A 70,925-nucleotide genomic window follows, 5' to 3' on the forward strand; every position below is an offset into this window, starting at 1 on the left:
GGTGGGAACTAAGTCCAACTTCAGGGGTCCTCCCTGAGAATGACACGGACTGTAGTGACCTGCCATCACTGCCCCAGCAATCCATAATCCGCCCAGTTGAGCGACCCCCCAGGGTAACCAGCAGTCCAGGTTTCCAGCCAGCCCAGACTTCAGGTACTCATTGTCTGCAAAGGACTTTCATCCATTTACTAAAAATAAACCTAATCCAGTTACTTTGGTTTATGATGACTAGACTGTATTTGATTTGATTCATCTGATCCTGAAAAGAAACTAAAGTATTGGCTCTAAAATCTGCTGATAGATCAGGATAATAAATAAAGTCCAAAACGTCATTCTTTTTGGACTGAAGTGCTGGACTTTCCCAGAGTTGCATATCCAGAGGTAATAGAGATGTAACTGTGTGCAGCTGGATTTCAGCAGTGACAGACACGCCCCCCATCCCCAGAGCAGAGCTGGTCTGGGCTGAACTATAAAACAAGAGTCGTCATATTTTCCTGCTAAGGATCAGATCTGAGCATGATGTCTGTGGGCACTTCTGCTTCTCTCCTCTGGGCTGCACTCTGTCTGTGGGTCCTGGTCTCGGCCTCTGGAGGTGAGTTCTGTGGTGTTGAAGCTAAAGTGTGGTCAGAAAAAGTCTTTAACCAGACACAGAGTTTTCTGTCTGTGCTGTGGTGTAACACAGTGAATCTGATCAGTGATCAATAGTCTGGAAGGATTTTCAGCAGCGACGCTGAGAGAGTCTTTTTATCATCCAGGTCTTTGTGGACGTCAGTGTCACATGTGTCTTTGAACTTCTGGACTTTTTATTGTCACTGAGCTGAAGCTCATTTCAGCCTTTTCAACTTCTGATCATTTAGAATGAATCTAGAATTGATCCATGTATTAATGAATCAAAGAATCCTAATCCTTCAATAATTCAGGTTCATTTTGTAGACACTGTGTTGACAGTTCATCAATATCAGTCACCAAATGTTCAACAACTCCTCTAGTTTCAATTCCAAGGTTGATTTCATTTGATCAAAGAACAGATTTCTAAAACCTGCTCAGCTGAACTACAATAGAGCTTGTTACACCTGGACCCTCTAACCTCTGGTCTCTGTCTGTTCCTCTGTTCTTCAGGTCAGAGAACCATCACAGCTGAACCTGGACAGAACGTTACTCTGACATGTCGAGCTCCCAGCAGCTCAGAGAATAGAACTGTGGAGTGGACCAGACCTGGTCTGGATCCAGACTATGTCTTTGTTTATCGGAACAAGAAGTTTGATCCAACAAACCAGCATCCATCTTTTAAGGAGCGGGTGGAGCTGAAGGACTCACAGATGAAGGATGGAGACGTGTCTGTGACTCTGAAGAATGTGACGTTTACTGACACTGGAATATACGAATGTCGTGTCGCCCAGGGTCAAACAAAAGCACCTGAACTCATCAACATCACCCACCTGAGAGTCTCAGCAGGTGAGTGTGTGTTTGTCTGAGCAGCAGAGCTGAAGCTGCTTCCTGGTTGATGTGAGACCAGATGTTTGTGTTTTCTCCAGATGTTGTTGATGAGACTTTGTAGAAAACAGCTGGATGAGTGATGTGGTCAAAGTGCAGGAGATAATGTCTGACAGGAGTTTGTTCTGTTCTTCAGTCATCACCTACCTGACACCTCACACCTTTGGAATTGGGGATCAAACCCAGGTGCCTCGGCCCACACACTGATGTAACCACAGGAAATGGTTCTGCTCAGTTCAGACCCTGTGTCTGCTCAGACCTCACCAGCATTAGATGGGATATTGATAACCATCAGAACTCACCTCCACACACCGGTACCAGGACCCAAAGGCAGAGTAGAGTCCAGCAGACAGATTTGTGCTCTAATCTGATCCTTAACAGGAAACATCTGGTTTCAGGTTCAACCCGTGAATTATGAACAATGTGTGTGAGGAGGCACAGGACTGAGATTAAACTTGATATTTTCAAAGTCACTGACGTAATTTTTTTTTGTCTCAGTCTGGAAAAATAAGCTTAAAAAAGTCCCAGAAGTGGTTTTGTATTGATGAAATGAAAATGAGCAGAGATCATGTGACTGAACAGTCTCTAACAGTGTTTACATCCTGGGGTCCAAGACCAACGATAAGGGAGAAAATACTTTGAGGCTTCAGAGAACAGTGATGTTTCATCTTTATTGTGGGTGACATTCGTACCCAGATAACAACTCTAAGATAAGAAGCAGCAGAGGACTGAGGCTGACAGCAACCATGACTGTGTTGGGAAAAACTAAAACCCAGTATCTGTGTCTGTGTCTGTCAGGGCAGGACCTGGAAACATTTAGGCATTTCCTGTTAAGGTGAAGTCCTTCACCCGTCTATTAGTAGGGACATCACAGTTTTTCACTGACTGGGGCCACAAAGACCCAAAAACAGCTGGAGCCAGTAAAGGCCTGGTACAGCATTTCAAAGCAGGAACCTCACAGACCAGAACAGTGGAACCTTTTTCACTGATAAAAATTAATTATCACTGTTCTGGCTCTGCCTTCCACCCGAGAGAGAGCTGGGATAGGCTCCAGCAGATCCCCGTGACCGTGAGCCAGGAAAAGCGGGTATAGAAAATGGATGGATGGATGGATGGATGTTCTGGCTCTATAGAGACTCAGGATTTGTCCAGGGTCCCAGACTTCAGGTACTCATTGTCTGCAAAGGACTTTCATCCTAAAAATAAACCTAATCCAGTTACTTTGGCCCCGGGTTTATGATGACTAGACTGTATTTTATTTGATTCATCTGATCCTAAAAAATACTTTATAATACTTACTCAGCTGAACTACAATAAAGCTTGTTACACCTGGACCCTCTAACCTCTGGTCTCTGTCTGTTCCTCTGTTCTTCAGACATCACAGCTGAACCTGGACAGAACGTCACTCTGACATGTCGAGCTCCCAGCAGCTCAGAGATCAGAGCTGTGGAGTGGACCAGACCTGGTCTGGATCCAGATCATGTCTTTGTGTATCGGAACAATCAGCCTGATCCAACAAACCAGCATCCATCTTTTAAGGAGCGGGTGGAGCTGAAGGACTCACAGATGAAGGATGGAGACGTGTCTGTGACTCTGAAGAATGTGACGTTTACTGACACTGGGACATACGAGTGTCGTGTCTTACAGAGTCAATCAAAAGCACCTGAACTCACCAACATCACCCACCTGACAGTAAACTCAGCAGGTGAGTGTGTGTTTGTCTGAGCAGCAGAGCTGAAGCTGCTTCCTGGTTGTTGATGTGAGACCAGATGTTTGTGTTTTCTCCAGATGTTGTTGATGAGACTTTGTAGAAAACAGCTGGATGAGTGATGTGGTCAAAGTGCAGGAGATAATGTCTGACAGGAGTTTGTTCTGTTCTTCAGTCATCACCTACCTGACACCTCACACCTGTTCTCTCCTGCAGGTCACACAGGTGGACACAGTGGAGCTGAAGGAGACCAGGGTGGACATGTTGGACTGGCTGTGGGTCTGTTAGTTCTTGCTGTACTTACTGCTGCTGTTGTTTCTTTGACCTATAGGAAACTAAGGGGACAGAAAAAACAGAGTTCAGCTCCAGCTGATAAAGCAGGTCTGTGTGATGTGTAAAATGTCTCAGGAAGTGGTTTAAAGTATCTCAGTACATTTACTCAAGGGCTGTACTTCAGTCCAACTCTGAGGTATTAGTACTTTACTGAGTATTTGCATGTTGTGCTACTTCTTCATGCTACTTCATGAACTAAACCTTGTACTTTTTCCTGCTCTGAGAACTTTTACTGTGGCCACTTCAAGTACATTTGGATGATGATACTTTTGGACTTTTACTGGTCTAAATAATTAAAACAAACAAACAGATGTGGCGTCACAGCTGGCAGATGTTCCTCTGCACCTTCAACAACAAGCTGATTTTAAAACACAGGGTCGAGTGAATCTGTTCGCTTTATTTAGAAAACTGTTTCAGAAATGAGCCAGTAGTTTTCAGCCATCAGGTTCTGACCAGAGAGCCAATCAGAACTGATGCTCTGTGGTGACGTCATCATGGTCATCGTCCAATGGCCGCTGCTGACGTGTGACAGAGATCCAGCTGGGTGGAGACTCTCCATGGCCCCTGATGTTACACCTGTAGACGCCTTCATCGGCCTCAGAAACATGGAGGCAGGAACAGGCTGGGACATTGTGAGGACCAGAGAGTCCTTTGTGTTCAGGGGGAGCTTCACTGGGACACGTCCTGACTCAAGGGCCACACACCTGGACACATAACCAGGTGTTGTAGCAGCTACTGAAGTAAACACCTTGAGGGAAACCCTGAGGATGAGAAGAAGAACGAAGGAGGGATTTTGTTTGTTCATGAGGTGAAAAAGCAGGAAGTAAAGCACTTTGAACAGGCAGAAGTTGGACCAGATGAAGGCAGGGAGACACTGAGGGGGGATGTCAGACATCAGCTAGTTGTGCCTCAGGACAGTCAGAGCAGAGATTTGCTGCAGGAGGCAGACTTGAAGGAGTTCTGGTTGTCTTCCTCCTTAAGGCAAAGGTCAAATAGGATGAATAGGATGAAGAAACCTGACACGTCTGGAACAGGAGATGATTCTTCCACAGCTTCACCAATAACTGACACACAGGCGCCCCCTGCTGGCCAAACACATTGTTCATGATCTAAACACAAACAGGAAGAGTGTCAGGAGAGAGGACCCAGACATGAGACAAGGCACATGCAGACCAGGAAGTGCAGGGGTGGTGGATCTGGTCTGAGGGGGTCTATGCAGAATGTAGCAGCAGCTTTGTGTCGTCTTTTTGTATTTTATGTAGTAACCTGGAGTCCTGGGGGAGAGTAAAAACTATACAGCTGAAAATATATTAAAAACCACCTGACCTGGCTTAAAAATCAATAAATCACCTTTTTATTACAATTGACACAAAAATCAAACGTTTTCTCTCATCCTTCCTCTTGTGTGTATTGATCTCTCAGCTGCAGCTGGATCTAAAGGATGAAAGTGTGTGTTTGGTTTTTTGTTTAGCTCAGTGTTTCCTTTAAAGGCTTTCCCTCCTTTGTTTATGGAGCGTCATCACACAGGAAGTCGCTTGGGATCCTCAGAGCATCTCTGACCCGTCAGAGGTCAAAGTGAAGCTGAGCTGCTTTAGGAAAAATGTGTGTGTGTTTTGATCTGCTCAGAAAGCTGCAGGAGCCGTTGAGTGTGTGTTGGCATTCTGCCTGGATTGTGTGTGTGTGTGTGTGTGTGTGTGTGTGTGCGCCTATTTCCATGGAACTGAACACACCCACACAGACTTTCACAGGTTTAATCAGTCTCAGACGGACTGAGGAGCTGGAGATGATGGACGGATGAACGTGTGAGCGGCTCCTGGACCAATGAAGCTGTGACAGGATGAATGGTGAGTGCTGACCTTTGACCTTTGCCTTAAGTCTTTAAGAAACAGGGCAATGGGAGGACACTAACAGCTCAGGTCCAGATCTACGTCTCTCCAGACCTGAAGGATCAGTGTTTCTGAACTGAATAAGTATAAAATCTTAGTCGACTACGGTTTAAGAAAGGCTGAAGAGACTCAGACACAGCAGGAGATATAAACAACCACACACGACGTGAGACGTATTTTCCAGTATTTTCCCGGGCTTGTTTTTTCTTTTTGTTCGGGGCTGTGTCTATGATGCGGTTATTTTTCCTGCCTCATGAACTGCTGGGCAGTTTCAGTCACTGTCTTTTGGTGAAGTTGTGATTTTAAAACGTGTGTTTTTGCAAAGGGACAGTGTCTGATCAGAGCCGGTTTTAAAAACTTGTACTTGACGACAGGTGAAGAATAACTTTGTTCAGAGAGCAGGTTTTTCCTCTACTGCCTACAGCTGGTCTCCTTACATGCAAAAGAATTTAACAGACACCGTTTCCCTTCAGCCCCTGGGCATTTGTAGGCTAAATGTAAACGTAAAGCAGCACATTAAATATCAGTAACAGTGGACTGCAAACATGTTATCATGTTATCCAACGTTAAGCAGATTTGCATTCTCAGTCTGATCAGATCAGCTCTGTTTAAAACTGCTTCCTTGTGGTTTACATACCAGACACACACTTTCACACACACGCATACATCAGTCTCCTTGTCTGCGGTATGTTCAGGGTCAATAAGAGATCTCAATGCCAAGAGGTTATATCAGTGTCAATCTGTGTGAATGAGAAGGAAGTAAGTCCTAGTCATGCAACAACCCGCAGCTGTATATGTTCACTGAAATACTACGTGCTGACATGTTTTCAGGGGAAAAAGTATTTTAACTGTAGTTGTTGGCTGTATTTACTATCATGTTATGAAATACACCCGGTACTTAGAGATGAAAGCAGAACGTTACCTTAAGCTGCGTCTCGGGTTTCAGACGTTTCCTCTTCTCTGGTTTCGTTAAAAAACTCTTTCAAGGAAAAATCAGATCAAGTTATTTAGTTTTTCACAAAGAAACTCCAGTGAAGCAGAACTTTGCTTTCCTTCTGATGCTTCCCGTCACATTTATCTGGTGTCCCTTTGTAGGGCCCTGAACCCTGGTTTGGGAAACACTGACTAAAAGACATAACTCTGTATAAACGAGTTAAAAGCGGCTCCAGCTGCAGCAGTAAAACGCAGCTGAAGCTTTTAGTGTCAGGTAATTACAGGTGAGAACATTTATTTAGAGAAAACTTATAAAATTATAAAGAAAAAACAGTCCAGTTTAACATTTGGTCAGAGTCTCAGTGATCAGCTGCTGCTGTTGTTGTTGTGATGTCAACAAACACTGAACAGGAACCTGTCTGCATTGACTGACATGAGCCAATCGATTATCTGTATCTAAACGTGTTTGTATTTTTGCAGCGCGCCTGCTACCAAGTCCAGCTGTCCTCGGCAACAACACCTCAGTGATCATGGAGTTCCTGAGCGAGTGTTTCCATGACGATGATGAGTTCAAGTACCGTGCATACACCTTTACCTACCTGCTGCTGTTCCCTGTGGCGTTTCTGTGCAACATCTGGGCGCTGGTGGTGTTTTCCCTGCAGAGCAGCCGCAGGTGTGAGCTTGTGAATGAGGCCTTTGTAGTAACACCCCTTAGGTGCGATTTAATCCTCACACGTTTCCTGCAGGAACTAAAAGCCTCCGTTTCAACAATGCCTGTTTTCCACCTGAGTCACCTGAGCTGCTGCAGCAGGAACCTGTTTTTCTGATTTCTGCCTTGTTTCCTGGCCCTAAACTTCATTTGCTTATCATGTGGAACAGGGATGTAAAGAAACAGGTCATTTATGTTCTAGGCAAATATCATGTCAAACACCTGTCAAACAGTGTGTGTGTGTGTGTGTGTGTGTGTGTGTGTGTGTGCAGCCTCATGTGACAACTACACAAATGAGACATGACAAATGATTGGCAGCTTGCTAAATGGATCAGAGGCCAGTGCAGATGTTTTGGATTCAGTCCAGGTGTTTTCTCAGGATGGGAGTGTCAAAACAGGATCTTTCAGGTTTCTCTTGCAGGGAAACAAGCTCTTATCGTCATTTAGCCCAGAGCCCAGACTGGACGGATTCACAACAAATGTAGAAAATTCCAGCGAAACCACCCAGCCTGAACCTTAGGAGTGAGTTCAGTCTGGATGTAAACAGTGCTCCGTGGATTTTTTCCATCAAACACTTGAAATTCATTTATCACTTCAGGATTGTAAACTTGTAAACATCAGCAGCCTGAGAAGGTTCAAGCTCAAAGACCTGGAGTATGTGGAGGCCAGGTGCTGTGCAGGTGTCAGCAACAGGAAGCAGCTGCAGCCAGTGGCCTAATGTAATCCACTTGACAGTCAGAGACATTTTACAGGTGAACCACACCTGTGGAGGTTAGAAACAATCACTGTGTTTGTGAGACAGGCTGCTTAGTTCCTGTGCACAGTGAACCAGATCCTCATGTGACATGTGACCGTGACCAAACACAGGTTATAAACTAGAAAACCTGAATTTGTTGTCCTGTATCTAAACTCTGGATTGGTAGAGAGACTGTCCAGGATGTAGCCCTGCCTTTCACCCAAAGAGAGCTGGGATAGGCTCCAGCAGATCCCTGGGACCCTGGTTAGGACTAAGGGGGTCTAGATGATGGATGGATGGATGGATGGATGGATGGATGGATGGATGGATGGATGGATGGACTGGGCGTGTGGGTTTGATTACAGCAGCATCTAATGGGCGTTTGATGAACTGCAGCTCGACACGTCTGTTCTCAGTTAAAATATTAAAAAAAAAAACATGGCTGCTCTTCTCTTAGCTCAACGCTCACGCCACTTGATTTTCCCGCTCTAGGAACTCCGCCTCCTGCGTGGTCATGATCAACCTCGCCCTATCAGACAGCAGCTTCTCCCTCACCCTGCCGCTGCGATTGGCCTATTACTTTAAGGACGGAGTGTGGAACTTTCCTGATTGGCTGTGCCGACTCTGTGTCTATGGCTTCTACGTCAACCTGTACACCAGGTAACACACACACACACACACACACACTCATATTTCTGCTGCTTCTGAGGACAACGCACTGATTTACCTACATTTCCTGTGGAGTTACCTAACCATGACCACTGACTGCTCTGACCTGAACCCTAAACCTTAAAAGTCTTTGTTTATAACAAGTTGAAGTTGAGTCCCACAAAGTGTGGAAACAAACTGATGTTGCTAATAAAACATAATCTTCCTCCCTCAGCATCCTCTTCCTCACTTTACTGAGCATGCTCCGTTGGCTTGCTGTGGCCCAGCCGCTGCGTCACAGTTCAATGGCCACACCGACTCGGACCTTACTGATCTGTGTGGGAGTCTGGCTGTTTGTGGGCGTGTCCTCCGCCCCCTTCCTGTCCAGTGGGGTGAAGTACAGGTGAGACTTTTTTACAGCTCTGAAACACAGAAGGTTTAAAAAACGACCCTGTTAATAAAGACGAATTTCAGCTGCTGCTGCTGTTACTGTAAACAAAAACAAACATAAACATAAACATGCTGCTCTTTGCCAACAGTAACAAAAACAACAGAGCAGTAATGGATTATTTGGAAGGGAGGATGTTAGATGATTAGGATTGGAACAAAAACAAACTGCAGTCAGAGACAAGCTGCTGAACATAGTGGAGCATTTAGTAGCTAAAGAGCCAGAGATGGTGGTGGAGACCAAACCCGGGGCTGAAACTGAGGGAACACTGGGCTGAGACTCCAAGTGGACCAGCAGGTTAAATACAAGCACTTTATACAAGGATGTTACGTGTCGTCTGTGGACAAGGACAGCTGATAAAAATGATGACACCAACACAGAACAGGATTTCTCAGCTACTGACCAAGCTGTCATTGTTTATTTGTGTCCCTTCAACTTAGAGCTAATCCAAGTGTGTCAGACTCTGGTTCTGCAGAAACACTGTGTATCCGCATCCCACCCACTGTTGATTACCTGGATCAGGTGAGTTCAACCAATCAGAAGCTGGAAGAAACCATCTCAGATGATGGTGGAGTCAAAGTGAATAGGTTTCGTGCAGCTTCTGAGAACTGAAGACACCTGATCCAGGTAATCTGCAGTGGGGCAGGACAGTGTCTCTCCAGGACCAGAACCTGCCTGCAGATAATGGACTGCCAATCTCTGCAGGAAGTCATCAGTATCAACCTCAACAGCTTTATGGTTAACATTATATCATTCGTCTCCTCAGAGAACAGATCACTCCATCAGGATGATGTTTGTTCTGTCCAAAACTTTTATATGATGGCAGCCTGTAGGTGTCAGGTGAAATAATTACTCATAAAAAGATGTTTGCAGACTAATAAACCTTTGGCCTTTCTACGGTCTTTCTTAGGGACGGTTTTCCTCGTTGCTTCGAGCCGTCTAATCCTGCCTCCTGGGAGCGTATCCTGATCTTAAACTACATTGCTATGGCTCTTGGCTTCATCCTCCCCTTCCTTACCATCATCATTTGCTACAGCAGACTGATCCACCACCTCATGGCTCACCCTGGCCCCCAAGGCAGCAGCCAGGTTAGCACCAACCGCAGGTGCACCAGACGGCGCTCGGTACACCTGGTCACCATGGTAACAGCAAACTTCCTGCTCTGTTTCCTACCCTATCATGTGATTCGATCACTGCACCTGCATGCTGTTTGCGGTAGATGGAACTGTGACATCATAATGGTGCTGCAGCGGGCGGTGGTGGTGACGCTGTGTCTGGCAGCGTCCAACAGCGTCCTCAACCCTCTGCTCTACTACTACTCCACCAGGACGTTCAGGAAGAGCATGAGGGATGCGCATTCCTCTCTGCTGTCCAACAGGGAGGGGTCCTTCAGGTCCAGACTGAGTCTGAGGATGAGGACGAGGAGGAGGAGCACCACCTGAGACTAGAACCTGGAACAGTTACCAAACCTTTATTCATGGAGCAACTGTTGTTTGGTGTGAAGACACTTATTTATTTCAGTTAAAATATATTTTTATAGCATCCTTTAAAAAGGAGTCACTTTTTCTACTGAATATGAAGAAAAACTGGTGGCACCATCCATTCAGGAGGCCCATGTGTGTTTCTGGAGGGTCCAGATGATATAGGGAGGATCCAGTGGTCCCAAAAGGGTTCAAGAGTCAGTAAACACACAAAGGATGTTGCATATTTGAATGACTTTTATGGCAGCCAAGGGGTTTCTGAGGAGGGTTCAGGGTTTGTTTGAGAGTCCAGGGCCTCTCAGAGTCTCAGGGATGGTTGAGGAGCATTTAGGTGATGTTGAGAAAGATTCAGGACTCACTGAGGAGTTTTCATGTTGTCGGGTGAAAGCCTGAGGGTTGGTGAGAAGGACCTGGGTTACCGAGGAAGGTCCAGGGATTATTGACAGGCATTTAACACCGTTGGCTTGAATCTGTGTCTGTGAGGTTTCAAATAAGCTACAGCTCAAGATTCGATGTGGTTTCCAATGAAGAATCTGTATTTATCTTGTGTGTTTATATTTAATGGAAAGTCTTCAGATGAAAATCCCACAGGAAACATCTTCTCTGTCCTTTCATGCTGAGTCTTTCTGGTTTATTCTGTCATTTTGTTGCTGTTATAGTCCCAGCTGGGTTGGCTCTTGATGAAAAGTCAGTTTTTATCACTTGTTATCCTGTTTATATCAAGTTCCCATCAGTAAGATTTAACATAGCTTCACATTTATCTATAAAAACATATGCAGTATATTTAACAGTCCAGTTCTAAACATTTCTCAGATATTTACTGATCAATAATTGTATCTGACACCGATAAAGGTAAATACAAAGCTGCAGTCATCCAGATCTAAGAAACAAATACAAGCAAACGGTTTCTCTCGTTTGTTTTTTAAAGTACAAACTAAAAAAACAAACAATGACACGTGAAGATACGGTGACATCATCTGTTAGAACATCCTCGTTTGTTAGAAATCAGGAATCAATCGTCCTGATCAGTAGATACAACTGTAGGACCATCAGCTGTGGCACCAGCGTCAGGCTGTAGTATCCAGGACTGTCCAGCAGAGGGGGCGCACTTTACTCTAACTCAGCACTGTGAATTATGGGTATTGTCATCTTACCTCTGGCGTCCCCTGACCAGCTGAACCAACCCCGTTGGTTCATTACGTAACGGGAGGACACAGCTTGGACCAATCAGCTCTCAGTGTCTCTGTGCATCACAAGGTCAAAGGTCACACACAGTTTTACAGCTGTTCCAGAAGAAAGGGCAGCTTTTTCTCTGTTGTGTTTCCTGATCTTGACCCCACCCACTTAGTAGACACACACACACACACACACACACACACACACACACACACACACGCACACACACAGGGAACCTGTGCTGGTGATTGAAGTTATTGTCATGTAATTATAAATAAATATAATGTTAAAACGTGTGTGTGGTCAGATGGGACTAAATCTTGGAGTCCAGTTTTCAGCCTTAAAAAGTGCGATCACAGCTGCCAAACATCTGGATGTCTGAAGAAACAGGAAAAAGGACGGACTACTCCTTTAACATCCCGTGTTTCCGGTGGACACGGCTCCAAAGATCGTCTCTGTTTGACAGGATGATCTACACCAACAGCGCTTGTTTTGGAGCAGAAAAGTTGTCAGTACTGATTTTTAAAAGTAAATTTGTTCAGTGGTACTACATCTGGACTTAGTAAGAATGGATTACTAGTACAATCCAAATACTTACAGTATATTACACTATATTAATACTGCGTTAAAAGTAAAAATACTGCATTCACAGTTCTTCCACAGTACAAAAGTATTAACAGCAAAACTTCTGTAAAATAAAATAAACAAACGAATTAAAGTTAAAAAGTTTCCGACAGTTCTTTTAAAAACACAAATACTTTTATTGATTAAGATCCATCACCACCCGCAGTGGGCGGAGCCTGGACCGGGGGGCGGAGCGACTCTGGCTCCGGGGCTGACGGCGCTCCTCCGTCACGGGGACGCGCCCGCACTCACACGCACACCCCGCGGCGCGGCCAGGCCACCGGCCAGCCTCTCTCCCCCCTCTCTTCTCTTTCCTTTTCCTTTTCTTCCAACTCAGATTCCCGTTAAAACTCCCGGTTTACCGTTAAACTGCCCCCCCCCACGGCCCGCAGCAGGAGCGGCCTTCACCGGACCGGACTAACAACCGGATCACCGACTTTGAGCCGGACTTGCCGTGATTCAGCGCCCAGACGGGCCTCCGCTCCCCCGCCGCTTCCGTCACTTTGAGTTCCGTTAAAACTTTTTCCACCGAGAACGGTACCGGACAGTGACGTCATCCCCGCCGATCAGCCGTTACACCGGAGGACACCGCGTTCGTGCGTGTCTCAACTTTCTTCACGGAGTGACACACAGCAGCGCCCCCACCCAACTGTCTGTGTGCCCCGGTACCGACAGGGCCCGGACCACGACCAGGACCGGGACCGGGACCAAGAGCACGGCCTGTGTGCCGGCTGCTCGTTTGCTTGTTTCTTATTTTGTTTTCTGAACGGAAACATGGGGACGGTGTGAACCGGTCGGCGCGTGGCTTCCACGAGACTTGCGGTTTCGTCTGGTCCGGTAGAGGTGAGTCCCCCCCCCCCCCTCCTGTTGTATAATTGTACTTCAGTCAACACTAATATTAACTACACTGTCATTACATGTTGTTCACAGCACAAACAACAACAGGTGCTAATAAACATGGAAACAGTAAAGTACATAGATATAAAAGAGTCAACTTGGTATTTATACTGATAACCAGAGGAGTGTTGTGTACTTTATGTTGTTGTTGTTTGTTAATGTTGTGTAGTTGGATGCAGTTTGTTTACACAGGGAGTCATCAGGTCTAAAAGTCCCTGCAGACACTGAACCTGGTCCAGCTCAAACACACACTAGACAAACACTGGCGTCCCCTCAGGTACAGTACAGGTGTATCGGCACCTTCATTGAACTGTACTGGAGTTATTGTACTCAGGTGTAGTATTACTACACTGTCTTGTGCTTTATACCAGTATCAGTACTGAAGTATTGATTAATTGGCCGATCATTTTCTTGGTGTTTCCGAAGAGAAGCGGTTCAGTTTGCACCGACAGGAACCAGAGACAAACAGAAACTGGTCACACTGGAGGAGCAGGGAAAAGTAAACAGTGTTTGATCAGCTGGAAATGAACATTTTCTCCCTGCAGCAGTAAAAATACTTCAAACACACCGCACCAAACTGAGTACTCATATAAATATATGTGTATTTCATGAACCAGAGTCTCCATCATCATTCAAACCAACACCAGCACCATTTGAATGGTCCACCTGGGTGGACACATATCAGTCCAAAAACCAGGAGTGTGACCCTCCCATCACTAATGTTGTTTACTGTTGGAACAGGAAGTAAACAAAGTGCTCACAAATAATGCAGAGTCTCCTGCTGTCCCTGAAGCGGCTCTCTGCAGGCATCTCGTCTATCTGAGTGTGTGTGTGTTGTGTATTTTTAGCTGCTTGTTGTTTGGTTCCGGCTCTGATGTTATTAAGCAACGCCCCAAATCTGTTAACGCTGGAGTCAGAGTCGCCTCCTCCATAATGACAGGCCTCTGGACTCTGACACCTCCTCCAGGCGAGGAATGCTGACACCTGTTAGCGCTCAGGCTAGTGCGTCTCAATGGAAACATGGGTTAGCATCCAGCTCTGTAGCCTCCTCTGACAACATCAGGACGTTTTACAACACAGTAAAACCTCATCGTCCAGTTTCCACCCAGCAAACATCTGGTGACGACAGAAACATCATAGAATAAAATCTAACGCTATAATGCTGCTGAAAACCATCCCAGAATTTCCTGCTGCATGTGAAGGGAGCACGTGGCCATGGTCACATGAGCAGACGGTGAGACTCAGACTCAGACTCAGACTCACTCAGAGTGAAATGTTCTTCACAAACTGGGCGTCGGGTCGAACTGATTTCTGTTTTTAGCTCCACCATAGGAAGGGCTCAGTGTGTGTGTGTGTGTGTGTGTGTGGTATGAAGACCATTCATTATCACATTCCTGCCCAGAGGCCTGCACATGGGAACTAACTCTGGTCTCTGTGGGGGAAAACGGCAGCGTTGTAGGTCAAACATGAAGCATCTTCATCAGAAAAATTCTGTTGTTTGACTCGTTACTGTGGAGAGTTTGAGTCTGCTCTGTGATGGAAGTACAGTTACTCAAGTACAGTACTTTAGTCCAGGTATTAGTACTTTACCTGAGTATTTGCATGTTGTGCTACTTCATCCTTGAACTTCAGTACATGTCAGAGTCAAACCTTGGACTTTTTCCTGCTCTACATTTAGTTAACGTCAGCTACCCAGCGGTATATAAAGTACTTCAAATTAGAAGTATATAAGGTAGTTAACGTCGGCTACCCAGCGGTATATAAAGTACTTCAAATTAGAAGTATATAAGGTAGTTAACGTCGGCTACCCAGCGGTACATAAAGTACTTCAAATTAGAAGTATATAAGGTAGTTAACGTCGGCTACCCAGCGGTACATAAAGTACTTCAAATTAGAAGTATATAAGGTAGTTAACGTCGGCTACCCAGCGGTACATAAAGTACTTCAAATTAGAAGTATATAAGGTAGTTAACGTCGGCTACCCAGCGGTACATAAAGTACTTCAAATTAGAAGTATATAAGGTAGTTAACGTCGGCTACCCAGCGGTACATAAAGTACTTCAAATTAGAAGTATATAAGGTAGTTAACGTCGGCTACCCAGCGGTACATAAAGTACTTCAAATTAGAAGTATATAAGGTAGTTAACGTCAGCTACCCAGCAGTATATAAAGTACTTCAAATTAGAAGTATATAAGGTAGTTAACGTCAGCTACCCGGCGGTATATAAAGTACTTCAAATTAGAAGTATATAAGGTAGTTAACGTCAGCTACCCAGCGGTATATAAAGTACTTCAAATTAGAAGTATATAAGGTAGTTAACGTCAGCTACCCGGCGGTATATAAAGTACTTCAAATTAGAAGTATATAAGGTAGTTAACATCAGCTCCAACATTAAAGTGATCAACACAAGAATCATCAATAATTAGAATCCAATAATGTCAGATCCATTCATGTGAAATGGGCCATTCTGCACAGTGAGTACTTATACTTTGGATACTTCAAGTACATTTGGATGCTGGTACTTTTGGACTTTTACTGCAGTAACATTTGGAATGCAGGACTTTTACTGGGAACAGATGAGTTGTACTCTGGTATTCCCACTGTTACTGCAGTAAAGGATGGCAGTATTTCTTCTTCCACCTCTGGAAGTGAGTGTGTGTTTTCCGATGTGCCAGCTGGAGCAGCAGGAAGCAGCAGAGCCGTGTGTGTTTGCTGTGTCAACACAGCTCAGAGTCAGGAACCCAGAGAACAGAAACAAGATGGTGGACACAGATACTGATTGTACTCTAATCTTATTGTGTGTCTAGGTGAGCGAGCAGCCCACATACCACAGAGGCTGACATCACTCCGCAGGCATCCAACACACACACACACACACACACACACACGCACACGCACACAGTATGGTGGAACAGGCCAAACGAACCAGCTGTTTAAACACACCGTTAGCGCACACACACACACACACACACACACACACAGACGGAGAACACATCGGTTCTTCCAGTTTCAAAGAAAAGCTCCTGTCGGTGTCGTCGGCTCAGCTTTGCTCCCGCAGCTCAAACCAGCTGCAGGGTTTGTCGGCCGACTGGCAGGAATTACACAACACAGAGGCAGGAATGTGGAAACAGAGGTAACCCAACTCTGCTGACACACACTGTAAGAATCCACCTCGGTTTTCGCCTCATCTGCCTGAGAGATGAGAACAGGGCCGATGTGGAGCTAACACCAGCAGCACAGTGCAAAGACACGTTAACCCCTCACTGCCCTGGGTCAAACCGTAACGTCACACATTTAGTTCAAGTACTGCAGTAACAGTAGAAATACCACAAAGTACAAATCCTCTGTTCCAGGTAAAAGTCCTGCATTCCAAATGTTACTGCAGTAAAAGTCCAAAAGTACCATTATTGATGGATTATTGTGTTGATCACTTGAGCTGGTAAAGGTGGAGCCAGGGAAGTCTGGACTCGAGCTGCTGGACCAGGTGTGACTGTGGTCGGTGTGGCTGCTGCTGCATTTGTTTATTTTTACATGAGCATCCTGGGTGTGTCGTCTTGGTTAAGACTCTGTCTCATTTTTAAAGCTCAGTCTTTTCCTAAACCTGCTGCTCAGTGTAGTGTTTATCAGACAACGGGGAGGAAACATGTCCGGGACTAATGAATCCACACGTAGTCTCCAGTGAGTGTCCAGCTGTGTCAGACGTGTGAGGCCTGAATTACAGAGCAGCTGATTACCACGGATCAATAACATGATCACATCCCCTTTGTTCTTGGTCATGACTGGGCAGAGAGCGTCTGATTGATGACTGATAGGTGGATCAATAAGGTCACCGGTGATATGTTGTTCTTCTTCATTGGTTAATCAATCATTGATTTTCTGCTGCTGCTTATCAGAGTCCTGACATGCAGAGAAGAGACAATGAACTTCAGGGCACAGATAAGTGAAGGGCCCCAACCATGACCCTGTAGTGGCCCCCAGACCGAGGGTCACACAAAAACATGCTGGTGCTTTATTTGTGGCAATGTGTGATGATTTTACGTCATTTTCAGTCGCTTTATGGTTGTTTTGAGTCCCTGTTGTTGTTTTGTGTCTTAGTCTTTAAGTCTCTTTGACTCCTCGGGCCCCTGGGCCCTACAGTCAGAAGTAAACAAGTCCAGGTTGGTTCATTGATTAATGACATAATTACAGATTACTGAGGAACAAATACGTGGCGTATAAATCGGTGCAGTGTGTCACTAATCCTCGGTGTTACAACGCAGATGAAGGTTTTTCTGCAGAAACTGTGACACAGACTCAGAAACTGTACCTGACAAAGTGTTTTCCCACGAGAACCAGACCGTTCAGTGTGTTCAAAGGCCTGAGGCCTGGGCGTTCGACATAGACTGACAAGGACAAAGAGAGAGGGAGACATTCAACAGGAAGGAAATAAAAGAGACAATGGGACCAAAAAAAAAGAAAATAAACGATGAAAATGAGACAGCTGTGGTTTCCATGGCGACGAGGAAAGACAAAACAGAAGACGGGAATGTGACAGGGGAGAGAAAATGTGGGAAGATGAGGAGCGAAGAGGAGGAGTGGTCAGGGAGCTGTGAGGAAAAGAGCTGAGAAGAGAGGAGGTGAAAGAGGATAAACAGAGAAGTAAAAGAGAAAAGAGGGAGGGAGGAAAGGAGAGAAGGAAAAGGGAGGAGGATAGAGGATGAGAAGGGAGGAGAGGAAAATCCAGGAGTGGAAAACAGAGGACGGAAAAGGCAGGATGAGAGAAACCAAGCTGGTTAAAGTGAAGGGAGGGAGTGTTGGGAGAAAACAGGAGGAGAAAATTGGTTTGGATGGAGAGAGATGAAAAAGGGCTCAGGTTACACTGTTGGTTTCTCAGAGCCTCATCTCAAGCTGTTGTCACGGCAACAAGTCCCTAAACCCATACCTGTACAAATGCAGGTCCAGGATGTTTTATGAACACGCAGAAATCCAATAGGATGTCTCGGTGTAACACACCTAACACACCTTTCAAAGCTCTGCTTACCGTGCTCTCTGATTGGCCGTCCTCAGGTGGGGTGGGCGGAGCTGAGTGATGGCTGGTGCGTCAGTGAAGGTGGCGGTGCGAGTCCGCCCGTTCAACTCCAGAGAGACGGGACGCAACGCCAAGTGTGTGATCCAGATGCAGGGAAACACCACCTGTAAGACACACACACACACACACACACACACAGACTTACTGCTATTACAGAATATATTGGACTTTATTCTTCAGACTGTGTCACTGCACAGTAAACAAATAATGTTTATTCAGAAAAACAAATCCCTGCTGTTTTACTTGAAGAACAGGCGTCTTCCCTGCTGCAGTAGGCTGGAGGTGTGCGTGGGTTAAATCAGGCCTCAGCAGTCCCATCATGTGACCTCTGAACCTGCTATTTAAACTCACACACACCATCACAGACAGCGTTTATTAATAGACTCTGCTGCAACACCCTGGGCTTTAGCAGCTGCCAGCCTGCACACAGATATTTATACGCTGAACTTGTTAATGATCGACGTGTTCAGACGCATTTTTCTGCTGAAAGTTGTGGTCAGTGGTCACATGCACATTTCTCCTGGACACACATCTGAGGGCTGTGTTAAAACCAGAAGGCGTCTACATACTTCTGGCCACATTGTGTATCATACAAAGTGGGTGTATAAGGTGTGTGATGACTCTGCTCTGTCGTCCTGTCTCTCCAGGCATCTCCAACCCCAAACAGACCAAAGATGGAGCCAAGAACTTCACCTTCGACTACTCCTACTGGTCCCACACAACGGTGATCACTCCAACACCTACCACACCTGGAAACACACTCTCGGTGTCGTAGAAACAGCAGTAACCCAGGTGTGTGTTTGTGCTTCTGCAGGCTGAGGATCCCGCCTTTGCTTCTCAGACGCAGGTGTATAAGGACATCGGAGAGGAGATGCTGCTGCACGCCTTCGAAGGTAAAACAGAACTGTCTCTCAGTCAGTCAGTCAGTCAGTCAGTCAGTCAGTCAGTCAGTCAGTCACATTATTGCTGTTGTGTTCCAGGATACAACGTTTGCATTTTTGCGTACGGACAGACGGGTGCAGGGAAGAGCTACACCATGATGGGCAAACAGGAGCCTGGACAGGAAGGCATCATACCTCAGGTGAGACACGCTGGACTCCTGCCTCTGTGTGAAGGAAGGAAAACACACTTAATTCAACATCCACTCCTTAAGGAGAAGTTAAACCGCTCTGAATCGGCTGTTGAGCTGCTAAAATGTGGAACACAAACGGTTAAATAACTTTTCTTGTCTCGTGACATCGTCTTACCTGGTTTAGCTCTCGCTCCGGGAATGTGGTTGGACGTGTGAAGCAGCAGATCAGTCGTTGATTTTTGGACCTGATGTGTAGTTGGATTTTTTAAGGGTCTGACCTGTGCCCCTTTGTCTGTCTGTGTTTAGTTGTGTGAGGACTTGTTCCAGAGAACAGGAGAAAACAGAGATCCGGACCTGACCTACTCTGTGGAGGTAAACTTGGCCTGGTCGCATCATTCTCATCGACCCATTTGGTGATTTGGTTGGATAAAAGCTGTCTCCTCCACCTCCAGGTGTCCTACATGGAGATCTACTGTGAGCGGGTTCGGGACCTGCTGAACCCAATGTCCCAGGGAACTCTGCGGGTGCGGGAGCATCCCATCCTGGGCCCGTACGTGGAGGACCTGTCCAAACTAGCTGTGACCGGATTCCCTGACATCCGGGACCTGATGGACGTGGGGAACAAAGCGAGGTCGGTGACCCAGCACCAACATAGTTCCACATATGTGTCTGAACACGATTGAAACCAGGCCTTACTGTCAGTGATCGATCATTTACGGGTGGGTATTGATTACAGGACTGTTGCAGCCACAAACATGAACGAGACGTCATCCAGGTCACATGCCGTGTTCACCATCGTCTTCACCCAGAAACGGCGAGACCAGATGACCAGCCTGGACACGGAGAAGGTCTGAGCATGTTCAGTCTTTGTCACAGGTTTAATCAGGATTCTGATCCCAACCAAAAGCTGAAACTGAACTTTGTCTTCAGGTCAGTAAGATCAGTCTGGTCGACCTGGCCGGAAGCGAGCGAGCGGACTCTTCGGGGGCAAAGGGCACCAGGCTCAAGGTCAGATCTTCACTAAAGTCCCAGTCGTGGTCCTTAAAGTTTCCTCATCCAGTTCCCATGTATTTACTGTCACAAGCTGTTTGTTCACTGAGCTTTTCTTCAACACAGGAAGGAGCAAACATCAACAAATCTCTAACCACGTTAGGAAAAGTGATATCAGCTCTGGCTGAGATGGTAGGCACATACTTTATACGGATTCATTAATAATTCATTACATTTTTAGTTTCAGTAGATGATTCTGTCCACGAGGTAAATGACTGTTTGTCTCTGCAGCAGAGCAATAAGAAGAGAAAAAGTGACTTTATTCCCTACAGAGACTCTGTTCTCACCTGGCTGCTGAAGGAGAACCTGGGTAAGTCCAACCAGCACTCAGACCAGTAATATTGCAGTAATACAGGACAGGCTGTCTTGCAATAAACAGTACTGGGAGTAATGCTAATTCGCAGGATTTTGAGAAGGAGTAACTGATCTAGTACTATAGCAGCTTTACAAACAGTAGAAGTACTAATGACTATAGTACCAACAGCAACAGTAGCGTTAATAGACCACAAATATGTTACTACATTCAGCACAAATGGTAGTCACATTAAAGTTGTGATGTGGTTTGTTTCAGGAGGAAACTCTCGGACGGCCATGATTGCTGCTCTAAGTCCTGCTGACATCAACTACGAAGAAACACTGAGCACTCTGAGGTCAGACATCGATGTGTGCCGACCGTAATCTCTGTCGTTTCATCACGCATCCTTTTAGATCTAATCTAATCTGGATCTGTCCAGTTTAATCTGACTCAGTCTGATGTGGTCCAGGTATGCCGACCGTGCCAAACAGATTCGTTGTCACGCTGTGATCAATGAAGATCCAAACGCCAAACTGATCAGAGAGCTGAAGGCCGAGGTGGAACGACTGAGAAACCTGCTGTTCTCCCAGGGCCTGCAGGAGCTGCTAGGCAGCGCTGGTATATACACGTTTTATACTGGTATACACGCAGTATACTGCCCTCACACTGGTATATACACGTTTTATACTGGTATACACGCAGTATACTGCCCACACACTGGTATATACACGTTTTATACTGGTATACACGCAGTATACTGCCCACACACTGGTATACACGTTTTATACTGGTATACACGCAGTATACTGCCCACACACTGGTATATACACGTTTTATACTGGTATACACGCAGTATACTGCCCTCACACTGGTATATACACGTTTTATACTGGTATACACGCAGTATACTGCCCACACACTGGTATATACACGTTTTATACTGGTATACACGCAGTATACTGCCCACACGCTGGTATATACACGTTTTATACTGGTATACACGCAGTATACTGCCCACACACTGGTATATACACGTTTTATACTGGTATACACGCAGTATACTGCCCTCACACTGGTATATACACGTTTTATACTGGTATACACGCAGTATACTGCCCACACACTGGTATATACACGTTTTATACTGGTATACACGCAGTATACTGCCCACACACTGGTATATACACGTTTTATACTGGTATACACGCAGTATACTGCCCACACACTGGTATATACACGTTTTATACTGATATACACGCATTATACTGCCCATAACACACTGTTTTATACTGTGCTGATAAACTGTATTTCATGTATGTGTTTACTTGGACATGGTATGTGTGGAATGTCAATGTGCAGTATGTTTGGAAGTAAGTGCAGACAACTGCAGCTGTGTGTGTGTGTGTGTGTGTGTGTGTGTGTGTGTGCGCATGTATCGACAGGCCCTTCTTCATACCCAGGATAGCAAACATTGCTGCTTGTTAAAACATGAAACCTGACTCTGTGTCTTACAGTCAACAACAACAACAACGGTCCCACTGTTGCTGCTGATCTGTCCCTCTCCCAACTGCTGCTGGCCCCCACAGCCAATGGGGTCGCACCTGAGGATGGCTCCGCCCCTCCAAGTGAGTCTCACAGACAAAGAAGAGCCTGAACGATACAGCATATACACCATATATCCTGTGGTCACAGTTACATTTCCTTCACAAAGTGTCATTTTGTTCACGTCCAGGTGGGCAGGATGAGCCTGTGTCTGCAGGTGACGTACCTGCTGACCCCAACCACCTGACCGAGGAGGGCGAGGAAGGAGAGGAGGCGGTCGCCACGGAGACCATCAGTAAAGAGGAAGCAGCTGAGAGACTGCTGGTAGGATCAGATGCTCCTCCATAAAACCTGATCAATGCAGATTCTCAGAACCACCTTCAGTGAAACTCACAGTGTCCAGGAAAAACATTGTTTCTCATGAATAAATCCAAAAAGATGCTTCTTATCTGTACAGAACTTCATTCAGAATCCTTCTGTTCTTAAGCTACAGGATACAGACCTTAAACTGCACATCACACATTGACTTATACTAATTTACTCCAAAGCATTATGGGGACTGTAGTTCCAAAACATAGACAAAGCCAGAGATGACTAATATGAGTGACAGAATGAATGAATACTCACAGTGTCAGACTGATGTCTTCGTGTCTGTGTTGCAGGAAACGGAGAAAATCATCGCTGAACTAAACGAGACCTGGGAGGAGAAACTAAGAAAAACTGAATCTATTCGTCTGGAGAGGTAGTTTCATGCTGGATCAGATGACGTTTAGCTTGAGCTGCAGTTTTGGGATTTCAAAAATTGTTATTTGGTAATTTAGATAAAAATTGTCTGGTTGTTGTTCTGCTGACGGCACCTGAACGCAGCATGAACACGACAGAATTTAAGTTTTGTGGGAAAGTGATGAACATGACGACTCAGGTCAGTAACCAAACCTCTCTCTCTCTCTCTCTCTGTGTCGGTGTCTCTCGCCCAGAGAGGCCCTGCTGGCGGAGATGGGCGTGTCCATTAAAGAAGATGGAGGAACGCTGGGCGTCTTCTCTCCTAAAGGAGTGAGTCTCAGTCTGTCTCAGATGGAGTTAGATTAGCAGCTGCTGCTGTTGTGATTCATGAACATGTGACTGATGTGTTTCTGTGGTGCAGACTCCTCACCTGGTCAACCTGAACGAAGACCCTCTGATGTCAGAGTGTCTCCTCTACTACATTAAAGAAGGCTTCACCAGGTCGGTCGCCGTTTCTCTTCAGCTCTTTTCAAGTCCACAAACATGTAGCAGGCCCAGTTTCAGCTGTAGAAGTATTCAGATCCTAACAGTACGAATATTATAGTACAGTGAACGTCCTGCGGGTACATCAGTACTCAGTATCATAGACACAGTACATCAGTGACTAATGGTAACATATTAATGAGATACACAAACATCATCTATACAGTAAAACAGAGTAGAAGAAAAAAGAAAGTGACTAAAACCTGATTGAATAAAGAGGTTTTCATGTGTTTGCAGTCCAGTTACATAAACACACAGCTGTAACTGCAGCAGGTTGAATATACAGTGGATATACTACGGTGTAAAAAGTACACAAGTATAATCAGGAAAATGTACTTAAAGTTTCCAAAGTAACTAAAGCTCTCAGAGTCATAGAAGAGTAAAAGTACAATAGACTGAAAATAGAACTGATGTTTTTGTTTTTGTGTGTGTGTGTGTGTGTGTGTGTGTGTGTGTGTGTGTGTGTGTGTGTGTCAGGGTCGGGCAGCAGGACGTGGACATCAAACTGTCCGGTCACTTCATCAAAGAGATTCACTGTGTGTTTGTCAGCGAGACCAACGAGCAGGGAGAAGGTGAGACACTGACCGTGATTTACCTGAACACACCAGCACTGAAACGTGGACTGACCAGCTGAGTCCTGACCTGTTGAGTCCGTTTCGTGGTGTGAGTTAGTCTTTTCGCTGTAACATCCCTGTGCAGCTGTTGTCGTCCTGTCAGAGTGTGGCGTTAGGGCGCCCTCAGCTGGTCAGACTGCACAGCTGCAGCTCTCACATCTGGATCCACCAGATTGTAAAGTCTGTCTGCTGAAGTGACTTACACTCGATGGACAGGCAGCAGCTCAGTGTGTGTGTGTGTGTGTGTGTGTGTGTGTGTGCGTGTGTGTGTGCGCCATCACTGAATGACTCTCTCTCTTCTTCTCCTCCTGTATAAGCTGCCAGGAAGTCTGTCAGGTATCGTTCAACAGTCACTCTTACTAGTCATCGTGGCGACGTCACTTTCACCTTCACTCCCCTGCTTCCTGTGCCCCCCCCTACCACCACCACCACCACCCGTCCAGCTCTGTGTCTGACTGTGCATCCGTCAGCTGTGTGTTACTGTTTCACTGCCTGTGGTTCTGCTGCCCCTGACTTTGTTGAACTCTCCTCCTCCAGTGGTGGTGACTCTGGAGCCGCTGGTCGGAGCTGAGACGTACGTCAACGGGAAGCAGATCACTGAAGCCGTCGTCCTCAAACAAGGTGCGAGCGCTCAGGCCAAGTGTGTGTGTAAATTCTCTGGCGTCAGACTGGAGGTGGACTCTGACGTTCTGACTCCTTATTATGATGATGTTACTGTTGAGAAGAAAGAAGGAAAAGTAATTTTAAACGAGTTAAAACCTTAAAAACGTGCTGAATATATTCACCTCATCCCTGGCAGAGTATAAATACAACAGGTAGTGGAGGTGGAAAGGCTTTATAACGTCTGTCCATAGCAAGATGTTGTCGAGCAGCTACAGTGAAGTCGGTGTATAAACCTGGAATCTTAAATCTCTAATAAATAAACTCAAACATCACTGAGATTTCAAACTGTCACAACAGGAGAAACTTGACTTCTTAAAAAACCTCCTGCATCTGTAGAAAACTAACTGAAAACCGACTCTGTTGCTAGGCAACCGCATCGTGATGGGGAAGAACCACGTGTTTCGGTTCAACCACCCGGAGCAGGCGAGGCTGGAGCGGGAGCGCATCCTCCCGGCCGAGCAGCAGGGGGAGCCGGAGGACTGGAACTACGCCCAGAGGGAGCTGCTGGAGAAACAGGGCATTGACATCAAACTGGAGATGGAGAAGAGGTAGGAACAGGAAGACCCATCACAGTGTCAGCAAGAATGAAAGGAAAGGTGGACAAGACAGTGGTGAGACCAGCAATGTTGTCTGGTTTAGAGACAGTGGCACTGAGACAAAGACAGGAGGCAGAGCTGGAGGTAGCAGAGCTGAAGATGTTGAGGTTCTCTCTGGGAGTGACGAGGATGGATAGGATCAGGAATGAGGACATCAGAAGGACAGCTCATGTTAGATGGTTTGGAGAAAAAGCCAGGGAAGCCAGATTGAGATGGTTTGGACATGTTCAGAGGAGGGACAGTGAATACATTGGTAAAAGGATGCTGAGTTTAGAGCTGCCAGGAAGGAGGCCTAGAGGAAGACCAGAGAGGAGGTTCTTGGATGTAGTGAAGGAGGACATGAGGATAGTTGGTGTGGGTGAGGAGGATACAGAGGATAGGGTTAAATGGAGGCAGATGATTGGCTGTGGTGACCCCTGAAGGGAGCAGCCCAGAGGAGGAGAAGAAGAATAAGACAGTTAATTCATTGTTTTATATTACGATTAAATATTCAGACTGACAAAAACAAAAATGACGAACTAAAACTTTTGAACTCTGCTGATGGAAAATGAATCATGTAAAGACAACTGCTGTTTCAGTTTATACCTGTTGTCAGGTGTGACTGATAGCAGACAGTTGTATAGGTTAGTATACTGATTGATTGATTGATTGATTGATTGATTGATTGATTGGTTGGTTTGTATGTGTGTGTCTCTGTGTGTGTGTTACAGGCTGCAGGACATGGAGACTCAGTACCGTAAAGAGAAGGAGGAGGCTGATCAGCTGCTGGAGCAGCACAGGCTGGTACGTTTCAGTCGGTGGGTCTGATGTGAGCTCAGCTGCCAGTGGGTTTACTGTTGAACCTCAGTCAGTGAGTGTGTGTGTGTGTGTGTTCAGTACGCAGACAGCGACAGTGGGGACGACTCAGACAAACGCTCCTGTGAGGAGAGCTGGAAGCTGATCTCCTCCCTCAGAGAGAAACTACCTGCCAACAAGGTGCGTATACCTGTCAGTCCATCTGGTCTGAGGTTTTCATGCTGGTCTCAGTGGATCACAAGACACTGATCAAAACCTAAACACAGCTGTGACCGTAGGACGGTCTCTGCTGCCTGATACCTGCCTCACCTTATCGCCTCACCTGTCCGTGTCCAGGTGCAGTCCATAGTGAAGCGCTGTGGTCTGCCCAGCAGTGGGAAGAGGAGGGAGCCTCTGCGAGTCTACCAGATCCCTCAGAGGAGGAGGATCAGCAAAGACCCCAAACGGGTCACCATTGAAGACCTCCGCATGCAGGCCGTCAAAGAGATCTGCTATGAGGTCACACACACACACACAGTTTCTAGATTTAAAGGAACAGTTCAACATTTCAGAGAGTGGTTTAACTAAATGATCGTTTTAGACTTTTTCTTCCATGTCTCTGCAGATGTTTTTAATAAAAGGACAACACCTGTTTTCTTACAGACCTTAACGTGTCCCTCTGTGCCCCCCCTCTCACCCCCAGGTGGCTCTGGGAGATTTCCGTCACTCCCGTCAGGAGATCGAGGCGTTGTCCATCGTCAAGATGAAGGAGCTCTGCCGCATGTACGCCAAGAAGGACGCCAGCGAGAGGGACAGCTGGAGGGCCGTGGCCCAGGACGTGTGCGACACCGTGGGCATCGGGGAGGAGAAGAGCCCCCCCACGGAGGAGGGAGGCGGAGGAGGAGAGACTGGGGAGGGAGGAGAGAAAGGAAAAGTGTATGACCTAAAAGCTCACATCGATAAACTGACGGATATCCTGGAGGTGAGGGATGTTGTTAAAGGGACATTTGACTGTGTCTGTTTCATCAACAACTAAAGGATCAGGGTTTACACGATGTTTAAAAGACAGATCACAGTTTCCTGAAAAGTCTTAGTAAACACAGAACTCAGACAGACATAGGAAGCTCTACAACATCTTATATTAAATGTTTTTGGAGATGATTTGAGTAAAAACCTCCTGGAGAATCCTGAGCTCAAATTAGAGCTAGTTACATTTTTATTGGTTAATATCCATCAATGTCCTGCTGCTTATCCAGGTCATATATCACAGTAAATGTCTCCTGAACCACAGAGAGGACAGATTTTATATTAGATCATATTATTAGGAACTTGAGACAAACGTCTGAAAACATCTGGAAGCTGCACTAACGTCGTAACTCGACCTCAGACTTCTGAAAAAAGAGGCGACTCCTGACGAAACAAATGTCTCCAACTCTTCCAGGAGGTGAAGTTGCAGAACAACATGAAGGACGAAGAGATCAAAGCTCTGAGAGACAGAATGATCAAGATGGAGAGCATCATACCTGTTCAGGTGCGCTGACGCGTCACTTCCTGCTCCACCTGCCGATCGGTGGTCAGTAACTGAGATTTGACTCCTCCGTTTCCCTCTTGTTTCTAGGAAGACGACGTGAATGGCGAAGGGGGTGGGTCTTCTCAGAGAGATGGGGGTGGGGCCGGTGATGATCCCGGTCTGCCAGAGGTCAGAGTTCAGCGGCTGATGGAAGAGGACCCGGCGTTCAGGAGAGGACGCCTCCGCTGGCTGAAACAGGAACAGCAGCGAATCCTGAACCTGCAGCAGCAGAACATCACCAAGAAGCTGCGAGGACAGAACCAAAACCAAGGTGGAGAAAATCACACCAGGCCAATATTAATGACTGGCACGTGAAACTGGGGCTACTGGGAAACCATAGTAATGTGTAGACGGGGCCAGATTGATATATAAGTCTCTATCTAATATAATTGTGGAGGTGGAGAATGAAATCCTTACTGTTCTCCTTGATAATTTAACTAAACATGGACGGAGCATTTTAACGTGGTGTAATTTAAAGCCATGTCTGTAACAGACCTGGGCAGTTTGTCTGCTCATCCAAACAGCAGCTGATAATAATGAATCAAGGAAACAAATGCAGGCCCACTGCATATGTTGGTTTTAGCATGTTCCATTCATCAGATTAGTAAAAACACAATATTCTGTTTCAGCACTGAGCTAATAAAATTTAGTGAAGTGGAAAAACCTCCATTGTATATTTTATAACGGGGTATTAAAACGTCATTTTGCCTCCTGTCATGACTTTGTGTCCCTGCCCCCCACAGGTCAAAACGCCCCCACTGTTCCTGTTCATCTCCCAGGGACCGGACGCTTCATCCCTCCCCAGGAGTGTAAGCTCAAGTTCCCCTTCAAGAGTAACCCCGCCCATCGGTTGTCATGGGGACCAGCCAGCGCCGCCCTGCAGGCTCTGGGTCTGGGGGAGGCGGGAGGAGATGAGGGGGAGCAGAAGGAAAAGGGAGGAGGAGAAGGAGAGAGAGCGGAGGGTAAAAGTTCTCCTCCACCTCCTCCACCTGCTCTGTTGCCCCTCCCCTTCCAGGTTCCACCCCCTCGCATGCGCACCCCCAGCCCTCATCGTGCCTGGCAACAGCGTAACCAAGGCAACCAGGCTAACCAGGGGGGCTTCTACTACCATCACCAGGGCAACAACCAAAACAACCAGCATCGCTACCGCCGCAATTCTCTGGATAGCTCCACCCATGGCAACAGTAACTACGACAACGACCAGCATCATGGAGGGGGCGGTGGCGGTCACCAGGGCCGACCTAGACAGAGGAGGGGGGTGTCTCCCGGGCCAGGTGGGGAGAGAGGAGGAGGAAGAGGAGGCGGCGGAGGGAGGGACAGAGACGGAGGCTTTCATTATAATCAACACCAGCACCATCAGTACCTTCATCATCCCTACTACAACCCCCACAATGCACCATTCCAGCCAGGGCCTCACCCCAACTACCACAGCCTGCCTCGCTCTGCGGCTCCGCCCCTTCCTCCTGAGATGCTGCTGGGGGTGGGACCACCACAGGGGGGGTGGGGCTTCACCACCCCACCCAGGATGAGGCGGCAGTTCAGCGCACCGGACCTCAAAAACAACAAGGAAACCCCCATATGACCTCTGACCTCTGACAGCAGGGAGGTCTCTGATTGGCTGCTGGACACAGGGCAGCCATGATGCTGTAGAGAAGAGGCTGCGAGTGTGTGTGTTTGTGTGTGTGTGTTTGGGCACCTTCACTGATCGATGTTTCACACACCAGCTAACATCACACACACACTGCACCTCCAGTCCTGCTGTTCGTACATGTGTGGCTTCCTCCTAGCCCCGACCTTAGCACGGGTTAGCCGTTGCCATAGCAACACTGTTTCTAGTAAAAGTGGATTATCTTATTTTGTTGATTTTTTTTGGGGGGGGGGGTTGTTTGTTGGGCTGTTAAATATGTTTGAAGTTTATTACGTGGTGATTTAGTTTTATTGGTATTCTGGGCTCGATCAGTGGTTTATAACAAGGTGCCTTAAAGCTGAAGTGTTTGCTCCGATTACAGATGGACTCTGGGTGTTTGTACACAAACACATCTGAAATTTAGCTTCCCCCCTTTAGCTGCTGTTAGCCCAGGAGGCTAACTAGCCTGGGTCAGCCTGAGGTGCCTGTGTTAGCTTGGGCTAGTGTCCAGCTAGCCTGAGCGGGGAGCAATGGATGGCTATTTAGCTTTTCAGGCTAATAGGTTATGGATTAGCTTAGCTTAGCCTAGCCGTGGCAGCATTCAGGTTGTATGGGAATAATTTGTTTGTACTGCAATCACAATATCAAACTAAGATAATAATAAGCATTATTGTTATTCCTTTTATGTAAAACCAATATTTGAAGCTAACACTGATAAGAAAAGTACTTTTAAATGCAGCCATACACCTTCTTTTAGCTTCAACACACCAATTTCACACATTTTTAAATACCCCTCACCTACTTCTGCACTTTGACACATCATTGTCTCTTTCTGTTGTTACATCCGACAGGTTTTAAACACATTTCCAGTCATTTACCTCAGTTTTTCAACGTGAACTTTAACTTCACAGTCCGAGACGTTGAATCTTTTTTCTTGGACGGGTGCAGTGGGACATAATTACTGTATTTTGTCTGAAAAAGGCAAAGAAGAACTGCTGTTAGAATTAAAGCTCGACTGACCATCAGCCACTTTTTACAGATTGCACCCATTTTTGTTAGCGGATGATTAAATGTGATGGAAACGATCTCCACATAAGTTACTATGACAGACTGAGTTAAAAAACACACACACACACACACACACAGTTGAAACTTTTTACATGGAATCAAAAAGTTATATTTACGTCTCTCCCATGTGACCTGAATGCTGTGTCGCTGAGTGCTACAAACCAAAGAAAGCCGCTCTGCGGCGCCTCCTGCAGGACGGCCGCGAGCTGACGGACACTGCTGTACGGACAGATGGAGGGAAGAGACGTTAGAGCAGAAAGAGAAACCGCTCGGCTGTTTGAGACGAAGGTATGAGGACAGGTAGAGGAAGTGTTGAGGTTGTAAATGTTGAGACAGACTCGCATGTTGAACCTTTTTAAAGCGTTGTGTGTATATTTGAAGTGTATCCTGACTTACTTGTTTTTATGAAGATGAATCTATTTAAAAACAGGCTGCGACATATGAATCACAGTGAGTTCACTGTCTCTGGCAATCGTGGGAAATGTATTAAGTGATACCTGACAAGTGATGCCTCCTGGGAGATGTAGAGATACTGACCTATTTAACAGAAATGGGAGATAAAATGAGGGATTATAGTTAATGTAGGGCTGTGAAAGCAAGGAATCATGGGAAATGTAGGGTGAGACAGTTGGATAAGAGAAAGCAGATGAGATGGAAGAGTGAGACACTTAAAGAAATCTGAGATATGATAAGATTTGTTTTTGAAGTAGTAACAGACACTACATGTTCTGTGTGATGATAAAGGATGTGACAATGTTTAGGACTTTATGTTCACAGCAGTTGTGACAAAAAGGGGAATGAACTGCTGCCTTCCCGAGGCGTCAGGAAGCTGGAAATTGTGGCTTTTTTTACCAGCTTTAACATCAGTATCGTTCTTTTTTAAATTTAAGGCTGTAAAAAATTATTACTGTCATTATCAGTTAATTATCAGACAGAGAAAAATGCTCATCTTGAAATTAGCTGTTTCTGCTGAACATCAGAAGTTGATCTTCAACCTGCCACAAATTTCCAATATCCCATGTGCACCTGAACGCAAGCCTTGGTGCGTCTAGCCTGCCCCGAATGACGACATGTTCACTGCCTAAACCTGGCCCACAAAGAGCAAAGCATTGTGGGAGATGACAAGTGGAGCATGTTTGTGCTCGATGACTTTCAGACCTGCTCACAAAATGTCAGAACCAACCAATGGGAGCGCTCCCTCCCGAGGCACAGCTGGTCAGTGAGGGCGTCAACACAACAACTGACTGTGATTGGCCGGGGAAGCACGACATCAGCAGAATTTTATATTCGCCGTGTTTTGCTCTGCTGTCTCTGGAATCCACCAATCACAGGACAATCCTGCTGCCACCGCCGAGCTTGATGGAAAATGATGTTTCCTCTTTGTTTATGGTTTTAAATTTTTCTTTTTTTTTTTTAACTTTTATTTTCCAGCTGGGGGCGTCTGATCGGCTTTTTTTCTTTCTTTGTGTATTCGTTTGCGTCTGTATTTTAACCCAGCCCACATGTGGCTTTATGATGTCATCACTATTATTATTAATATAATCAGTGTCTTTAATATGGGCTCTTTGGGATGCTGCTAAAGGGAGCTTCTTCGCCCTCATGCAACCACCTGAGTGTGTTTTAGTGTGTGTGCGTGTGTTGGACGTCTGTGTGTGTGTTTCTGGCTTAATTTAGAATAATAATCAAAATTTTGTTTTACATCATTAAGCTGATTTTATTGTTTTTCTTCTAATTGTCTCTTTAGTTTAGTTTTTTTTTTTATTGTTGTTTTGGATGGGGGGCGTTGCCATAGCAACTGGGCCTGGCGGCACTCTGAGACATTCGAGGATTCCCCACCCATTTCCCCCTCCCCCTCCTCACCTATGCTCCAATCGCAGCCTCAGAGTCTGTGACATCACAGGACGATGGCACTGCAGGACATGTGTGTGGTGACATCATGGCCTAGCCCTCCTCCTATTGGCTCGGAGCGCCTCAGTTGATTTCATTTGATGTTGAGTTGTTGTGTCTGTTGTTGTTTTTGTTGTATCAGGAACCAATCTCAGGCTGTACCTGCAGACAACACGATGCCAATAAACTGACAAACAAAACACGACTCCCTTCCTGCTTTTCCCTCCACCAACGCTACAGTGGCTGAGAGGGTTCAAAGCCCTGACGGCTTCACTCTAAAAACACATTTACACATAATGACACACTGCAAATACCAGCGGCAGAAGAAGTACTCAGACCCTGCCTCAGATAAAGTATTACAAGCTAAATATACTTTAAGAATTAGGGTGTTGGTGTCGTTTTGCTCTTGTAGCTGTTTTTCCCATTTCACATTTCAGACTTTTGTCTCGTGAAATAGGACTTTAGATCTTTGGGTAAGTTGATAAGTTGTTTAAATGAGCCAACACCAGAGGTTGAGACTGGAAATCATGACAAGGACTTAACTTCTAAAATACCTTCACAGCCACAGATGCAGAATAAAACAAAAGCCAGTGTGTGTTAAGTGAAACATGAGAACCATGACTAATGGTCACATGTGAGTGGTGGCAGCAGGAGGCCTCAAACACGCAAATGAAGAACGACCTGAAGACACAGTGAGGAAGCTGATAAAGACAAAAGGGAAACATGCTCAGTGTGACAGAGTCCGATACCGACAGTCTCAGCTGGACTCAGGGTCTTATCACACTTCCTGCCGCAGCGCCTGTCGATCAAACCGCACAGACACAAACCGGACACTTACTCAGCTCCTCAGTTTCTCCTCACACCGACAGTCCTTCAGGAGCTCAGTCGCAATGCAGCGCTTTCTCATCCTGCTCGTCCACCTGTGTCACGTTGCTATGGTGACAGCGGTGGACGGTTGCCACAAAGACTGGGACAAGGACCACCGGCCGCGGGAGAACTGCACGGCGGCCGGCTACAGCGACATCCCGGTGGGATTCGAACCCACGACCAAGGTAACACCATGAAACACTGACAGCTGCTGCACAGAGACGACAGACAACAATGTCAAGTTTAGATGTAAAAGACGCTCCAGGAAAAAGTTATTGAAAAGAACTTTAGATTTCTGTCAAAGTACCTAGACATGATTTCTAAAGAGATGATTAATACTTTCCAGAAAAAAAATGATTTTATTATTTTTATTTCTGCAGAAATTTCTATTTAGGATATTTAAATAATAAGACAGCAGCTCAGCTGCAGGCTGCTGTCAGCCTGTCTTCAACCCTCTGCCGAGATAAATAACCTGCTTCATGCTGCTACACCACCACACTCTTATCATCATCCTGTCTGTACTGTGGAAAAGACAAACAAAAAATGTTGTTAAACATTAAAACAAACATTAAATGTGAGAAACTTTGAACTGGATGTTCAGTGTTTGACTGAACCAGTAACAGTTTGACAGGAAACCCTGCAGCTCTAAATGTCTTCTGCTCTCTCTGTCTTTAGGTTCTTTTGTTTCCCAGAAACCTGTTCTCCACTTTAACCTGGACCTCCTTCCAGCCTTTTAAAGAGATCTATGAGATCGACCTCACAGGCAACAAGGTTTCTGTCTGGATCATGATTATAAGACATATTATAATGTCATACCCTAGACCAGTTGCAGCCAGTTGATGTCGGAATTAACATGTTTCATTCTCAGGCTGCTAATTCTCACGGCCTTCTGTGCCCCCAGATTCCAGAGGTGACCCCCAGCGCCGGTCCGATCCTGCCCAGCCTCAGTGTCCTGCGACTGGGCTTGAACCGTCTGACATCCCTCTCTGATGGCTCCTTCTCAGCCTGTCCTGATCTCACTGAGCTCTACCTGGACAACAACGCCATCAACTCTCTGAGCGACCACACCTTCTCTGGACTCAGCAAACTGGAGGTCAACGTCTTAGCATGCTCACACCTTGACTCACTGCTGTTAGCAAAGAAAGATGCATGTGAACACAGCATCAGGACCTCAGAACAAATTCTATGAAGCTTGGCTTGTTACAAAGTTCAGATACGTAGTGTTCATTAGAAAGTCAGGCCGTCGGAAACTATTACTATTCTGGAAACTATTTCCAGAGCTAGAACCATGACTGAAAAAGTCTAAGAAGTTAGAATAAAATGTCAGAAAGTTATGGCATGTTAGTTTCGTACCGACACTAATAAATCCTTAATACTTTTACCTGTTTTCTTACCGACTGGCTGTTGCCTTCTAGATCCTGGACCTGTCAGCCAATCGCATCAAGGAGCTGCCCAAGCTCATGCTCCACCCTCTCCGAGTCATAGAAACTCTGTACCTGGAGAGCAACAAGGTGAGAAAACAAGCAAATGAGGTTTGAAGGTTTTTGAGCTCACAATCAGAAAAAGGCGGTTTAAACAAGGTCGCAGTAGATGTTTGCTTCTTTGCCTTGTGGGGGCGAAGGTTAGCAGAACATTCACATACACTTTCAATTTCAGATCAAAGTGATGCCAGACGATTGGTTCAGCCAGAAAGAAGAGGTGCCGTACCTCTACCTGTCAGACAATCCCTGGGCCTGCTCTTGTTCCCTTGGTTACTTGCGTAGATACCTTGATGACTACGAACTCAATGTTTACGTCCGGGACGGCCCGATCATCAGGAGCGACGCCGAGAGTGTAGTAAGTACCACAACAGTGATGGGCCTCCATACGCTTCAAAAATTTTCTTGTCTGAACATCCAACGGCATCTGAGACGGTTTTCCATTAAAATCAGGGACTGCAGGTGTGTGAGAACATTTTTTAAAGTGATCAAGTTTGTACTCGATCATATCTTACCCATCGTCAAAGTAGGATTTTCACTGCACCTACTTTTACCTTCAGATATGATTGAACTATACTTTGTACCAAACATACTGGAGCCTTTGGAGAAACCTAGAGTCAAAGGGCTGCACCATAACGTGTGTGATATCCTGTTTAAGATACATGTTTACATTTTTACAGGGATGCATTTTGACCTGCTGCAACTTATTTTTATGGTTCTTATCTGCCCTCAGGTTTGTGACTCTCCACAGTCACTCAAGAGTAAACCTGTTCTGAGTCTGGAAGAATTTGATCTGTGTTCACTGCCAACAGAACCAGGTCCAGAGGGGGACTTCTACGAGCCAGTACCGACCAGCCATCATTATTATATAAATACTCTGATCCCAGATACTCTTCATATTACTGCTCCTCCTCTTCTTCCTACTGCTCCTCTTCTTCCTCATATTACTGCTCCTCCTCTTCCTCTTACTACTTCTCCTCTTCCTCCTACTGCTCCTCATCTTCCTCCTACTACTACTTCTCTTCCTCCTACTGCTCCTCCTCTTCCTCCTACTTCTCTTCCTCCTACTGCTTCTCCTCTTCCCCCTACTACTTATCCTCCTTCTCCTACTGCTCCTCCTCTTCCTCCTACTACTTCTCCTCTTCCTCCTACTGCTCCTCCTCTTCCTCCTACTACTACTTCTCTTCCTCCTACTGCTCCTCCTCTTCCTCCTACTTCTCTTCCTCCTACTGCTTCTCCTCTTCCCCCTACTACTTATCCTCCTTCTCCTACTGCTCCTCCTCTTCCTCCTACTACTACTTCTCTTCCTCCTACTGCTCCTCCTCTTCCTCCCACCACTACAACTACAATGCTAGCAGTTACAAGGCTTGTGTATCACAGAGTAGTCACATGGTCCTGGTATCAAACCTTCACCAGTTTCATAGAATGGTCAGAGGTCAGAGAGGGAATTATCGGCGGGAGTCATCATGTTCTACCGACGGTCAGCCCCACAACCCAGAGTCCACCTTACATGACGACAACTGCACCAACTGAACTTCGTCCATCAACTGTAATGTCAAGAAAACAGAAAGTCCAGGTGGTCACGGCCCCCTTCACCACTGAAGAAACCTCCACACCGACCACGTCATGGGAGATCGGTACAGTTGTCGGAGGTAGAACTCAAGCTGTTGGAGCAGCACGAGTTTTCTGTTTTTGGCTGTTCGCCGGCTGCCTGCTGCTGTGCTTGGCATTGGCGGCGTGCATACTGACGACTTTGGCGAGGCTTATCGTCTGGTACAGGGGGGTGTACAAGCCACTGAGTGTGGTGGTGTCCAGAAGAGGAGGAGGTAGAGAGGGAGTGAGGCTGGTAACATACACCAGGAGGGAAGAGAAGGATGTAGCAGGGGGAGAAGGAGGAGTGAAGGCACTCTATCGCTCAGTTCTGTATGTTCATAGAGAGGAAGGAGAAGCTGAAGGGAGGGAGGCTGGAGGGAAGGAAAGCGAAGGGGGAAGAGAAAGCCTCCTTGTCAACCTGGCACCAACAGGAGGAGGAGGAGGTGCAACAAGAGAGGATGGAGAAACAGTAAGGAGGGAGGAGGGAGCAGTGTACAGGAAGACCCTGTACCGTGTGCTAAGCAAAGAGGAGGAAATAGAGGGATGGAGGGATGTGATGGAGGAGTGTCGGCTCCCTGCACAGGAGGGAGAAAGGAGGCCAAGGGGGAAAGATGGAGAGAGGAGTGGAGGTTTAGGTTCCAGGAAGCGCTACAGTCTGATTCTACGGGAGGAGAGAGAGGAGGTGGATGGAGGGAAGGAAGAGCTGGACTGGGTGGTTGGAGGGTGGGAAGTGAAAAGAGGAGAAGGTGCAAAGGAGGAGGAGCCCAGGAGCAGCTGGGGGGAGTGGCTGGCACAGTACTTACCCAGCATGCCCTGGGGGGTGACCCCGCCTCCTGAGGGTGAGGCAGCTCAGTGACAGTCAGATGAGAAGAAACGTGATTGGTCCATTTAACGTAACACAAACGAGTTCAAGTCGACAAAGTTCAGGTTAAAGAACAAACAGAACCAGCACCACATTTACAGTACGAAGATAATAATACTATGGCAGAACAAAGTACTACTACTAATACACAAACCCTTATTGTGTACATGTATCCATATATACTATGCTTGTATGGACACAGCACATATATATTATGAGCTGTGTCCATCATGTTCTAATTGTCTTTGTGTTTATTATCAGTGTGTCATAAATACTTGGATGAAACAATCTGAAACACACAGTACGAGTCGTGTATGTAAAGTACGTGTTCTGATAGTTCTGGTCGCAGTATTTGTATCACTTTAACAGGTAGATCTGTGGAACAAAGCTGTGCTGGTGTTTGTGCTCTGTTCTCTAAACATAAAACCATTTCAAGCAGCAGGTAGAAACATGAGAAGAGCTGTTAGACGTCAAACTGTGGATGAACAATAAATTCACTATATGTCAATATAACCAGTGATTACTGACCATCAGACACTTATTTTGAAAGAAAATATTAAACGTGGTTCTGATGTTTCTTTGGTTTACCATGAAACCCTGCAACGCCCTGTTACTGGTCAGCAACCACTGGAAAATGTCTCAAACCAGATCAGTCACCAATAAACCAAGTCCATGAACAGAGTCAGAGGAAAACTGCCTGATATTTTTGTGGAGCCAAAGACAAACAGCAACACAACTGGACATAAACGGGTAAAACACAAAGTGACCACAAACCAAAACCTTCCACCAGATGTTGACTGAACATCTGTAAACGCCACGCAGAACACGTGACACGTGACTGTTTTCCCGCCTGTTCCTGATCGATAACACTGATTGATCCTGCACTCAGGTCTGACAAAGAAACAAACACACCTGACAGATAGTCACCTTTTCCCGCCATGACGCTTCTTTTCAAAGATGGCGGAAGTGGTTCGGGAACGTCACGTCCACCGGCCAATGGAAGGAGAGCCCTGACACACGTCATTACGTTCCGAGGACGTGATTGCGTCATTTCCGTAGAAGAAAGTGTTTGAGAAAACTGGAGAAAATAAACGAACATAAACACAGAAAAGACAAATAAATAACGTGTGTTGGATGTTTTCTAAAAAACAAAAAATTACTTTCATCAATAAAATTACAACAAAACATCATTTCATTGTTTCAGTGACGTCAAACTATAAGCAGATGTTTTGTTTTGAATTTGTCCACAGGAAGTGACGTCACCCACAATAAGCCTTCCAGAATTCCACAACACACCTCGCACTGCACTTTAACTCTGGACGTTACTCTGTAAATGAATTTATAAAAACGAGGTTTGTTCCCCTTATTTCTAAGACCAGACTTATTTTGCATGGTGAAGACCTTATTGCAGCAGATTTGGTTCTGGGTGAGTTACAGTGTAATTTAAGTGGAGCAGTGTGAGTTTTCATATGAGCTACTACATTCTCCATATGTCTCTTCATCTGTTCAGAAACTATAAATGAAGCAATAACAGTTACCTCACAATGCAAAAACTGAAGAGATATAAAACACAATGCAGCCAGCAGGGGGCAGCACAGACGCTTCAGTTATTTTGTCCCCAACTGCAGACTGAGATAAAATTCCCCGTGAGTCATTACAGAGCTAGTCACAACCTGTTCCACTGTCCTCTGGATCTGAGTTAGAGACTGGAAATGATTTCCAGTTATTGAGAGACTCAGACTGAGAGAAGGATGAATGCAGGCAGATCCAGAGAAGAAAACCTGCTCCAGAGTGTGTGAGAGCTGAGACTGGGGCGATGGCTGAACATTTCCTAAACAGCTGAACATTGAAGACTCTGCTAGAGTTCCTTCTTTCCCTCCCAAACAGTGTTACAGTGACACTACGAGGGTCTGGAGAACGTCACTGTTCCCAGGTCCATGTTCCATATTGGACCAGTGTCAGTGTGACTCCATACAGTGGAAACTAGTCGGTTACATGAGGAAAGTCCAGGTGTGGAAGTTCACTTCCTGTTTGACTAATGTGTTGTAGTGACTCACCTGCTGTTGCCTGGTAACCAGTCAGGTGACTGTGATGTGATTTGTTTAAGACTGGCTCAGCAGCATCCAGGTAACACCAGAAGCTGGAGTCCAGCTCTGAGTCCAGCTCTGAGTCCAGCTCTGAGCTCCACTGCAGCCACTGACACAACCTGCTGACTGTGGACTGGGAACAGGTGAAGCTGTGAGGGACCTCACCACATCATCATGTTTGTTCCCAGAGGCAGCTGCTGCTCCTGACTCCAGGGGACTTTGGACTCAGGTTGGTCTGAAACAGCAGATGGCAGCAGAGACTCAGTCAGGACCACAGTTCAGCTGATGAGCAGAGCTGCAGGTCTATAGACCAGGGTCCAAACCCCTGATAAAGACCTGAGGCTGAGACTTTTACAGTTGACTGATGTTTCTCTGTACTGAGTTCTCCAAGAAACAGGAAGCTTCAGTCAGGGATGAGGGTCTAAGCAAAAACTATGAAACCCAGAGACTCAGGCAGAAAATAATAGAATAATAACTGTAAATAAACAGAACAACAGCAGCAAAAGTCCTGAGAAGACCTGGAATCAGGATCATATTATTTATTCCATTTATGTGACTCTGGGTGTGATGACAGCTGCCAACCACTAGGGGCCAGAAACACTGTAGAGGTGAGCCTGTTTCTGTTTATAGGAGTTGTGTTGTTGGAAGGGGAGAACAGGTGAGGCAGCAAACTCTCCTTTACCTGGAGTTGGGTCCTGAATTCAGAGTCTGCAGCTGTTCTTTGTTGGAACAGGGGCAGCAGCAGACACATCCAGCTCAGCGACTGAGGTTGGAGCTAAAGAGCAGACCATCACTGCTGAGACTGGAGACTGTTGATGTTTGCCTTTTATTTCCTGTCCCAGTGAGTGCTGCTGAACGTCTGCACTGTTGTTGTTTGTCTCCTCTTCTTCTACATGCAGCCCCCCATAGATCTGGTCTATATTTGGGTGTAGTCCCCAGGGGGGCGCCCAGTCCTGGACAGGTCAGTCCCCCAGTTTGCTGCAGTCAGCAGACTCTCAGTTTGACGCAGACTGAGACATACAAGGTGATTTATGTCAAACTGCAGCCCAACACAACCACCATGAGGACTCACTGCAGTACCTGACACCTTCATGGTCCCTAAGGTCAGGGCAGGACTGTGGTACCATCATACCTATGATGTTGGGACCATAAGGATCCATTTGTCAGACAGTCGTATCAGCACCACATCAGTTACTGTCGTCAGCATCAAGGTTGGCAGCTCACTGACCACAGAAAACTGAGTTTACCAACACATACATGAAGAAGCTTCACTTCATTGGCAGGAAATGATCCACCAGCCAAACAGTTTCCTCTGTGGCAACAACATGAACTAAACAATATATAATAAGTGGAATAACAACTGATGATATAAAGTGAAGGAGGCGTCTGCTGCTGCTGCTGCTGCTGCTGCTGCTGCTATAAACCAACCCCATCAAGAACTACAGGCCACCGTCGTCAGCTACAGAAGAAGGAAGTGGGATTAACTGCTGAGACCAGACTCAGGCTGGTCTCATAGCATCAGTGGGGCCATGGACCAAACGTCTCTGCAGCTGCTGCTCTGTAAGTACAGTCTGTTGGTCTGAATGATCCAGCTTCTGTTTTAGAGCAGCTCAGTAGGACTGTAGTCAGATACTAATGAAAGGCCAGGACCGAACCGAGGGAGGTTTAAGATCAGGCAGCTGAAAGAAAATACACAGCCACTTTAGTTTGGAGGGAAATACAACAAACAGCCAGAAAAACCCTCATCAGTCCATGAAATATTGATCAGTGAGAAGCTGAGACTTCACCTGGAACATAGACTTTGATCCAAATCAATAGATCAATATGGTTCAGATCATTGATGATCAATATCAACAAATAATCTGTTAAACTAACACTGATCTGTGAGGAAGAATTAAAGGACTGTTGGATGTTGGTGTCAGTCAGACCTTAGACTGGATCAGGTTTTATCGATCACTGTTTTTAGTTCATTGATCCACTGAGGTGGTTTTTGAAAACCAGCAGGAAAATTGAACAAAACATCATTTGAAGAAATTTCTTTGACTCATTAACTTAATGCAGAAAGATTCTTTTAGTTCCAGGCAACAATAATCTGTTCTCACCATGATTATTATCTTTATTATTCTTAGACTATCATCACTTCCTGTTCATTCATAGAAACAGTTTGGAGAATCAACTGAACTGATTAAAAACTCACATCTAAAAATGATGGATGATCTTTGTCTTGTTGTTGTTGTTGTTAATAATAAATGACAGTAAATATCTGGTGTGTGATTGTTAAAGTTGTGTCTCTGCTCCATGTTAAACCTCACACTGACCTGACTCTCATTTCTCTGCAGCTTTGCTGTCAGTGCTGAGCTGCACAACAGACCAAGGTCAGTTGTTCTCAGAGGCTCCATCTCCATGTGTCCATTTTTATTTTAAATGTCCCACATCAGGTTAAATCCAGATGAGACATTATTCAGTCACTCAGTCGTGTCTTTGTTGGTCAGGAGGAAAATCTGACATGTAGATCAGGGTTGGTCCTCCTCCAGTCCACAAGGAGGTTTGGATGGACCTGGAGCTGTTTGGTAGAAAAACATAAATAGAAGATAAAAACTTTCTCCTTTTATTTGTCTATTGGGGAAAAATAAAAAATATACTTGTGTTTCTTGAATTCACATCTTTTCAACATCTGGCCACCCTCTGATCCACCAAACACACAGCAGCTGCAACATTAAAACACTTTTTTTTCTTGTTTGACCTAACAAAATCAGAAATCAGAAATCCAAGACTTTTCTCTGCTGCACAGTCAGTTGTGCTTAATGTGAATGAGGTGGACAGGCTGTAGTTTAGCTGAGGGGGACTGAACACCAGACGTTTGCATGTACAGCTGAATGTACCAGGACCAAAACAACATCTTCAGCCATTTCTAACTGTAAAGATTTGTGTGTTACATCAACACCTGCAGCTTGAAGTTTTCAGGAAGAAGCTGTTACTGCGAACTCGTCTCTAAAGGTGGTAAAATGTGTTTGTGTCGGCAGGAAGTTGCAGTAAATGTGTGTGTTGGTTTATTCGCTGGTGTTTTTCCTTCTGTCTCCATGTTGAGGTGGAGCAGTGATCCTGCAGAGTCCTGTCCTCCCTGTGATGGAGGGAGAAAACATCACCCTGATCTGTAGAACCCAGACATCCTCCGACCTCCCGGCTGATTTCTATAAACACGGCTCCCTCATCATCGATCGGCCTACGGGTCACGTGACCATCCTCCATGTTTCCAAGGCCGATGAAGGCGTCTACAGGTGTAACATCAGGGGCCATGGAGAGTCTCCACCCAGCTGGATCTCTGTCACAGGTCAGAGGTCACAGACTCCTCATTGAATCAGTGGATGTGTGTGTGCTGATGTTAACAGGTTCCTGCTCTGATCGGCGTCGTCGTTCTCTCAACTTTACAATCAGCAGCTTCATTCATGTTCAATGTGTTGGAGAAGATCAGAAGAAGAAGAAACTCCAGTTTCTGTTTCATCTCATTTTTCACTGAGCAGCTAAATCACTGAAGCTTTGACCTTTGATGGTTTTCATCATTATTTCTGCTTCGTTTTAGAGAAACCAGCCACTGCACCTGCACCAACTACTGCACCTCCTCCTCCTCCTCCTCTTTTTCCTCTTCTTCTCTATGTGATTTTGACTGTAGCATCAGTCTGTGGTCTGGTTCTCCTGGTGTTACCGGTTCTCCTGGTGAGACGACATGTTCAGAGGAAACCTAAAGGTCAGACACAAACTTCTGGATTTTCCACTGAAGCTTTTGTTTTTCAAAATAAAACATGGACGTTGTGTTTAACATGTTATTTATGTTCCTCAGGTTTATGGTTCTTCCTGACTGTGTATGAATTTTTCCACTGAGCTCAAATGTCCATAACAATGTTAGTGAGTAGATGATGATGTGGATCATTGTGGTTGGTTGCAGCTGGAGAAGATCAGATCAGTGACGTCCGAACGTGTCAGACACGTCAACAACAGCAGCCCGTCAGGAGGATCACAGGTGAGTCTGTATTTGTGTGTGTGGCTTTGGATCTTATCAGAACCTGGTTCGGTCCTGAAGCGTCACAGTGAGTCCAGACCCCAGGACTCCCCAGCAGGATGGATTATACAGTGGATTGTTAGGACGTAATAAAACTGTGATGGTGAAATGTGTCGTATTTAAAGCAAAGACATTGGACTCATTTGATTTGACGCTTTACGACCTTGACTGATGCTTTAACATCAGTGTTGTGATGTTGGTGAACCAGCCTGGAGCTTCTCTTCAAACCTGTTGTTCTATTCTGGTCTCACTCTGGTTTCTGACCATAGCATGTTCCACTGTGGGGGATGATTCTGTGAACATGATGTGACAACAGGTTTTTGTTTTGAATCATGTGGTGAAAAGTGTCAGTTTCTTTTAACACCAGTGAGCAGCTCTGTGGTCGTACAGTTTCCTGTTTCTGTTCAGGTCCCTCCACCTCTGGTTGGTCTCACTGTGTTTCAGCAGACGTGTGAAGAACAAACAAATACTTAAACCCTGCTGCCATTTATGAAGTAGTACTGCATCTCTTTATATCTGTACCTGAGAAATAATTTTATAATTATATGTATATTAGTAGTACTATTACTGCAGTATTCTCAATATACTGTGCTAATACCAACAGTAGTACTGACAGCAACAGGAAACCAGTTTGTTAAAGGAGCCTCTGGCCCATAGACCAGACCCAGATACACTGAACACATGAATGAAGGTGAGGACACATTAGGACTCTGTCTCTGATGGTGGATATGGATTGAACTGTGTGTGTGTGTGTGTGTGTGTGTGTGTGTGTGTGTGTTCAGAGTTTCAGACAGAGGTCATCTACTCGCCACTGAGGTAGACCTTCACACCTTCAGACCTTCAGACACCAGTCCACCCACTGACGTCCTGCTGGTCTGTAAATGGTGCCCAGAGACTCTCTCACCAGACTCCATTCATTTTTTCCAACATTTTACAGGTTGTGTGTTTTGTTGTTGTTGTTGTCTCTTATTTCTGGAAACGTTTAGATGCATTTTTCAGCACAAACCACTGGAACTAAAAACTAAAACCAAAGATTAAAGAAACCGTTAAAGTATTTTTAAGTCACTCAGCCTCTTTCAATTTTAGTTTGGTGCACGACAACATCAAGTTACTTGTTTTGTCAGACTTTGATTCATATGAGCCTGTTTAACAGAATCTGATGATAAAATCCAGCTGTTTTGTGGATAATGTCCTCAGTGACTTTACTGTTATTTATATTTTATTGATGGTTTCTGGACAATGTTCTTGTTGCTGCAGCAGCGATCTGGTTTCTCTGCAGGACCATTAAACTTTGGTCTGGTCTTGTTGTTGTTCTCGTGTGGTTCTGTGGGTTTCATAAAGGCGTCAGATGGAAAATTTGACTTGTACCTGTTTGGATGTGTCTAACTGATCCACACCTCTCTGCTGTGGACAGACAAAACAACCTCAGACTATCTGAACCATCTGCTGGGTGTGTTTCTACATTTCAGTCATTCCATCTATTCATAATCAGACAGTCCAGTCTCCTGTGCCAATGTGTCTGTACTGTGTTGTTTTGTTGAGGGGGTCCTGATCCAGCTTTAAGAGAGAAGACATTGACCTACAGACAACACCCTCACATTTCCAGACTTCCCAGTCCTTGTGGACCCTGGAATCTTGGGATAGTAGGAAAGTTTTCCCTGTTCCAGTTTTATATGTTGCTTTAGCATCAGGGGGCAGCAAAATCTGTGTTGACTGGAAAAGACAAGATAAAACTGAATGTGGTTTTTTAGGTCCACAGCCTTTATGGCTCTGCTGGGCTGAAGACTCTGATCCCACTGAATCACAGAAATCAAACATGGCTCATTTCACATCCTCCTGTTGCTGCCTGGACCTGACCTGGACTACAGCTTCCCTGGCTCCACCCACTCTGAAGGTGAGGTCTGGCCACAACTACCTGTCTCACCTGGGCCCTGAGGCCCCCTTGTGGCCAAAGTCTGTATTGGAGCCCAAACACATACTGAAAGAAAATGCAGGCTAAGAAGCAGCAGGGGGCAGCACAGACACTTCACATGAGATTTGTCTCTTTAAGGTCCCAGAAGGAGAAAATGAGAAATGTGAAGTTTCCAGAACAATCAGCTCCATCATCACAGACACTGAGTCACAGCAGCTCCAGGAAAAGTCACAGACTGAACAACAGACAGTTCACTTTGTTGGTCTGCACAGAAACTGGCTCAGTTTGGACTCACTCCAGGTCCAACTGGGATTTGACTAAATGCAAAACATTTTCAAATATATAAAACATGTAAATTTCACTTTCAGAGACGTTTCTGGGAACAGAGACTCTGATGGACTGTAACTACACAAAGATGCATGGTCCCTGGTTAGGACTAAACAGGTCTAGATGATGGATGGATGAGTTAAAGGAAGCCACAGACTGTCAGTGATGAACACACCAATAGTCTGGGAGGGACAGTCTCTGCTGATGCCACCAGCCTTTCCCTGTAGTCGGTCACATGAGGAGAGTCCAGGTGTAGAAGTTCACTTCCTGTTGGACTAGAGTTCAACTCTGTGTTGTAGTGACTCACCTGCTGTTGCCTGGTAACCAGTCAGGTGACTGTGATGTGATTTGTTTAAGACCAGCTCAGCAGCATCCAGGTAACATCTGGTGAGTTTCTGGTCCAAACCTTTAAGTGTGATACCTTATGGAAGATGGCGGTGTGTTCGGACACAGCGGCTACTTTTATGTCTGCTATCTTAATGTTATCATGTGTTTTCAGTATGATTTTTAACCAGTTCAGAGAGTAGCGTTATTTTAAGCAGTTTACAGTTTCCTAACAGTTTGATGCAAAAGAGTCAACAGCATCAAAAGCCACGACCTGAAGTCAATCAGGTACCACTTAGAGGCCCAATCTGGTGTGCCACCCCAAGATTTTCTCTGGCCCCCTTGTGGCCACCCCTGTGAAAATTTTCTGGGGGCACCACTGCTTCAAACTGTCTGAATTTATTGCAAAGTCATCAGATAAACACTCGGAAACACATGTGATCAATAGAGGCTTCTAGTTATCGGCAGAGTGTACAAACAACAGCTGTCACCGGTGACTACTGAGCAGCTACAAAGCCTCTGTCTGCTGCTGAAGCCAAACCGCCTACTGACGATACCCGCACAAAGCGGCAACGTCGGTGGTTTGAGAGGGGACAGAAGTGCGGCAAGTGTGGAGGCACGCGAGCCTCAGGGCTAACCCCACCATGGTAAGACCATCCATCACTCATGGTCTCAAATGTCCGCTCTTTGGAAAACAAACTGGACTTAATTCAACTCATCCGGTCTACACAGCATGAGACAAGGGATTGTTGTGTGTTTGTCTGGGGAAGAGACTGTGGGAGGGATGGGTGGGGTCCTTGGCCTTGCTGGAGCAGTGTGAAAGGAAAACGTCCAGGATGGAGGGGAGAGGGGCACCGATGATCTTTGCGGCAGCGTTCACTGCCCCCCCATCATCACATTTTATGCAGTTCAAAGTGTGTTACACAGGTGAGTGGGCCTGCATGAATGTTTATATGCACATGACAAATCATCCTACACTGTTCCCCAGTTTGTATTTTTTAGTTTGCGTACAGGTAACCATTTATATAAAGTATACTAGGTTAGTCAATAGGTTAGTTGTGGATAGGTCTACTCTCCTTTACTTAATTTTTGTATGTCTGGATTTATGTAGCACCATGGTCCTGTGAGGCACATTTCATTTCATGACAGAGGTCGACTGATATGAGTTTTCTCTGGCAGATGACAATATTTAGAAATCAGGGCAGTCGATGGACGATGATGCTGATTCTTTTGGCAGATTTTAATTTTCCCCCTTCATCTCATAAGGTATAAAAAGGGATTTCATTGCTTAAATTAAACATTTCTTGAGGATTGATCTATTGCAGGGTACCTGTCATGATCCTTATGTTAGTTGACAGACCTGCTATAATTCAAAAGGGCCACAGTCTCAGAATATGTGTGAACAAATATGTGCAACAAGTCATTTGCATGTGAAAGTAGAAACATGCGCAGTTCAGACCAAACTTCCGGCTAAAACGTGCACATTAACTTTCCTCATTGAAAGTGTATTTGTGGTGGGAGCATCGTGCCCGTGTTGCGTGTGTCGGACACACACACACATTTATTGAGGAACGTTATCAGGATGGTTTTCCCTGCCATCATCAGCTGAAGCCGTGTGTGTCAAACGTCAACAGGGTGTGTGTTGCTCTGTCTCAACGTTTAGCTGGTCGCAGATGTGCCTGCCTATAAATCGGCCTCGTGCAGCAAAACGGGCCAATAGATCGGTCGACCTCTAGTCTGTATGTCCCCACATGAACGACAATAAAGCTCAACTTGAACTTGTGCAGAAAACAAACCAACAATGAATCCACCAAATTCTCCACCAACACTAAATATAATAAGCGTGAGCTGACAATCAGAGGAAAATGGCAGAAGCTGCAGATAAACAGCAACAGAAGATCCATAAATAAAGTTCAGCAGATTTTTGCAGGTGATAAAATGCTGCAGGTTGTTTTGTTTGAAGTTTGACCTTCCAAGATCATGTGTGAAACAAACTGTCATGTTGTTTGTTTCCATTGCTGACTCACTGAGTGGAAGAATCAGCCATGGTTCAGTGTCTTTGCATGGAATAAAATCAGTGTTGGACACAAAGTCTCCAACGTTTCTATCAGACCGTCTGCCTGGTTAAAACCCACAGACACCATCCAGGTTCTCCAGGGGCAGCTCCTCTGACTGGCCTTTGTCAGACAGGTCTTGCTCTTTTATGTTAAGGACAAATTTAGCAGAAGCTGTGAGATCTGAAACTAGATCATAACAAATTCACCTTAAAGCCACAAACACTGACATAAGAGGTTCTCAAAGAAAAACTAGGTTTTGTGACTGAAAAACTAAATGACCTTGTGGACGTGATGAATCCTGAAACGTCTACTTATTGATTTTCAGAAACTCAAGACCCAACTTCAAACAGTGAAACTAAATTCACTTCATGAACTTCCTCCTTGGAGGCCAAGACCTAAAGTAGAAAGTGTCTTGTGGAGACCAACGGTAAATAAGAACCTACGAGTGTGGGACAGAAATGTGAGCCAGAGAAAAACTGAAGTTAGATGTTTATTACAAAGACAAAGACAATTACACACTGACCGCAAACATTAAGTCAGTTCACAGGAAGTCAGTCACAATATAACGGCACCATCTCAAAGATTTTAAACGAGGCTTCAGCCTGGACATTTGAAACTAATCAGGTCTTCAGAGCCATAACCTGTCATCACCACTGGATGGAAAATTAAACTAAACACACCCAAACCGAGTGTCCAACAGCTTCAGTCCAGTTGTCTGAACCGTCTGTCTCTGCCAGGTTCACTGCCCCCAACAACAGAAACCCAGTCCTCGCTGGTACCACGTCCACCGATCGATACGTACGAAACCGTCCGACATATCCCTACGTCAGCGACACGATGGTTTACAGGGGTGGGATAAGATCCCCTGCTGGGAGGCCTCCCCACAGGACCGGAAACCGAACGCAAAGCTGGACCTTACCAGGACTGGAGGTTCTGTTTGGGAGGGAAACTTGGCAGAGAGACGACCCAGAGACTGAACCCTCACGTACAACCAGGATTATATTTCTGTTTAAATTTGGGTGGTGATGATCAACAACAACAAGACGACTATGAATATTACAAGATAAAGTGACTCTTGCTTTGGAGAATCAAAGTCTGATCAAATCCACATTGCCCTGAAACCTCCACCATGGACTAACAGGAACATTAACTTTGTCCTGTGGAGCTGAGACAGACTTCATCCAAAAATGTTCAACAGGTGAGGTGGAGCTCCATCCTACATACAGACAGTTCACTTCCTGTCTTTACTGAGCTCAGTCTGCTGGATCAGAGTTTTATACCAACAGGTCCGATGGGAGATCTGGAGATGAAGGTGGAGGGCTGGTCTTGGTGTACAACATGGCCCCATCACAGGTTCCCTTTAAGTTGGACCAACCAGAAAGAAACAATCTGTCAATAATCCTGATCAATACAAAGCAAGTTAAGGTTTAACAGAATTAGATGATGTACCTGAACACATCAGTGGGTCAACAGGCGCAGGGACGTCGTCATCGAGGACGTTTGGTCCACCGTGGACGTCTTCAGCCTCATCCAGGACACATCTGGTCACAGAGTCTCACGTTGTTTTCTCCTGGTCCACGGGAACCTACCGACCTGCTTCAGCCTCTGTCTCCTTATGGCTCGTGGGTGAACTGCAACTTTTCAAAGCAGGAAGCACAATTAGAGGTTTTCTTTTAACCATCAAATCTTCTAGTCCTGGCTTTGGGTCCTGAGGTGTGGGGACAACGCTACAGGAACACAAGCTCTTCTTTAGACTTTCCACCAACTGAAGCCTTGGACACTAAATGTGTGACCACAGTCAGGCCTGTTAACATCTGACAGCAACTACAAGATCTGATTGTCAGTTTTCAGCTACGGGGTCACGGCAGCAGTGAGTTGTATATGAGCAAACACACTGAGGCCACACAAGACCCCCCCACCCTTCTGTCTGTCCAACACTGGCCAGAGACAAAGCCAAGAAAGACAGAGTCCATCTGAGCTGTAGACCTGTTCACTACCTCAAACTCCTCATTTTCTCTGACACTAGTGAAGCATTTGAAAGCAGCAGACGCCACAAACCGTCTGATCTGTTCAGAAAAGCTTCAACAGAAACAACTGAATCCAACTGAGTCTGTTCGAAACAGGAAATAAAGACTAGTTAGTTTCTATGGATTGAAAAGCAACTAACACACGAGTGGAGGTGAGAGACGAGTGCTACCCTCTTCACTGACCTCCCCTCACTGTCCAACAGCACAACAACCTACTGACCCAGGCTGCCTTCATGTAGTCTGGTCTGCATCAGGCTGATGTGGGACAGCTGAAGCTTCCTTCCCTGAAACATGTCAGCATCACTTTCTGTCTCAGCACCACAGTCAGCTGATTCACAAAACCAGAGGGATCCTGGTCTGGTTTTGGAAACTGCACAACCATGGCACACAGCTCCAAAGCAGGAGTCCACATTATGTGCCTACATCTTGTGTTTGGTCCTCCTGTGTCGTTCTGCAGCAACAACTAAACCTCCAGTAGCCTGACTGATTTCTCTGATCCACATCCGTGGATAAAACCTGTTTGAGACTAACTGGACTCAGCTCAGCTCAGTATTTCTCAACTAACATTGATAACACTGACAAAACCTGAACATGGAGTCAGCCTGGACATTTGACACTAATCAGGTCTTCAGAGCCATAACTGTCATCACCACTGGATGAAAAATTAAACACACCCAAACCGAGTGTCCAACAGCTTCAGTCCAGTTGTCTGAACCGTCTGTCTCTGCCAGGTTCACTGCCCCCAACAACAGAAACCCAGTCCTGACTGGTACCACGTCCACCGATCGATACGTACGAAACCGTCCGACATATCCCTACGTCAGCGACACGATGGTTTACAGGGGTGGGATAAGAACCCCTGCTGGGAGGCCTCCCCACAGGACCGGAAACCGAACGCAAAGCTGGACCTTACCAGGACTGGAGGTTCTGCTTGGGAGGGAAACTTGGCAGAGAGACGACCCAGAGACTGAACCCTCAGGTACAACCAGGATTATATGTCTGTTTAAATTTGGGTGGTGATGATCAACAACAAAACTACACTTAACGTAACTTCCTGCTTTGGACAATCCCAGTCTGACCAGGTCAAGACTTCCCTGGTCATCAGTCTCCAATTCATACAATGAGCCAATCATTATCAAAGCCTGATCAATTCATGGTTAAAGAGTTAAAATTCAACAACATCAGGCAAAGAAAAGTCTCAAACCAGTTTTGGACAGACAGAACCATCAAACCCAAGACTATCACAATCCTGATCTGGGCTGCAGGTGCTAATGTGGAAGACTAGTTCAGGTGTTAGTAACTAGGCTGCTGACTTTCTACAACAACACAGATACAAAGACAGACTCTACAATACTTCCCTTAGGACTGTGTCTGGAGGCCTGACCATGATCCGGTGCCAGAAGACGGAGGTCCGATGGTTAGCGGCTAAACTGCTCCCCCTACAGGACACCTGACAGACAAGTGCTTGTTGGAGCCCAGGTTCTTCAGTCTCAAGGAAACCAGACTTGAGATGTGCTAGTTACCTACAAGATCCATTAAATATTTAGTGCATCAACATTTTCTTATCTGGAATATTTTCCAGAACATTAACTAACAAAACCTGAGCTTCCCAGACCTGTCACAGCCAACAACCAACACTGGCTGGATAAGTTAGAGCTCAGGCTGTCACTCACCTTCCTGGATCAGTTTTTAAGGTCCTTCTGAATCTGGATGTGGACAACCTGGACTCTTTATCTGGCCTTCTCCACAGGAGGCAGTTACTTTCCCCAGAACAAAGGTTGTGGATCTCTGTCACACCATCCAGCAGTCAATATGATCCGTTTGAGTTTGAGCATCTCATCTGATGCAGCTGTAGAAGGACAAGAGACCAAAAGACGTATTGAAGGACGACTGACATTTGTCAGAACAAAGTTTCTTTGACTGAAAAACAAAAAGCTCAGGGCCTTACCAATTTCAGATGGACTGTTGAGGCTTCACTTTCCAGCAGGTTCCAACAGACAAACATGGACACAGACACGTTTATGCAGACAGACAGACATGCAGACACTTAGGCATGCTAACATATAAACCAGTGCACCCATATGGACAGACACCCTTGCACATAGTGAGGTCAAAGGTCAAGTATGCAGTGACAGGGGGAAAGAGCTGCAGCTGCACCAACCAACCACCTCCAGGGCACAAACAGGCCTATTGGAGCCAAAACTAGCAACAGACCTCTAACCACTACTGACTAATCCAGTCCAATACACAACCACCAATAGGCCTTTTGGAACCAGAACAGGTCAGACTTCCTTGTACAGGTGACACAGCCACCTCTAAACAACAACAACAACAACCTGAAGGCCTCATGGAGCCAAAACCAGACCAGTCAGACCTCCTGGCACCATACCAGGACTTTTAGCACCACTGACTCCATAAACAACAACCAACAGACCTATCAGAGCCAAAAGCTCTTGGCACCACCAGCCCAGCCACCTCTAATTAGGTGGAAATGAAAGAATTCTACATGAGACAGAAATGGAGAGACATGAGAAATGACAAGGCCGTCACAACAGACACCTGATTATTGGTACAGACATATGAGACATGACAAGGCATTTAAAATTACAGACAACTGATTATTGGTCTGTTGAGCTGTCCAGGTGATCTGGTCGGTGCCTTGTGTCTGAAGAGAGACAGGCCCCAGTAGATCCTCATGATGTATGACAACTGACAATGTATTCAAAATAATAAACTGGTTTTTGGTAGAGGGACAGGTGTGAAATGACAAGAGAGTCAAAATAACAAACACCTAATTATTGGTACAGACATGACAACTGACTGTATTGAAAATAATAAACACCCAATTATTGGTACAGACATGACAACTGACAACGTATTGAAAAAAATTAAACTGGTTTTTGGTAGAGGGACAGGTGTGAAATGACAAGAGAGTCAAAATAAACACCTAATTATTGGTACAGACATGACAACTGACAATGTATTGAAAATAAACACCTAATTAATGGTACAGACATGACAACTGACAATGTATTGAAAATAAACACCTAATTATTGGTACAGACATGACAACTGACAATGTATTGAAAATAATAAACACCCAATTACTGGTACAGACATGACAACTGACAATGTATTGAAAATAAACACCTAATTATTGGTACAGACATGACAACTGACAATGTATTGAAAATAATAAACACCCAATTATTGGTACAGACATGACAACTGACAATGTATTGAAAAACTGGTTTTTGGTAAATAAAACCAAAGAGGGGGCAGAGTTGAGGTCAGGACTGACGGACATGCAGACACTTAGACTTGCTAACATATAAACCAATGCACCCACTGTCACCAAGTGCTGCTCATAAGGGATTTGTTGGGTTTTTGGTTTTGTAAAGGGCCTTGAGATGATTGTGTTGTGATCTGGTGCTATACACAAAACTGAACTGAACTTGGACAGACACATATAGACAGTGAGGTCAAAGTTCAAACAGTGAGAGGAGGAAAGAGTTGCATTGAGACAGAGCTGGACCAACACCAACCCAACCACCAGTGCACCAACAGGCCTACTGGAGCCAGAACACACAGGTCAGACCTCTAAGCTCCACAACAGGCAACAGACCAGACCACTAACACTCAACAACCACCAGGCCTGTTGGAGCTAAAATAATCCAGTCAGATCTTCTGACACCACAACAGACAACAGGACTTCTAGCACCACTGACTCTAGATCAACAACTGACAGACCTATCTGAGCCAAAACCGACAGGTCGGTTCTCTTGGCACCACCAGCCCAGCCGCTTAATGGAAATAAAGATGAATTATAGATTAGACAGAAATGGAGACAAATAAGTGACAGGGCAGTAAAAATAACTCATTATTGGTAGAGACACATAATAAATAACTAAGGCATCAAAATCACAAACTACTAATTATTTCTAACGTGACAGATGAAATGACAAGGCAGTCAAAATAACAAAGGACAGGTTGGGGATCTTTTTAGTTTGTGTTATTATGACGTATCTACACTGACTAACATATTTAGAGCTAATGTTTTTGTTTGTTTCGTGCCTCCACATGAGAAAGCACAGAACAAACCTCTCATGCTTAGGTCACTGCTTTAAGTCCTTAAAACACTGACCTAAGTTGGTCTATCGGAGCGACCGGTGGCCACGCTATGCTAAAGTTACTGACCGAAGGGGAGGATTGTCCAACAGCCCTCGGCTGTAGAACAGCAGGGGGTCACTGGACGGGAACCTTGGCACCGTGACCGCAGACCAGATCGAACAACCCTCCGCTCTGGGCTCTTTGTCAGCAGGCGGCCATTCGACGTGAGCCGCGGCACAGTGCCCGCAAACATCACAAACCACATCACAGAACCACTTACCGTGTGACCTTGTCACCCTTACCTCATGTAGACCAGGCTGAAGATCCACTGGAGGCTGAAACGAAAACACGGTAACGCCAGAGGAAGAAAGAGAGAGAGAGAGAGATGTGTGGAACCGATAAGGAGAACTGTTGGGACACACTAGAACCAGAAACACAACCACACCTTTTATTATTGTGATTTATTTTAGAATGAGATGTTTTTATTTTGGCATCAGGCCTTTTGTTTTAGAGCAGATGGAACCAAACTATAACAGTTAGTCCACAAACATGGATTCAAACTGCACAGACTATATATTATATATATAAAAAACTATGTTGGAGAGAGAGAAGAGAAAGAGGAGGCTGACTACCACAACAACAACAACAGCCAAGACCAAACACCTTCACTACACAACCAACAACAGGAAGAGAGAGAGAGAGAGAGAGAGAGAGAGAGAGAGGCACAGTTCACAACGTTATTAATATTGTTATTATTGTTTGTCATCATCATGTTTATTATTGTGGAGACGGAGAGTGTGTGTCCAGACGAGAGCCGGCCAGTCAGGCAACAGACGACGAGGAGGACGGAGAGCTGACCGGCTGGGTGTTGTGGCCTAAAGGAGCCTTTTAGTAACGACGCATTGTTCTAATGGCCACACTGGTTATCTAGACTTGTTTTTTAAAAGCTGTTTGTGTTTCTGTTTAGTTTTTTATTTTAGTATTTTTTAGGGGCCATCTTGGGGCAGAAAGAGACAGAGGTCACACTAAGCTCAGCCCTCAATGACACAACACCTTCCAAACAACAGGCTGAGACAAACATCCAAACATCTGCCCCTGGTCTGACGACAAACCACAGACGGCTGCTCTCACCTGACTATGGGCAGCCATTTGATGGGACAGACTGGATGTTGGCGGCTCATGGGCTTGGTGGCCAAAATAAAAAATAAGGATAGAGTTAAGGACAGGTGCTAGATCGCACAGAGAGGATTTTAAAGACGATACAAGGCCGCCATGACTGGAAAGTGGGGAGGGAGAGAGAGAGCACCCATGGCACCATGACCATGTTCGACCTTTGACCTGTAGCACCAAGAACCTGAACACAGGCCTCATGACAGGAGAGAAAGACCTTGACCCTAAGCCCTGCACAGAGACCACTAAAACAACCACTACAGGCTTCTCTTTGGCCCAGGGGCCAGGACAGGACAGAGACAGAGTCATGGCAGCCAAGTATGACAAGAAAACAACGTCCTTACTATTTGGCAGACCTCACAGTGGACAGGGATCTGGAAAGAGAAAGGACAACAGTCAGTCTGGTCTCATGGGGTCCAGGAGTTTGCTTCATTTATTGCTCAGAGTGAGCACGGCCTCATTCAGACTCAGCACTTTGAGCTGCTACATCAACCCAAAGCTCAGGTGAGACTGGGTCTGAACACCTGCTGGACTCTATACTGGGCCCTGAAAACCCCCAGTGCAGCTCCAGTTTGTGGCTCTAACCCAAACCGACAGGCAGGTCACCCCTGGGTCTTTCAGGGCCAGAACCAAATCATGTCCAAGGCTGATGTGAACTGAACAGACACTTCACCTGGTCTCCTGAATAATAATGAGCTTCAACTAGTTTCATCTTCAACGTCTTTGCTGTCACTTCCTGTTTGGACTGTTTCTGTTTGTTTCATCGTTTATTTCTTTATTTGATATGAAGGAAAGTCAAATAGTTTGAACCAAGAAAACCCAGAAAGATAAAAACCAGCTTTTATGACCAGGCTACTAAATAAACTGGATTTGGACTAATGATTCCAGCAGCTTATGGAAAACTTAGTGGGTCATTGTGGGCCCAGGACAACTGACCGTCGGTGGGCCTGCTAACAGGGCTCATGGCTAAAACTGCGTCACACTGAGCCGCCACAGGTTTTTCCACCTGACTGACCTAAAGGACAAGCTCACCTTAGTCCACGAGTCTTCAGGGCCCTTATGGATCCACACGTTGCAGACCCGAGGTCTGGTCTCGGTCCGACGTGGTTTTAAGGAGGCACTTTGAGCCTAATGGCCTTGAAGCTCAGTCCGCCATGCGACCACGCTGCTCTGCGTGTTGGGGCGTCACGCACCTGACGCACCTGTAGCAGGTGCAGACAAACAATGAGGGAGGGTCGCACCAACAAAGTGTCTTTGCTAAAGAAACGCTCGGTGTCTCAGCTCTGCCGGACTCTGGGTCCCTGGTCCTGCAGACACAGCTCTGTTCAGGTGAATATGACGTTTGTCTGCAGGTTTCTATCGTCTCTGCCTCCGCACCTGTTCGCTCCTTTCTTCTTCTTCCTCTTCGGGTTTAACGGTTAAGGTGCTGGTCCTTCTTGATCCGGCTCCAAACCGACGTGTTTGGACCAACGAGGGAGGAAAAGGTTCGGGTCTTGGTTGTACAACTTCAACGGGCTGAGCACCTGGACAACACCTGAGCACCTGGCGCTCAGAGTTTAAAAAGCCGTGATTCACGGCCACGCCCACTGCGCACGGCTCCGGGCTCGTGATTGGCTCAGGCTGATCCATAGGTCATTTCCGGTTGCGGTTCTAGTTATCCTGTCAGATTATTAATAAATTCTAAGGCTGGAAGAAAATCCCCTTCATTGTTATCAGATTTATAATGACAGAGGAAGATCATCATCCTCTTCACACATGCAGGTTGGTTGTTTTTATTATGGATGAAAAAAAACATAAACATAAATCCAGACAGTAATTTCAAAATAAAAGCCTCACTAAAAACACATATGTGGATATTTTATTGAAAAACTGTTTATTTTCAAAGAGAAAACACTGAGAACAAAAGAGTTACAGGAAAATGAGATAATCTGAGAAGAAGAAGAAGAAGGAGAAGAAGGAGAAGAAGAGGAAGGAGAAGAAGGAGAAGAAGAAGAAGAAGAAAGAGAAGAAGAAGAAGAAGAAGAAGAAGAAGAAGAAGAAGAAGAAGAAGAAGAAGAAGAAGAAGAAGAAGAAGAAGAAGTGTGTGTGAGAGGCAGCAGAAGAGAAGGATGAGGTTGTGATGCAGGAACCAAAGGTGTGTGGATCAGAAACTCCAGGTTCAGTCCTCTGTGCACAGCAGATAGAAAGTCGGTTATTTGCTGAAGCTGAAACAATAAAGTAGAAAACATATAATGACTGAGCCACATTTCTAGTGTGAGCTGAAGAAACTGATCAGTGACAGTGACGTCCTATAAAAACCTTCAGGACTGTTGGACTTGGAAGACAAATGTTGGTCTGACAGTGGAAAGCTGATGTTGGTGAAGGATACAGATGTGCACGCTCACTTTCCTCCAGCTGTTTCTTCTTCTGACCGCTTGTCATCTGTGACTCAAAGCTGCGTCAGGGTCGTGTCTCTGTCACAGTTAAAGTCTGCAGAAGAAGAAAATCTGCTGCCATGTAGATGAATCATGTTGTGTAGCTGCTGCAGAGCCTCTTTCTTCTTAGGACCAGTCCGTTCAGATTCCAATCAGCGGGTCCACATTAAATCCATCCACACAAATACAGCACCAAGAGTCGACCAGCAGGTGGCACCATTTGACCTGGATCAAACCCTTTGACACAGCAGCTTCACTGGGATTGTTTCAGAAAGTTTCCCCTCATCACTCCCTGACAACCAGAGGAAATCCATCAGTCCAGGACTCTCACAGCTGCTTCAGTCCTTCCTCACCAGCTGCTCCTTCCCTTTGGACTTTACTGATGAGATCAGGACCAACAGTCCAACGAGGCCACGGCGCCATCAAGTGGCAACACCAGAAAACAGCAACACACAATCAAGACTCAGAGAGGGAGAAGCTGCAGCAGATCCAGATGTGTTTCCAGGCCTGGTTCTCTGTCGGTCTCCGTGGACTCAGTTTACTTGTTTTATCAGGACTCAACCTGGTCAATGGCGTCCTGCACGTTACCTGCTGGACCATCATACACTCATAACACATGTCACTGACAGTCATGGCCAATTTTAAACACTAGTCACTTCAAACACTTTGAAGTTGTCACTTTATTGATACTTGCACATTTAGACTGAGAAGAATTTCTGACTGACAGTTGTTTTTCTAATTCAAATCACATTAATTAAAGACACAGGACAAAACAGTCAGTCTCATCAGGACGAGGCAGATGGAGACAAAAGAAAAAAACAAACTGTGCATTTTTATCTCCTATTATTTCCTTAGGAATCTGCTTTAACTGGACGTCTGGACTCTTCCCACTGTGGGTAGAGTCTGAAATACAACTTAGAGGGAAACTAGTAGGGTACTCCAAGTTTACTACATACCTGAAGTATACTTTCATAAACTACACACAACAGGAGTATATATTGAAGTTTATTTCCACGATACTTCAAAGTGTACTTTCATAAACTAAAAGGTGGACTAGTACCTATAAGTCCAATACACAGTACAGTCGCAGTACAACATGAACTTAGATATGAACTATCTGTGTACTTAGTGTACTTCTTACACCTAAAGTATACTTTGACTGTACTTTTATAAACTAACACTGGGCTGGTTTACTTCAAAGTGTTTGTACTGCTTCAGTACTTCTTGGGTCTGTCTCACGTCCCCTTTGTCCTGGTGAGTCTCTGGTCATAACAGCTGCAGCTTTGGGGCTCGTCCTCTTCCTCCATGACGTCATGCTGCCATTTACTTCCTGAACACGTGTTGTACTACAGTACAAAGTACTACAACTACTCCCATATCTGCAGTAGTGTGCAGGTTGAGCTCACTGTGTAAACCCTGAGTGGCAGTGGGGGCTCCGGGGATCAGGGCTGACCAACATCCTGGCTCATATGGACTTTTAGTCCACATCTGGTCCGTGGACCACCTGCTGAGGACCAGACCTGACGTCGCTTTTCATTCGGTCTAAAGCAGTGACGCTAAAAAGACTCTTGTAGTCCAACGAGCCCGTTTCTTCTGGTTTGTTTTCATCTGATACGACGTTTGGGAGACGTAACGTCACACGACATCCGGTTGGTGACGTTTTCCGGGCTGCTCTGTCTCTTTCACGTTTGGGACAAATCGGGTTTCAAATCTGGTCCAATGTGTCCCCAGTCTGGACTGAGCTCAGCTTCAAAGCCTAAAAACAGCTTCCGGTCGTGTTGACAGCGGCGGACCCTTCTTCTTCTTTCGATTTATTGGCAGATTGCAAAGCAGCAAGAAGGGGTGAGGACTCAGGGCTCTGAAACCATCAGACCCGATCAGGACCAGTAAAATAATCGTGTTGACACCACACACCTGAGGATTGTTTAGACAGATAAAACCTGGAATCGGTCCACGACCTTAGTGAGGATGAAGATGTTGGGGGTGTTTGGGATCCTGGTGCACGGTAAGACCACCTTCCTCCCTCTGATCTGATTCACCAACACTTCAGCTCTTTGCTGTGTCATCCTCGGTGTAACTGCACCCTGATGGTGGTTTTTCACGCCCTGAGTCTGATCCACAGCCAAAGGACTGAGAAGAAACAGTGATGGCAATATGAAGCTTCATGAAGCCAATTGGGTCACAAAAGGCTTCACATGCACTGAGATCGAAAAATGAATTTCAGTGATTGATTATTGATTATTGTCACTGATGATTGATTATTGTCACTGATTATTGATTATTGTCATTGGTTATTGATTATTGTTGCTGATTATTGATTATTGACACTGATTATTGATTATTGTTGCTGATTATTGATTATTGACACTGATTATTGATTATTGTCACTGATTATTGATTATTGTCATTGGTTATTGATTATTGTTGCTGATTATTGATTATTGACACTGATTATTGTCATTGGTTATTGATTGTCACTGATGATTGATTATTGTCACTGATTATTGATTATTGTCACTGGTTATTGATTATTGTTACTGATTATTGATTATTGATTATTGTCACTGATGATTGATTATTGTTACTGATTATTGATTATTGTCACTGATTATTGTCACTGATGATTGATTATTGTTACTGATTATTGATTATTCACTGATGATTGATTATTGTCATTGATAAATGATTATTGTCACTGATGATTAATTATTGTTACTGATTATTGATTATTGTCACTGGTTATTGATTATTGTCATTGGTTATTGATTATTGTCACTGATTGATTTTCACTGATGATTGATTATTGTCACTGGTTATTGATTATTGTTATTGATTATTGTTACTGATTATTGATTATTGTCACTGATGATTGATTATTGTCACTGATTATTGATTATTTTTACTGATTATTGATTATTGTCACTGATTATTGATTATTGTCACTGATGATTGATTATTGTTACTGATGATTGATTATTGTCACTGATGATTGATTATTATCATTGATAATTGATTATTGTCACTGATGATTAATTATTGTTACTGGTTATTGATTATTGTCACTGGTTATTGATTATTGTCATTGGTTATTGATTATTGTCACTGATTGATTGTCACTGATGATTGATTATTGTCACTGATTATTGATTATTGTTACTGATTATTGTCACTGATTATTGATTATTGTCACTGATTATTGATTATTGTCACTGATTATTGATTGTTGTTACTGATTATGATTGTTATTATTTCTCACTGTGTTCTTGGTTTTTCAGGTTCCACAGGTTTTCATTTACAGGTTGATTCACTAAGGCTCATGTGTTTTTCATAATCATATCTGATGTTTATGTTCTTCCTGACCTAGTATAGTCTGACACTAAGGGACACAGGGTTCTCAAGGATGTTGGTGAGGAGGATCTGGGAGAAAGGTTCCTTAGGACACCAGGTGTGAGGAAGGGACCAGTATAACAGAGCAGGTCCAGGAGGGAGGGTTAACCGTCCAATGAGAATATAGCGTTTTAGAATACAGCCTTATTAGAGAATCACTCTGTAGAACAATAGGGAAGAACAGACTTAATTATCTGATTATGTCTGGTTTGTTTTCATCTGATACGATGTTTGAAAGACGTAATGTCACACGACATCCGGTAGGTGACATTGTCTCTCTTTGGTTGTTTTCTATACTGGTTTGCTCCTTTCTTGTAAGAAATATATTCTGAAAAAGACAATCAGTCTGCTCTCTGTTTATTGATCATCCAATGGGTTTTACCACAACACGCACACAAACCCCCTGTGAACCAGTCTGCAACAGAATTTCACATGTGCACTTTCCATTTGTATTTGAATGACAAAGTGTCTGAAGTCCTAACCTTCGACCTTTGACCTATAGTTTATGTCATGTCATCGTTATGGTTGATTACCAAAAAATGGGAACATGTCACTAAAGTTGACTTTTTAATGACCCACCTTCGTTTCCCTCTTTATTTTCATGCTCAAGTTTTACTTTCAAGCAGTAACAGTCACACAGCACCTTGGTACAGCATGAGGGTCTCTGGCTGCTTTCAGCCCAACACATCAGTTTTCATGGAAACACAAATGGGAGGTGACTCACAGAGAGACATCTGGGCCCTTATCAAATAGTCAAGGTTAGAGCAAACTGTGCTCACTGAGAGCAACAATTATATTTCCACAATACACAATAGGCCCCATTCAGAAGGGTTTCAGTTCTACTAAAGTCAGGTGGATCAGGTCACAGAAGGGTGAACATTTTCTCTAACAGCAAACACAACAAACATCTAAATGGATGTCTCCACTCTCCATCATCTTCTGATGATTTGTTCCCAGAAACAAACTAATAGCCTGTGGTCTGAGCAGCCACTGCATTTAAGGCAAACAGGGACTTTCCAGTCCAGGTCCCAACAATCTGAGCACTTCCTGCCCCTGATCATTGTTAGTTTGACTCTGCTGATCCAAAGTACAACTTTGTCATTTGGTTTGTACAAATGTTAGTCAGCAACATCATCTGAGTCCAGTTTAAACCACTGATGCACGTTTCTGTCACTGTGTCCTCACAGTTTCCCAGCATGCCTTTGGTGTAGAGGTGTATGAGGGGGTGGGGTCAGTCCTGCTGCCCTGCCAGATCTCTTCTGTACCTCTGCGTCCCACAGTGGTGTGGAGCCGCTACGACCTCACACCTTCAACCATCCACCAGCGCTACCCAGAAGGTGATGACTTCAAAAACCAAAACCAGCGTTTCAGAGACCGAACGTCGATGAAAACTGACACTCTGGTCACTGGAGACCTGAGCCTCACTCTGAGAAGACCCTGCCTCTCTGACAGCGGCAACTACACCTGCACCGTCACAGTGTTTGGAAACGAACAAAGACTGGCAGATGTAGAGCTACAGGTCAAAGGTCAGTACCATCACCTGCTGTAGGTACAGGTCAGAGGTCAGAGGTCATGTTGTTCTTTATGTTTCTGTTCTTCACAGATCCATTTCCACCCTGGGCCAAAGGTCTTGTTGCTGTGTCTGTGGTTCTTGTGGTTCTTGCTGTTGCTGTGGGTCTTTTCATATATTGTTACTACTTCAGGACAGGTATGTCACTACTACATTACCCATAATGCTGTTGGTTATCATGTTTCCTGTAGTTGATCTTTGACTGTGTCTCAGCTCATTTCAGGACCAAACAGAGAATGAATCAGTCTGATTGGTTCCTGACTCGTTCTTTGGGAACTGCTCCAAATGTCAGGAACAATGAAACATGTTTTCAGTCACAAACTAGTTTCCATTGGTTTCTGTTAGAGAAGGATGGAACAGGGAGCTGGTGTTCCTGTCAGTCCTGCTGCTGTCTGTCCAGCTCATGTTGTGTCTGTTGTCCTCTCAGTCCCACAGGTGGAGGTGGACTCAGGGGCGGAGTCTGTCCAGCTGCCCTGCAGAGCTTTAGTTAACCTGCTTCAAGTCTCCACAGTGAAGTGGACAGACAAGGACAACAGGAAGGCCCATGTGTATCAGGACGGCTCTGACCGACCTGAAGAACAGCACGAGTTTTACAGAAACAGAACAGAGATGAAGAAAGACCTGCTGAAAATTGGAGACTTCAGTCTGACCCTGAAACATCCAACAGTCAGAGACACAGACACCTACGCCTGCAGAGTCTACAAGGAGGAAAGAGTCCTGAGAGAGAAACAGGTGGAGCTCAAAGTCAAAGGTTAGTCTTTATGCTAAGCTAGACTAACTGTTCCAGCCTTCAGTCCTGGATCTAGAGGAGAAATTCTGTTAGACCCAGACCAATCAGCTCTGTCAGGGTTTAAAAAGCTCCATGTGTGGATCAGAGAGAGATCACAGCTGCTTTTCCTGTCAGTCCTGCTGCTGTTTGTCCAGCTCATGTTGTGTCTGTTGTCCTCTCAGTCCCACAGGTGGAGGTGGAATCAGGGGCGGAGTCTGTCCAGCTGCCCTTCAGAACCACAACTGACCTGCCTGAAGATGTCACAGTGGAGTGGAGGGACTGGAACAACAGGAAGGTCCATGTGTATCAGGACGGCTCTGACCGACCTGAAAAACAGGACGAGTTTTACAGAAATAGAACAGAGATGAAGAAAGACCTGCTGAGAACTGGAGACCTCAGTCTGACCCTTAAACATCCAATATGCAGAGGAATCTACATCTGCAGAGTCTACAACAGGGAGGGAAGAGTCCTGAGAGAGAAACAAGTGAAGCTCTGGGACAAAGGTCAGTTCAAAGTCTTTATGCTTTTTTGTATTAACTTTATTAAACACAAACAGAAAGAACAGAACAGAACAACTAGGGATGTTGGAATCTTCTCCTCCTTTGGGCTGCTCCCTTCAGGGGTCGCCACAGCCAATCATCTGCCTCCATTTAACCCTATCCTCTGTATCCTCCTCACCCACACCAACTATCCTCATGTCCTCCTTCACTACATCCAAGAACCTCCTCTTTGGTCTTCCTCTAGGCCTCCTTCCTGGCAGCTCTAACCTCAGCATCCTTTTACCAATGTATTCACTGTCCCTCCTCTGAACATGTCCAAACCATCTCAATCTGGCTTCCCTGGCTTTTTCTCCAAAACATCTAACATGAGCTGTCCCTCTGATGTCCTCATTCCTGATCCTATCCATCCTCGTCACTCCCAGAGAGAACCTCAACATCTTCAGCTCTGCTACCTCCAGCTCTGCCTCCTGTCTTTGTCTCAGTGCCACTGTCTCTAAACCAGACAACATTGCTGGTCTCACCACTGTCTTGTCCACCTTTCCTTTCATTCTTGCTGACACTCTTTTGTCACACATCACACCTGACACTTTCCTCCACCCGTTCCAACCTGCTTGTACACGTCTCTTCACTTCTTTTCCACACTCTCTGTTGCTCTGGACTGTTGACCCTAGGTCCTTAAGGCAAGGCAAGTTTATTTATATAGCACAATTCATACACAGAGTAATTCAAAGAGCTTTACAGAAATAAAAGACAGGTTAAAAATACAAAAGCAAGAATAAAAATAAAAGACATGTCACTGCTTTGTCACCATATTTGCCCCTCATGATATCGACCATCGGACCACGCTGACCCATATTTGTGGGTTGCCTACTTTCAGTTTGTTCCATCCCTGATGGACTAAAAGTACCTCAACACAGACTATCTGTGGAGACGATCCTGAGTCCCAGACTCTTACACCTAGGATCGAGTAGACTACAGCTGGAGGTTCCAAACCCCTGATTTAAGTCTACAGCTGTTTAGACCCGTATTCTAAGGATAACACTAAAGCGCCTGGTTTCCTAACCCCTGAGTCCCTGACCTAATTGGCTTTAGACCTAAGGTTCCTAACCTAATCAACTTAGAGTACAGACCATACTCTGTTGTCTCCCCAAACAGGACAAAAGTAGTGACAAAACAGTTTTTTAAAAAATAAATAAATAAATATTAGAGGAAACTGAGTGCAGATAAATCACTTTTGATAATACACTGTCAGTCTTTATATGTTATATGTCACACTAAAAGTTTTTAGCTTGGACTTATACATTGCCAGAGATGAGGCCTGTCTAACATCATCAGGAGACTATTCCAGGTTTTAGCTGCATAGAACTGAAACTGCTTCTCCCTGTTTAGTCCTGACTCTGGGCACGAGCAGAAGTCCTGTCCCTGATGGTCTCAGAGTCCGAGATGGTTCATATGGCACCAACATGTCAGAGATGTACTGTGGTGCTGAGCCATGAAGAGACTTATACACAATCAGGGCTGTTTTAAAGTCTATTCTCTGAGAGACAGGAAGCCAGTGCAGAGATCTAAGAACAGGAGTAATGTGGTTTTACTTCCTGGCTCTAGTCAGGACCCGAGCAGCAGCGTTCTGAATGTACTGTAGCTGCCTTACAGCTCGTTTTGAGAGCCCCGTGAACAGGCCGTTACAGTAATCTAACCTGTTAGAGATAAAAGCATGGATGAGTCTTTGTTTAGTCTGGTTTAGGCATGATCCCTTTGATTCTGGCAATGTTTTTGAGATGGTAAAAAGCTGACGATGTTATCGATTTAATGTGGCTGTTAAAATTCAAGTCTGAGTCCGTGATTACCCCTAGATTTCTAACTTGATTTTTAAATTTTAACGAAAGAGACTCGAGGTGACTGCTGACACTTTCTCTCTGTTTCTGTGGCCCAAAGATGATTATTTCAGTCTTGCCACTGTTTATTTTCAGAGAGTTGTTTTGCATCCACAGAGTGATCTGTTCAATACAGCAGCACTGTCAGGGTTGGTGCAGGGGGGTTGGAAGTTCAGACCAAGGAATGCCCACTCTGGTACTTAAGGTTCAAACGAGGCTTTATTCCAAACACAAGACTCAAAGGAGAACAGACATGCTTACAGGGAACTAAAGGAACACAGGTACATAAGCCAAGGGTCGAGACAACACAAACCAAGGAGACGAGACAAGAGGGTCAAGGTCACACACCTAGGGGGGAAAACAAACACGATCAAAGGCCTGGGGTCACACACACCTCGGGGACACACCAGGCTTACACAGACAACACAGGGTCGAAGGTCTGGGGTCACACACACCTCGGGGACACACCAGACTCACACAACAAACAAGGGTCGAAGGCCTGGGATCACACACACCTCGGGGACACACCAGACTCACACAACAAACAAAGGTCGAAGGCCTGGGATCACACACATCTCGGGGACACACCAGGCTTACACAGACAACACAGGGTCGAAGGTCTGGGGTCACACACACCTCGGGGACACACCAGACTCACACAACAAACAAGGGTCGAAGGCCTGGGATCACACTCACCTCGGGGACACACCAGGCTTACACAGACAACACAGGGTCGAAGGTCTGGGGTCACACACACCTCGGGGACACACCAGACTCACACAACAAACAAGGGTCGAAGGCCTGGGATCACACACATCTCGGGGACACACCAGGCTTACACAGCAAACAAGCAGAGTAGGAACCACGCAAGAGACACAAGACAAGACTAGAACATGAACGAGGCAAACTTAAACACTAGGGAGACAAGGCAGAAACAAGAGGAACTAGACATGTAGCGAGCTAACAAGAAAACGAGACATTGTGAAGAGCACATACAAACAGAGGCAACAAACTTAACTCAAACCCAGGAGAACAAAGGCAGACGGCAGATCTGGCAGTACTGGCAAGTGAAAACATGCGAGGGGAGACAACCACATATCAGGGCAGATGACCTAGCAAAGAAACAAAGACTGAACCAAGGTATAAGAAGGGAAGGAACACAAACGAGGCAAGGGTGCAAACAATCAACTAATTGGGTCAAAGTAAAGTGGAACAAGGGAAAACAAAACCATATCCTAAAGAACTACAAAATAAAAGCACAAAACAGGAACTCAGAAACACAGATCCTGACAAGCACAGTAAATCGACTGGTCCATATTCACCAGCTGTGAGTGAAATGTAAATCTGAGTGTCATCTGCATAGTTATGGTAGGACACATTATTGCTGCGTATTAACTGGCCTAAAGGAAACATGTAAAGATTAAACAAAAGGGGTCCCAAGATGGACCCCTGGGGGACCCCGACATGTCAACGCCAGTTGGTCTGAGACACAGTTACCAACTTCAATGAAATACTTTCTGTCTTCAGGATAGGACTTAAACCATTTAAGGGCAGTACCAGAGATGTCTATCCAGTCCTCTAACCTTTGTAACAGGATCACATGGTCCACTGTGTTAAAAGCAGCACTTAAATCTAGCAGTACTAAGACAGAGACTCTGCCAGCGTCAGTGTTCAGACGAATGTCATTTGTCACCTTGATGAGGGCAGTTTCAGTGCTGTGATGGGGCCAAAAACCTGACTGAAAATCATCAGAGCAGTTGTTTGGCATGAGAAAGTCAGTAAGTTGTTGGTAAACAACTTTTTCAAGGATTTTGCCTAAAAACAGCAGGTTTGATATGGGCCAGTAGTTGTTCAGTACCATAGCATCAAGACTGCTCTTCTTCAGGAGAGGCTTGATGACAGCAATTTTTAAGACCCTTGGAAATGTTCCAGACTGTAATGAGTTATTAACCAATTGAGTGAGTTGTGGTAACAAACTGCTTAGTACTGATTTCAGAAATCTAGTGGGTAAAACATCAAGGCACCAGGTGGATGAACTCAGACTTGAGATGGTCTCTTCAACTGTTATGTCATTTACTGGTGTAAAGTGTGTCAGTTCTACCAAGTGTCTCCTGAATGGCTGCAGAGTTGGTATCTGCCTTGTGCAATTTATTGTTTGTTTAATACGCTGAATCTTCCATACACTTCCATACCTCCACAGTTATGTCATCAGGACCAACTGCCTTTCCACTCTTCATCCTCTTCAACGCCTTCCTCACTTCATCCTTACTGATCTTTGCTACTTCCTGCTCCACAACAGTCACCTCTTCTACTCTGTGCTCTCTGACATTTTCCTCATTCATCAACTCTTCAAAGTATTCCTTCCATCTTTCCATCACACTTGTGGCACCTGTCAACACATTTCCATTCCTGTCCTTGATCACCCTAACCTGCTGCACATCCTTCTCATCTCTGTCTCTGTCTCACCAACCTGTTCAAATCCACCTCTCCCTCCTTAGAGTCCAACCTATCATACAAATCCTCATATGCCCTTTGTTTGGCCTTTGCCACCTCTACCTTCACCTTACGCTGCATCTCCCTGTACTCCTGTCTGTTCTCTTCTGTCCTCTGTGTCCCACTTCTTCTTAGCTAACCTTTTCCTCTTAACACACTCCTGAACTTCCTCATTCCATCACCAAGTCTCCTTATCTACTTTCCTCTTTCCAGATGACACCAAGTACCCTCCCACCTGTCTCCCTGATCACTTTAGCTGTAGCTGTCCAGTCATCTGGAAGAACCTCCTGACCTCCCAGAGCCTGTTTCAGCTCCTCCCTGAAAGCCACACAACACTCTTCATTTTTCAACTTCCACCACTTGGTCCTCTGCTCTGCCCTTGTCCTCTTCATCTTCCTCACCACCAGAGTCATCCTACACACCACCATCCTATGCTGTCTGGCTACACTCTCCCCAGCCACTACTTTGCAGTCACTGATCTCTTTCAGGTTGGAACGTCTGCACAAGATGTAATCAACTTGTGTGCTCCTGCCTCCACTCTTATATGTCGCCCTATGCTCCTCCCTTTTCTGGAAAAATGTGTTCACTACAGCCATTTCCATCCTTTTTGTGAAGTCTACCACCATCTGTCCTGCATTCCTGTCCTGCATACCAAACTTACCCATCACTTCCTCATCACCTCTGTTTCCTTCACCAACATGTCCGTTGAAGTCTGCCCCAATCATCACTCTCTCACCACTAGAGATACCCTGGATCACCTCATCCATCTCCCTCCAGAATTTCTCCTTCTCTTCTAACTCACATCCTACCTGTGGGGCATAACCACTGACAACATTCAACATCACACCTTCAACTTCTAGCTTCAGACTCATCACCCTATCTGACACTCTCTTCACCTCCAGAACATTCCTAGCAAAATCCTCTTTCAGGATAACTCCTACTCCATTCGTCTTTCCATCCACACCATGATGAAACAGCCTACTCTAAGTCCTACACTCTTGCCCTTCCTCTTCTCTCTTTGCCTACGAACACGCCTTCCTCCTCTCCTTCTTCGACCAACAGTAGTCCAGTTTCCACTGGCACCCTGTAGGTCAACAGCACCAGTTGCGGATCCAGCTGGAGTCCATGTCCTTTGGAAATCTAAAGCAGCGATTTAACAGGGAGGATTTGTTCAGCACTTTAAATGAGGTTTTTCTCCCTTTGTTAGTGACACTGTGTTTTTTAAGGTCAGGCCCAAACTGGTTTCCAGGGTCTGCCATTGGTAAGACCATCCCAGTATGACATTACATGAGGAACAGTCAAAGCCAGTTGTTGGGAAGTGCTCTGATTGATGGTTTGGTTGCTATGGTGACTGACTAAAAAGCATCGTCCCTCCATTCGTTTGAATGGGGCCAATATGTGAAACAATAGGAGCCACCAACGAAAAGGGTCTCAGCAGCAGAACAACAAATGAAGGAAGTTTTCATGGACTCCAACTGAAAATCCCCCTGGACATACAGGAATGGACTAAGCTGAGAGGAATTCTGTATCATTCTCTAACTGAGCCTTGGCTTCAACAGCTGAGCCACTAAAATGATACTGCTATTAAAGTGGTTTCCAAAGAAAACAGGTTTGTTTCTGGACCTGATTCTCCTGTTGGTTCATATATAGTCTGTGTTTCAACATGAGAGACCAGGGAAGCAGCATCTGTTGGTGAAAACTAGAGTCTGATGGGGATCTTTGAGACCTCATAGCTGCAGACCAACACAAACCTTAGACGACCTGTTTTAGAGAAAATATAGGAGGGGACTGTCAGATATTGAGGAAAGAGAGGACCAGGAAAAAAGCCAACACAAAGCTCAATCCTTTTGGTAAGTTTATTGTTGGATGTAATAAGGAACTAAATGAGGGTTCTGAAGGAGACCATGATATTGCTGAGAACCAGAGTTCGCTATGGATGCTGTGGTTACGATTCAAGTCCGAGCCAGGTACCAACTGGTGGGCCTAGAGCGATGGGAGTCGAGGTCCGGATGATTTCCCGCAGAGCAACATCTGCTGGTTCAGGTTTATCCTTGGTCAGAGGATCAAGGAATACTAGCAGGACAACGAAAACTCATAATCGATTAGCTGTAGCTCCCTGACCTGGAAACTCAGACTATCCGGCAACTTGTCAATGGCTATGGAGCGGTGTAAGAGCTGTGAAGAGAGGAGAACAAACAGGTGAGTCTTGTTACCTCATCAGCCGAGTGGAAGCGAGAGATGTCTCACTGTGCGTGGGCACTTAACAATAAAGGCGAGAAACGGAAGTCAAGTTGTCGGACACGACTGGGACAGCGTTCCACATAGAGCCAGGATCACTTAGAAAACCTCTAAACAATTTAGCTTCACAGTGAAAAATCATCCACCATGTTCCCGAGAATTAATCAGGACAGTCTTAATATCATGGATCTTCCTCCTCCATGTAAAGTCCAGGAACAGCCCATCAGTGTTTCCAAGGTGGGACCATCACCATCCACGGAGAGTGCTGCATAAGGGGGTCTGGACAGACCTTCAGCCTTGGAGAGCGGCGTTCTGCCCTTAAAGAATCTAACCAGGGTCGCAGGGATCTGCTGGAGCCATGAATTCACTTTCTTTGGGTTGACGAAGTACCTGATCCACAACCTTCAGTTCCAAGGATTCCTAAGTCAGTGACTTGGTTTGTAACTGGAAGATTGCAAATGAGAGAAGTCGTGCAATCTTTAATGGCCATTAACTCCCATTGGTTTCTATTCAGACGTAAACCAGAGGCTTTAGAGAAGGACTCAGTCAATTGTGATCCAATGGAGACCTGAGATCTATCCTGCAGAACCACTGTGGTCCCATCAGCTGACTGACCAAATGTGTTGCTGCCACCCTGATTCCC

The 70,925-nt window shown here is 45.4% G+C and overlaps 5 protein-coding genes across 6 annotated transcripts in view; all 5 read left to right on the forward strand.

Moving 5' to 3' along the window:
* The first annotated feature begins 455 nt into the window (after positions 1-455).
* Positions 456-4,954, forward strand: LOC113140113 (CD226 antigen-like). The gene is made up of 4 exons (XM_026323848.1): positions 456-592; positions 1,120-1,455; positions 2,870-3,199; positions 3,419-4,954. Exons 1-4 carry the CDS (start codon positions 517-519, stop codon positions 3,598-3,600), a joined length of 924 nt encoding a protein of 307 aa, XP_026179633.1. The 5' UTR covers positions 456-516; the 3' UTR covers positions 3,601-4,954.
* Positions 4,955-5,184: 230 nt separating this feature from the next.
* Positions 5,185-11,848, forward strand: cysltr3 (cysteinyl leukotriene receptor 3). Its single transcript, XM_026323469.1, has 5 exons — positions 5,185-5,379; positions 6,835-7,027; positions 8,292-8,459; positions 8,683-8,850; positions 9,806-11,848. The coding sequence occupies exons 1-5, from the start codon at positions 5,373-5,375 to the stop codon at positions 10,335-10,337; spliced, it is 1,068 nt and encodes a 355-aa protein (XP_026179254.1). The 5' UTR covers positions 5,185-5,372; the 3' UTR covers positions 10,338-11,848.
* A 565-nt stretch (positions 11,849-12,413) lies between these two features.
* Positions 12,414-32,368, forward strand: kif1ca (kinesin family member 1C, a). The gene is made up of 28 exons (XM_026321837.2): positions 12,414-13,019; positions 18,121-18,248; positions 18,790-18,866; positions 18,957-19,035; positions 19,123-19,223; positions 19,521-19,586; positions 19,667-19,845; positions 19,951-20,062; positions 20,145-20,222; positions 20,331-20,396; positions 20,496-20,574; positions 20,836-20,914; positions 21,029-21,177; positions 22,074-22,184; positions 22,292-22,425; positions 22,764-22,843; positions 23,079-23,154; positions 23,246-23,325; positions 23,845-23,939; positions 24,519-24,602; positions 25,012-25,192; positions 25,951-26,023; positions 26,117-26,215; positions 26,372-26,533; positions 26,718-26,996; positions 27,456-27,545; positions 27,633-27,855; positions 28,328-32,368. The coding sequence occupies exons 2-28, from the start codon at positions 18,143-18,145 to the stop codon at positions 29,164-29,166; spliced, it is 3,777 nt and encodes a 1,258-aa protein (XP_026177622.1). The 5' UTR covers positions 12,414-13,019; positions 18,121-18,142; the 3' UTR covers positions 29,167-32,368.
* Positions 32,369-33,010: 642 nt separating this feature from the next.
* gp1ba (glycoprotein Ib platelet subunit alpha) lies at positions 33,011-37,486 on the forward strand. The gene is made up of 7 exons (XM_026326349.2): positions 33,011-33,218; positions 33,709-33,804; positions 33,935-34,126; positions 34,449-34,544; positions 34,690-34,869; positions 35,245-35,425; positions 35,777-37,486. Exons 1-7 carry the CDS (start codon positions 33,057-33,059, stop codon positions 36,958-36,960), a joined length of 2,091 nt encoding a protein of 696 aa, XP_026182134.1. The 5' UTR covers positions 33,011-33,056; the 3' UTR covers positions 36,961-37,486.
* A 21,309-nt stretch (positions 37,487-58,795) lies between these two features.
* Positions 58,796-70,925, forward strand: part of LOC113139538 (uncharacterized) — a 15,454-nt gene continuing 3,324 nt past the window's right edge. The window contains exons 1-5 of one of the 2 annotated variants that reach the window (XM_026322853.2): positions 58,796-59,456; positions 62,026-62,364; positions 62,442-62,546; positions 62,836-63,159; positions 63,360-63,680. In XM_026322853.2, coding sequence (XP_026178638.1) covers positions 59,420-59,456; positions 62,026-62,364; positions 62,442-62,546; positions 62,836-63,159; positions 63,360-63,680 — 1,126 coding nt within the window. In that variant the 5' untranslated portion in view covers positions 58,796-59,419. The remainder of the gene's footprint in view (positions 59,457-62,025; positions 62,365-62,441; positions 62,547-62,835; positions 63,160-63,359; positions 63,681-70,925) is intronic. The other variant, XM_026322864.2, reaches the window with a different exon arrangement.

The sequence above is a fragment of the Mastacembelus armatus genome, chromosome 18, assembly GCF_900324485.2.
Source record: "Mastacembelus armatus chromosome 18, fMasArm1.2, whole genome shotgun sequence".
NCBI lineage: Eukaryota > Metazoa > Chordata > Actinopteri > Synbranchiformes > Mastacembelidae > Mastacembelus > Mastacembelus armatus.

Coding starts and splice junctions, on each gene's coding strand:
- LOC113140113 (XM_026323848.1), top strand. CDS start 517: ATGATGTCTGTGGGCACTTCTGCTTCTCTCCTCTGGGCTGCACTCTGT. Junction 1,456..2,869: donor CCACCTGAGAGTCTCAGCAG/GTGAGTGTGTGT, acceptor TCTGTTCTTCAG/ACATCACAGCTGAACCTGGA. Junction 3,200..3,418: donor CCTGACAGTAAACTCAGCAG/GTGAGTGTGTGT, acceptor TCTCTCCTGCAG/GTCACACAGGTGGACACAGT.
- cysltr3 (XM_026323469.1), top strand. Junction 8,460..8,682: donor TACGTCAACCTGTACACCAG/GTAACACACACA, acceptor TTCCTCCCTCAG/CATCCTCTTCCTCACTTTAC. Junction 8,851..9,805: donor TCCAGTGGGGTGAAGTACAG/GTGAGACTTTTT, acceptor GGTCTTTCTTAG/GGACGGTTTTCCTCGTTGCT.
- kif1ca (XM_026321837.2), top strand. CDS start 18,143: ATGGCTGGTGCGTCAGTGAAGGTGGCGGTGCGAGTCCGCCCGTTCAAC. Junction 20,063..20,144: donor CCAGCCTGGACACGGAGAAG/GTCTGAGCATGT, acceptor CTTTGTCTTCAG/GTCAGTAAGATCAGTCTGGT. Junction 22,844..23,078: donor GAATCTATTCGTCTGGAGAG/GTAGTTTCATGC, acceptor TCTCTCGCCCAG/AGAGGCCCTGCTGGCGGAGA.
- gp1ba (XM_026326349.2), top strand. CDS start 33,057: ATGCAGCGCTTTCTCATCCTGCTCGTCCACCTGTGTCACGTTGCTATG. Junction 33,805..33,934: donor TCGACCTCACAGGCAACAAG/GTTTCTGTCTGG, acceptor CTGTGCCCCCAG/ATTCCAGAGGTGACCCCCAG. Junction 35,426..35,776: donor TCATATTACTGCTCCTCCTC/TTCTTCCTACTG, acceptor CTTATCCTCCTT/CTCCTACTGCTCCTCCTCTT.